The sequence below is a fragment of the Daktulosphaira vitifoliae genome, unplaced genomic scaffold (genome assembly GCF_025091365.1).
Source record: "Daktulosphaira vitifoliae isolate Bord-2020 unplaced genomic scaffold, ASM2509136v1 Scaffold_3, whole genome shotgun sequence".
In the NCBI taxonomy this organism is placed as follows: Eukaryota; Metazoa; Arthropoda; class Insecta; order Hemiptera; family Phylloxeridae; genus Daktulosphaira; species Daktulosphaira vitifoliae.
Window position 1 is genome coordinate 43055168 of NW_026099574.1, and position 64420 is coordinate 43119587.

At 25.8% G+C, this 64420-nt stretch overlaps 7 protein-coding genes across 15 annotated transcripts in view; 3 read left to right on the forward strand and 4 right to left on the reverse strand.

The window, feature by feature from the left end:
• Positions 1–1907: 1907 nt before the first annotated feature.
• On the reverse strand, positions 1908–7396 carry LOC126900495 (fidgetin-like protein 1). Of its 2 annotated transcripts, XM_050676248.1 has the most exons (14): positions 7261–7396; positions 6934–7195; positions 6343–6470; positions 5265–5471; positions 5068–5191; positions 4262–4385; positions 4046–4179; positions 3783–3966; positions 3611–3719; positions 3254–3371; positions 2910–3024; positions 2714–2842; positions 2466–2657; positions 1908–2393 (listed from the first exon to the last, which is right to left on the reverse strand). In XM_050676248.1, the coding sequence occupies exons 2-14, from the start codon at positions 7074–7076 to the stop codon at positions 2265–2267; spliced, it is 1836 nt and encodes a 611-aa protein (XP_050532205.1). In that variant the 5' UTR covers positions 7077–7195; positions 7261–7396; the 3' UTR covers positions 1908–2264. The 2 variants fall into 2 exon arrangements, with proteins under 2 accessions (XP_050532205.1, XP_050532206.1); XM_050676249.1 differs by lacking the exon at positions 6934–7195 and having other exon boundaries at positions 7196–7373.
• Positions 7397–7422: 26 nt separating this feature from the next.
• LOC126900493 (protein O-GlcNAcase) lies at positions 7423–25928 on the forward strand. 4 transcript variants are annotated; one of them, XR_007702866.1, is made up of 16 exons: positions 7425–7811; positions 8209–8260; positions 14648–14981; positions 16445–16607; positions 16689–16970; positions 17454–17947; positions 18014–18099; positions 18175–18355; positions 18813–18987; positions 19060–19113; positions 19569–19654; positions 20456–20655; positions 20725–20926; positions 22365–22533; positions 24843–24900; positions 25524–25630. XR_007702866.1 is itself a non-coding variant. In XM_050676238.1 (15 exons), the coding sequence occupies exons 1-15, from the start codon at positions 7754–7756 to the stop codon at positions 25658–25660; spliced, it is 2673 nt and encodes an 890-aa protein (XP_050532195.1). In that variant the 5' UTR covers positions 7426–7753; the 3' UTR covers positions 25661–25928. The 4 variants fall into 4 exon arrangements, 3 of the variants coding, with proteins under 3 accessions (XP_050532197.1, XP_050532196.1, XP_050532195.1); XM_050676238.1 differs by lacking the exon at positions 24843–24900 and having other exon boundaries at positions 7426–7811; positions 25524–25928; XM_050676239.1 differs by lacking the exons at positions 24843–24900; positions 25524–25630 and having other exon boundaries at positions 20725–20946; positions 22365–22473.
• Positions 25929–27298: 1370 nt separating this feature from the next.
• On the reverse strand, positions 27299–30060 carry LOC126900503 (uncharacterized). Its single transcript, XM_050676267.1, has 8 exons — positions 29937–30060; positions 29440–29823; positions 29311–29376; positions 28757–28858; positions 28489–28544; positions 28008–28278; positions 27617–27799; positions 27299–27560 (listed from the first exon to the last, which is right to left on the reverse strand). The coding sequence occupies exons 1-8, from the start codon at positions 30004–30006 to the stop codon at positions 27418–27420; spliced, it is 1275 nt and encodes a 424-aa protein (XP_050532224.1). The 5' UTR covers positions 30007–30060; the 3' UTR covers positions 27299–27417.
• Positions 30061–32930: 2870 nt separating this feature from the next.
• LOC126900510 (uncharacterized) lies at positions 32931–33565 on the forward strand. The gene is made up of 2 exons (XM_050676277.1): positions 32931–33159; positions 33240–33565. Exons 1-2 carry the CDS (start codon positions 32931–32933, stop codon positions 33563–33565), a joined length of 555 nt encoding a protein of 184 aa, XP_050532234.1.
• Positions 33566–34678: 1113 nt separating this feature from the next.
• LOC126900506 (uncharacterized) lies at positions 34679–37788 on the reverse strand. Of its 2 annotated transcripts, none has more exons than XM_050676272.1 (8): positions 37440–37788; positions 37276–37350; positions 36718–37209; positions 35485–36635; positions 35296–35428; positions 34948–35229; positions 34804–34883; positions 34679–34768 (listed from the first exon to the last, which is right to left on the reverse strand). In XM_050676272.1, the coding sequence occupies exons 4-6, from the start codon at positions 35989–35991 to the stop codon at positions 34967–34969; spliced, it is 903 nt and encodes a 300-aa protein (XP_050532229.1). In that variant the 5' UTR covers positions 35992–36635; positions 36718–37209; positions 37276–37350; positions 37440–37788; the 3' UTR covers positions 34679–34768; positions 34804–34883; positions 34948–34966. The 2 variants fall into 2 exon arrangements, with proteins under 2 accessions (XP_050532229.1, XP_050532228.1); XM_050676271.1 differs by having other exon boundaries at positions 35485–36639.
• An 8561-nt stretch (positions 37789–46349) lies between these two features.
• LOC126900513 (uncharacterized) lies at positions 46350–50190 on the forward strand. Of its 2 annotated transcripts, none has more exons than XM_050676284.1 (3): positions 46350–46582; positions 49112–49261; positions 49602–49935. In XM_050676284.1, exons 1-3 carry the CDS (start codon positions 46463–46465, stop codon positions 49662–49664), a joined length of 333 nt encoding a protein of 110 aa, XP_050532241.1. In that variant the 5' UTR covers positions 46350–46462; the 3' UTR covers positions 49665–49935. The 2 variants fall into 2 exon arrangements, with proteins under 2 accessions (XP_050532241.1, XP_050532240.1); XM_050676283.1 differs by lacking the exon at positions 49602–49935 and adding an exon at positions 49962–50190 and having other exon boundaries at positions 46363–46582.
• An 813-nt stretch (positions 50191–51003) lies between these two features.
• Positions 51004–64420, reverse strand: part of LOC126900502 (rab11 family-interacting protein 4) — a 16530-nt gene continuing 3113 nt past the window's right edge. Inside the window, exons 1-13 of one of the 3 annotated variants that reach the window (XM_050676264.1) lie at positions 62519–62648; positions 61924–62072; positions 61761–61853; positions 61603–61689; positions 61382–61426; positions 56389–56424; positions 56089–56206; positions 54030–54274; positions 53764–53971; positions 53534–53669; positions 53338–53462; positions 53060–53089; positions 51004–51639 (exon numbers count right to left, since the gene is read on the reverse strand). In XM_050676264.1, coding sequence (XP_050532221.1) covers positions 51517–51639; positions 53060–53089; positions 53338–53462; positions 53534–53669; positions 53764–53971; positions 54030–54274; positions 56089–56206; positions 56389–56424; positions 61382–61426; positions 61603–61689; positions 61761–61853; positions 61924–62072; positions 62519–62527 — 1404 coding nt within the window. In that variant the 5' untranslated portion in view covers positions 62528–62648 and the 3' untranslated portion in view covers positions 51004–51516. Of the gene's footprint in view, positions 51640–53059; positions 53090–53337; positions 53463–53533; positions 53670–53763; positions 53972–54029; positions 54275–56088; positions 56207–56388; positions 56425–61381; positions 61427–61602; positions 61690–61760; positions 61854–61923; positions 62073–62518; positions 62649–64420 lie in introns of those variants that run through there. The other 2 variants (XM_050676265.1, XM_050676266.1) reach the window with 2 other exon arrangements.

The following is a 64420-nucleotide window of genomic DNA, read 5'->3' on the forward strand; positions in this document are numbered from 1 at the left end:
AAAAAAAAAAAAAAAAAAAAAAAAAAAAAAAAAACACATCTTAGTAAAACCAATACCTTCTCAGCTTCGCATCGAAGCTAACATTAGTTTCGATGCATAATCGAACTATTAAACTATCGACAATGTCGGAGTTTTTACAGTCTTATTTTTTTTATTTAAATGTCTGAGTAAAATCTGTCGTGGTTATGGTAGCCTATGGTATGAGATGGTTGGAGTACCAGATGTTCGGAACAATTACTACTTTGTCAAATGTCGAAGTATGTAAATGTCAGAGAATTATCAATTCGTGGCAATGATGTTTGCCCAATAAATTATATATTGAAAATAATCAATCAAAATTACTAATTAGAAGAGGTCATTAATTTAAAAAAAATTATAGTTAATCTGTATTTTCTGAACATATTAGGGTTTAATAATCAGTTATTTTCTCAAAATAAGGCTCGAGTTAATAATAAAATTGACACGGTTAAGAAATGTCTAATAAGAAACCTAGATCGTAACTCACCCATAGGAGAATTTATGCCTCTTAAGCCAACTGGTGCATGTTATAATTTAAAACACTTAAATTGATGTAACTTTAAGATCCAAGAAAAGGGGAAACAATAGAATAATTTTTTTTTGAAATTTATAGTCGGGAAATTTTTCATAAAAAATATTTTTTGTATAAAACTATTTTATTCTATTTCTAACTTTTGATAATATTTTAGGAGACTATGTTAAGTAATTACTTGTCAAATATGTATGTAATTTTTTAAAGCTTTATTAATCTATTAAAACTCATTACTGTATACTCCAAGATTCTTCACCATCAACATATAATTTTATAATTTATAACAAGAGATAAAAGTATGCCAATAAAACATACCATAATAATTGCTTACCTTACAAATTGAGTTTCAAGCCCAGTGCAATATTTACTGAACTGGAAACTTAAATGCTGATAGAACCACACCATACTTTTAGAAACAGTGTGCTTTGCACAACTTTTATCTTCGATGCGAAGCTGAGAAGGTATTGGTTTTACTATGATTTGTTTTTATATTTTTTTTTTACTTTTTGTGTCTATTACCACTTTTTCTCAACTCTCACTGGACCGATTTCTTTCAACTTTACGTCAAAAGATCATAAATTGTATTTAGTCGAAGACATAACCCTCAAAAATTTTCCTCGATCCCCGTAAATGGAGAATACCTCCAAAAAAATTACAAATTTAAAAATCGACATTTTTTTACTTAAAACTACCATAACTTTTTCAAAAATGAACTAATCAGTATAATTTTTTTTTATAGATGTTTGATGTTTTCACCTATCATTTGGTATATTTTTTTTTTATAAATCTGACCCTTTACCTGCCTACAGAGGGCGATTTAAAACGATAACTTTTTCACAAAAAATCAACATTTTCAAGTTAACTTTTGAAAGTGTTCCGGAAATACTGACACTTTTATGTATATCTAAAATTAAAGCTTATGTAATATACTTTATTATGGAAAAAAAAAATTTTGGACTTCATTTGTCTTCACTGTAAAAATGGCTACAAAATGCTATTTTTGTATGAAAATTCTCGATTTTATATTTCTAACTTTATAATGCTGTAATTTATTGAAAAGTGTATGGATCAACACAATTTTTTTATGAGCAATAATATTTATATCCCTTTTTCATTCGACATACTTTATCTTAATCAGGATATAAATAAGGAAATAGCAGATCATGTAGCTTTTGGAATAATACACCAATTTTTTAAAATTAAACACTATCTAAAGATTTGCATCGAAGCGTTTTTTTTTTATAGTGATTTTAATCACTGTTAAATATCACTATACTTGATTCAACTATGCCACGTCACCACTGTGCCGCAACCCCCCTGTGCTGGTTATTTTTTTGTGACAATAAATGAAAGCTCATTTCGAGTATTGATTTTTTATTTACTTAACCAAACATCCCTATACAGTACTAATATTTATCCATAGAATAAATACAAATTAAACTGGTATACAAAATTCAGGCTAAATAATTTTTTTTTAACCTTTATAACATATTTTAACAAAAAATATGTAAAAATACTGTATTACTAGAATTCTTTACTTCACCCTACTATTGATACAGTATCAAAGTAAAAATTATTATTTTGGATTATTTATTTATAAAATAGGTTACAAAAATATATAATAAAAACTTTCAACTATGAATATATAAAATAGATAAATAAAATAAAATATAAACATTAAATTATGAATTTTCAAGAAATTTAAGTATATGTATTAACATCCTTTATCACTGCACCCAAACTTTTCATTCCAAGAAACATAATGGTTTAAATCTTCTGAAGATACACTAGGAAGCACAGATTTCAATGCAGACAAAAAATCACTTAGATTAATTGGGCGAACCTAATATATAAATACACTTATATAATAATTATAATATACAACTCATAATATTTAATAATAATAGCAGCATACTTGATCCGCTTGAATATTACTAATCATTTCAAAACTTATAGATCGAATAGGTCCCAAAGATGCCTCTTGACATAAACTTTTCATATCAGCACCTGAATAACCATCACTCATAGAAGCTATTTTATCTAAATCTTCTTCAGTTAAAACATGATTTTCTGAACTAACCAGCTTTTTAATCATTTCTTTTCTGGCCTATTGGCAATAATAATATTATAATAGTAATTCAAATGAATAATTTCAGTTATTACTTGAAGATCTGGTAATCTAATATATAGTCTTTTCACTAATCGTCTTCTAGCTGCTTCATCAAGTTCCTGAGGTCTGTTAGTAGCACCTATAATTAATATTCTATCATCATCACTTGTACCTGCTCCATCCTTTAAAACAACAACAAATTACAAGTTAAAAGGTTCCGTTTGTTTTTTTAATAAACATGTTACAAACCAATTGAACAAGAAACTCAGTTTTTATTTTCCTAGAACTTTCATGTTCTTGTTCACTTCTTTGACATAATAAAGAATCAATTTCATCAATAAAAATTACAGCTGGTTGATGACATCTATAATACATAAAAATGTTATTAAATATTAGTTTAATATTAAAATGGGTTAAATAAATATATAAAAAAACAATCATTTAATTTAACAAATAATTTTAACAATGAAATATTTTATCAAGATATTAATAATATTGTTTTATATTTAAAAAACTTTAAAATTCATAAAAATAGAAAATAAATTCATAAATTACAATGAATATTTTCACATAATTTATTTAATATTAATTACCTAGCAACGGCAAACAAAGCCCTTACAGATTTTTCACCTTCTCCAATCCACTTAGAAGTTATAGTTGAGGCACTTATACTAAAAAATGTTGAATTAGATTGTGATGCAATACATTTACCTGTAATTATTAAAATAAATAGACAAGTGAATAGTTCATATAGCTGAAATATACAAATTTTCTTATCCATACAAAAGAATGTCTTTGAAAAAATTCTAGTTCTACATTCATAATTATATTAATAAGCTAGACGAGCAATTTAACTTAAATAATTTTCAACTAAATCCAACTAAAAGACATATCCATGTTAAAATAGTTAAAACATATAAAATATATTATAAAAAGTTTATAATTAATACCAATTAATGTTTTTCCAGTTCCAGGAGGACCAAATAACAAAATACCTTTAGGGGGTCTTCGAATACCTTTAAAAATATCTGGTCTTAACAATGGCCAAATAACAGACTCCTAATATATAAATAAATAAATTAAAAATATATAAAAGTGTTTAATCATTAATTTTATTTATACTTGAATGGTACTTTTAGCAAACTGTAAACCAGATATATCATTCCAAGTAATTGGATTTTTACATTCAATTATTTCGTTTCTAATCATTTCAACCATTTTAGGATCAATATTTTTTAAATAAGGATTATCTTCAACATTATCATTAGACAATGATTCATTAAATTTTTCTTCTTTGGCTTGATTACTATATATATATTTCATAATTAAATAGTAATAATTAAAGATAACACATAATTTTTAAAAGATAATATGTATATAATTACTTTTGTTGGTTGTCAGCCAGTGGATTAACAAATTTGCTAACAACACTGCGAGATTTATTGACACCAAGCGATTTTTTTATTAATGTATCTGATGAACTAGATATGTGATTATTTTGTTTTTTAACTTGTATATGCTACAAAATTATATTACAAAACATCATTAGATACATTTATAAAATTAGTAAAAATAATTGTCTATATACATATATTATTTACTAATTCAGTTTTTGCAGTGTGAAAGCCAAATTGCGATTGATTGTTATTAACTGCTGGAGATTCTTTTTCCCTTTTAGTTTTATGATCAGGTGGTGAATTTAAAGGAGAGTTATCATCATATTTACTGTAAAAATAATAAATTTCTAACTCTAATATTTACACGTATGTAGAAGGCTAAGGTGAATAATTTTCCCTAAGAGTAATTTTAGGAATGGGATGAAGAATAACATATCAAAGCATAGGTCCTATTAATAGCTTGTATAAAAAATATTGAAAGTGTATTTTTATTTTTTTTTAAGACATTTAAAAATTGTATAATTTATTATTTATTAAGAATTTTACTTTTTAATGTAAAATGATTGAATTGCTAATTTTAAAAAAGGGATAAATTATTATTACATCATTCCATAATTTATTACAAAAATAAGTCAAATCTGACTACCAGAAATTTTATATATTGTTTGAAGATTATAATTTACTATTGAAGTATATATATTAAAGACAGTTTTTAATCAATCATGAAAAATTAGCAAGATCTCTATTAGAGTTAACAATTTCATTTCTCACTATATACAACATATTATTTAGGTGCAATACAAATTAAAATTATTTTTATACAAAATTTATTGACCAATTTTTTTAAGTAAGACATTATAATGATAATTATGATTATACAGCATGTTCAAAAAATAAAGAAACAGGTTAATTATTACAAACAATGAGAACAATGGAAACCTGTTCCTTACTTACTGAACACTCAGTATAATTATAGCATAACATATAATTACATAAAAACTGTAATTTACCTTCTTTTTCTACTATTTAAATGTTGTGTTGTAAAATGAGACATTTTTACTGATTTATCATTAGTTTTCTCATTTAGCGAGTTACTTTGAGGATAATTATTGACTTTTTGGTTACTTGAAATTACTATGAAAATATATCACAATAAAGAACAAGTAAAGTTTAATTTTAACTTTTTAATTTTTAACTAAATGAGTACCTGGTTTTTGCACTTCTTTAAAATTATTTTGAAGATCATTTTTATTTAAATATTGTGAAATTTCACAAGTTCTAGTACAATCAATAACAAAATCTGTATTATCCTCAGTTTTACATGTTTTTGGGTTTGGGCATCCAATTGACTTTTTAAATATATTAACTGCATTATTTACATCAAAGTTACTGCTCAATTTCCACAATTTTGCTTCTAAATGAAAATTAAAAAAATACAAATTAGAAGCATAATAACTATTATATCATTTTCTGTTGTTATTCTTTAAAGCTATTATTTCAACTTCATAGAAGGAATTGATTTGTCTTTAAAAAAATTATCTATCTATTTATTTATTATATAATTTTATACAACCATAAAAAAATTGCATTAAAAAAAAATATATTTATTTTAAAACTGGTGTCACTTTTTTTTTTAATTCTAATACAAATGAAGTTTTAATAAAGTATACTAGAGATGATAAGCTTTATTTTAGTATGCTTTTTCTGAAAATCCTAGGTACAGTAATGGTTTGAAAAAGCATGTCACACATGTCATTTTTTTTTTTTAATTCAATTTTTGAAAATGTTTAACAATATTGGAGAACTTCTAAGCCATATCCAATTAAAGCTTTTGTATTGTAATATACTAAAAAAAAATTCTTTCTCAATAAATCTTTTATTATGTTAAATTGGTCATCAAAACAAAAAATATATAACATTTTCAATTTTGCAAATAATTTAACAAGCATTATAGAAAATTTTTAAATCATAGAAATTGTAAAATTAAATTAACATTAAAATAATATACAATTTATGAAATTTATCAGGTTTCATTCAAAGAGTTTTTTTATAACAGTGATTTTAATAATTGTCAGATATTAATCAATAATAATCTAAAAAAATGCCTTAACTAAAATTATCTTTATATAATTTAAATTTTAAGTAAAATTATTTGATTGTCATCATTTTCATCACAATCAAAATCTGATTTGCAAGATTACAGAAAAAAATATATTTCAAATTTATATATATACGTAAGAAATTTAAAAATAGTTTATAAATTTCAAGTAAAATTATAAACTCACTGTTAGATCCAAATGTTAATTCCTCTACAGCATTCATAAAATTATTAATACCTTTATTATGATCAACTAAATTAGAATATGATTTTAATTCACATTTCATATGACTCCATAGCCAGCTTGATTCTTCCCTAATTAATTAAAAAAAGATTTGAAAAATCATTTATATATAGCTATGCACAATGAATAAGGCAGTAACTCGACAAATTTAACTATGAAATTATGAGGTATTTGGATTTAGGTTTCACTCTTTATATAATATCATTTATCAAAATATGGAAAATTTGGTTTAAATCTGGATTAAACTATTTACAAAATTAATAAATATATAGGGCATAATCAGAGTAAATTTTATTTTAGATCTAAAAAGTAAGAAAAAGTGACTGACTTATTTGTTGTACGTAGTTATAATATATTTATACAATTATAATTAAGGCATTTAATTTAAAAATTGTTTACTGTAATATCTTTCATAATAGTCTAACGCATTTTATAATGCGCGAAGATTAAAAATATTATAATTTACACATATTTTACTTGCGCCTGTTATTAAGAATAAAATTATATAAAAAAATAAATAATAAATTTTATTACAAGCAATTTGCAAGCATAAATGATTGGTATAAGCATTTTCTTTTGGAACTCGCAGTTTTCAAATCATCATTTAAATCTTCTTCAAATTTATTGTATAAATAAAAGTTTTTAAAATTTTTAGTTATTTCTTCTACATTTTCCATGTTACTAATTAATATTCAAAACTTATGTGTTTTCATGTAACTTCAAGTATATAATTAAGAAACAATGTATGCTACTCTTATAATACAAATTATGTAAAAATCGTGTTATCTACTTATACCTGCAATGAAATTTGAATTTTCCAGTTATTACTTATATCACAATACTTTACTATTTTTATACTACCAATTTAAACCATTTAGTTGAAAAATGAATATAAGCAACACTGAAATTTAAAATAGTTGGCAGCTCCAGATACCTAATCAGTGTAGCCAATCGACCGGTAAAATACGTGGGTTTATTGTATTACCATCCATTGTTCTCAACTGATTGTTCTTCTCTAATATGCGCACGATGTTCTGTAATGCGTGTTTTTAGCTATTAGATTGTTTCATTGTGATTTTTACTGTGAAAGAATTTCTCTTGATATTGTTGGATTACAAAATCATCCTCGTAGGATTGTTTGAAACTTTAATAACAAACAATATTTGAAAAGTTTATACATTTTTTAATAATATATTACTCTTCTGGAATAGATCGTCTAAGATCGCCAAAGTTACAATCGAGGATTGTTAAGCTACTACTGCCAAGTGTACGACGCCCATCAAACTGACACACTGAAACAAGAAGAATCCGAGTATCATCAATTGTGTCTCGTATCATCGTCACCACTTCTAAAATGGTCGACAGTTGTTACGTTTCGCCGAATGACAACTTTATTTGTGGTGTTGTTGAAGGTATGATAAAATGTTTTGCACTAACTTAAGCTTTTTGCTTGATGCAAGTAATTTGTTCGTCCATAATTATTCATAGGTTTCGGAGGTCTACACCAAACGGATTTAATAAATATATCAGCTATCGTATTATAATTTTATAAAAATAAAATTATTCAAATAATTTTTTTTATTATCCTCAATTATTATCGATAAATTCATGCTTTAATTAACAACAATATAAATTTATTATTCTTTAAATTGTATTTCTTATTGTAGATATAAAAATGTATTTTATTTATTTAAACTTGACTATTCCCAAAAAAATAATACTAAAATTTAAACAGATTTACGTTTTCTAGTTATTTTTATTATTATTGTTTTTTTTTTAGTATATTTTTGTTTTTACTTTGATATTTAGGATTTTATGGAAGACCATGGACTACTGAACAACGAAAAGATTTATTTCAAAAGTGAGTAGTTTTCCAAGCTGTTTTGTTATAATTTGCTTTGCAAGCTAATTGTGTTTACCTTTATCTTATCTAGTATAAGTAGGTCTATCATAATTCCTTTTTTAGAATTATTTTTTATTAAGAAATACGTATTAAGATCATTTCTTATAAATAACATATTCCTCTTGGACAAAAAAATCACTAAACTAAAGTCTGTTCAATTATTAATTATATAATAATTTTTTATTGTATTAATTACACTTTATTATAATATAAACTATTAAAGAAGATTCTTGAACATTTTTAATTTGAAGTAATTAAATAATCTATTTTTTCACCATAATGGCTGTAGTTAATATGAATAGTTTAATGAATGGAAAAGATTCTAGATGGCTACAACTTGAAGTATGCCGTGAATTTCAACGTAACAAGTGTTCTCGTAGTGATACTGAATGTAAATTTGCACATCCAGCAGCTAATGTAGATGTGCAGAATGGAAAAGTTACAGCCTGCTATGATAGTATCAAAGGAAGATGTAACCGAACCAAACCTCCTTGTAAATACTTCCATCCTCCTCAACATTTAAAAGATCAACTTTTAATAAATGGTCGAAATCACCTTGCTCTTAAAAATGCTTTGGTACAACAAATGGGACTAGTAGCCAACCAACCAATAGTTCCTGGACAAGTTACTACTCCTTTACCAAATCCAGCTTATTTAGCTCAGTTACCTAGTGCTCAACTTGGTAGTACTTTCAATCCTTATTTTAACCATTCTAACCCTCTGGTTAATCCATTGACTCAATTTTTTGCTCCCAATCCAAATAATTTAACGATGGCTGCAGCTATGCAACAGACTGTTTTACCTCAAAATTTACAAGCCCCTGAACGTTTAGACATGGATTTTAGTAAATTATCACCCTTTTACTTTGAAAATTTAACTCTGCCTGGATTAATGTCATTCAAAAGACCATCTGTTGATAAAGCAGGATTACCAATGTTTCAACCCAGTGCAGCTGCTGCATATCAGCAATTATTCCAATTTGTTCCGCCTCAAACTGAGTATCCACCTACTTCAACAGCTACTACATTATCAGCTCTACCTAAAACACAACCTCAAACTGTAGCTCAACCACAACCTCAACAGCAAACTCAACCATCTATTGCTCCTCAAAAATCACAAACTCCTGAACTTCCAACGACTACCCAAGCTCAATTGCAATCACAACAATTGGCTGCTTTTCATCAGTTATTAGCCATGTCCCCTCAGCAGCAGCAACAACTTCAACAACAGCAATCTCTACAGCAACAGCAACAAGTTCAGTTGGCTCAAGCCCAAAGTCAGGCTCAAGCTCATTTAGCTCAATCCCAGGCTCAAGTGCAAAGTCAAATGCAAGATCCTGCTCAGCAAGCACATATGCAACAACAAGCATTCGCAGCAGTTTTTAATCAGTTAATAGCTATGCGTCCTCCTCCTCCTCCATTGGCAACATTTCAAGCTCCACAATTAGCACCAAACCCAAATTTGATGACATCACCATCTATGAAACAATTTATAGCTGCACAAATACAACATCACATACATAATAGCAATATTAATGGAAATATAAATGCTGCTGCTTTAAATGGAAATATTAACAGTAAAAATGATGATGAAGTACAACAACCTTTTAAAAAAATGAAAACTGCTTGACAGTTTTGGGTTTATAGTTTCTCTAGAGATGGTGTACATTATCAATTTTTGCTTTTTATTTGTTTAATATCCATTAATTTTTAACTATTGTTCCAGATCATAATAATCACTTTATTTTTGTGTAGTAGTTTTTATGAAACTAATTTTTAATTTATTTTTAACGACAGTCTTCACAATTTTGAATTATTTATAATAATCTTCTTTGAGCCATTTTATAGACTATGTGTTTTTAACAATTATTTTTGCATTATATAATAACATTTAAGTTGTATTGCATATAAAATTATTAATCAAGCTTTAGTCAGTTATTATTATTTTATATCATCAATATTATTGTTTATCAGTTTGATATATTATTGTAATTCATTATTATTTATCTATTGTATCATATAGTTCCTTCGCAAGTGCTTATTAGTCTTTGTAATTATTACTTATGACTACTATTTCTGCATCGACATAGTTTAGTGATTTGAGTCCATTATTATTTTTCTCGCATTTGCTATCAAGGCAAATTTAATTTTATATAATTAAATGGTTTTATGAAAAGCTTATTATGTAAACTTAAAAAATACTATTTTTGAAGATTTGTAGAACATTGATGTTCTAGTTATTTTTTTACCAATGTTTTAAAAATATATTTGTTAACAGTCTATTTTTAAAATTAAAGTAACTTTAAGAATGTTTTAATGTCTTACAAGCTGTTATATAGAATTTATAAATTTGTAATTTAAGATCATTTTTTAATTGTGATAACAGGTATTGCCTACATCAATGTAATTTATATTTAAACTCAACTACCTCTTTTTTATAATTTAAATGATTGTCATTCCAAAATTTAATCCTTAATGTAATCTATAGCAATTACAATGTTTCTAATATTTTTCATACTTATTGTGCATGTGCAATAAAAAAAAACACTGCTCAGCCAATATAATGCCCACCAAGCTTCCTTTTTTCATGAAAACCTTGTGTTTTTTTTTATTATTATTTAAACATACTAACTATACTGTAATATGAACACTGAAAATTTGTGGGATTGGAGTTCAGCTTGTGTGGAAATACTTTAGTTAAAATAGAACTTACTGTTAAATAATAAGACTACAAAGCTTACACTAGCCATTATTCATCTTGGTTATTGGCAATTTACAAAGATATAAATAATTTTATCTAGGCCTATATGTATGTTGCAATTACTTATGGTAGATTTAAGGCTATTTTTCTATAGTTAAATGCTTTAAAAACATATTGTGAATAAAGTAGCTTGTACTTAATAAAGGTGGCATACCTAAGCTAGACTTATTTTTTATTTATTTTTATCATCGTGTGTACCTACCCTTGCACTGGCTTCAACTATCTGTTTTTAGCAAAACTCATACATGAACAACATATTATAGCTTATTTTAATGGTTGTCTACATAACAAGGGTTGAAGTGTCAATGTTTTGCTACGAGCAGCCTACAACTACCATTATCATTTGTAATGCCTGTCATCAACGTTTGTTTTAAGCAGACAACCTCTTATTAAATATACAAGGTTTATGTAAATTAAACGGTTTCATAGTTTGCTCACTTATACAGCACTTGAGCCACATTTTGCAGCGTATTTTAAAAAAATACTACTAAACATAGTCTTGCTATTTAGTGGTAAGTTAATTTAGTTATATTTCTTTGATTTTGTCAAAATTCAATTATTAATAAGGTTCGATAACAAAGTTTATAGTTATGGTATAGTATGAATACTAATACTTCAATTTTTTATGTGATCGTTATGCCTCATTTTTCTCAAACTTCTCATAACTTATATTTCAGTTTTGCTTTTATTTTAGATATAATAGTTTTGATCATATAATTAAATTAAAAATGAATAAAAGTATTTAATGCAAATATTTTGTATCCTGTAACATATGTATTAACAAGTCAATACTTGTATTATAATTATCTCCTTTTTAATGAATTAATTTAAAAATTAAATTAATGTATTCATTTATTTAAAATATTTTACATTAATTGAAGATAAAGATTATTTGAAATATGACTGAAACAAATTAATAATTTTTTCCATTTCTGCTGTTATACAGTATTCTGATAGAACATGTATTTATTTCATATTTTTTACCACTGCTTTATATAATAATAAAGAGCAGTATATTAATGTGTTATCTATTAGAAAGTTTATATTTTCTTAAATTATTTAATAGAAACTTTTACATGTAACAATCAATATTTTCCCTTCTAAAATAAAATGAAATTTCAATTTTGAATGTATGAAATATTTTTATTTATTTTCTTAATTTAATATATTATATATAATGCTTTTATGTTAGGGCTCTTTAGGCATGGCTATTATTGAACACTATTACTGATTATGGTTATTGAAGTTAAATTGAATTGAATTTTTGCATAAACTATAAAACGCCAAAATTAGTTTATATAAACATGGTAGTTGTATTTAATATTAGCAAGATATTTTTTAAAAATTATTTGTCCTATGACCTGAGTTTTTATATCAAACTTGCTAGTGTTATCATTTCTACTAAAATATTAATGTAGGAATAAAAATCTTCAGTAGCATGTAAAATAAAATTATTTTAGTAAAATTAATACACATAATTTACCCTTAAACTTAAACAGTTTTGCACATATCTAACAGCTATTTAAAAAAAATTAATTTAATTAAACTGCATGGTAAATTAATTTATGTAAAATTATAGCAATTATTTCTTTATTAATTAATATGCCGAAATATTTAGTAAATTGTGTTACATAATATACAACAATCAATATAATTTTAAATTTCTACTTTACAATGAAGATAATTCATTTTTTTACAAATGTCATTTTTTAGTAAAAAAACGGTTTTTTTTTATCAAGAATTTGCCTAACATATTCAATTTAAAATTATGACTAGATATAATCAGATGATAAAATTATTTAAAAGTTAAATTTGCTATAAAATTTATTAACTTCAATTAAATATACAGTCAGTTTGGATCTTGAAAGTAATTTAAGAAAAATCTGACTACCAACTATTGAATCTTCCAATAGGTTATTATTTGAATAAAATGTCATGGAATATTCATATAGAAACATTCCTATAAATAAATGAATAGCTTAATGAATTAATACTTCATCAAAATTAATTAACATTGCCAATTTATAATTACTATTTTTTCAAATAACGTGCACCTGATATTTAAAGATGAACACAAGAGTGAATTAATCTATAGAAAAAAATTAAATGATTGCATTGATAATATTAGTATATTCAACACATTGATTTAATATTATAATATTTTCTTTTGGGTACTTACCGTGTATAATTTTTGTTTCTTACACATTCTGTAGGAAATTAAATATTTATATTTCGTGTTAAGAAACAATATTTGTTAGAACCACAAAATACAAACTTGTACAGTAAGCAAATTCTAGGATTCAACGCATGGTAAATCTAGAAAACGTTTTTGTGTTGTTTTACTCTTTATTTTGAGTTTACATATATTCTTTTATTGAATTGTTATAAAATAGTAATAAAAAAGTTTAAGTGAACCTTAAACTTACTCAATATTTTTATTGAAGACTAAGAAGACTATAATTAATATTCGGATAATTGTATAAAACCTCAAATGAAGTTCAATACCGCAATTAATTTTGGAAAGGTACATGGTTAATTAAATTGATACAGTTTCATGTGTATATTTATATATATATATATATATACATGTAGAGTATACTAAAATAAATATTTCCGAGGGACTCGTGTCCCTAATATAACCATCCATAAGCTACGCCAATGATCATTTAACGATTAATTTACTTATATTTTTCCATATTGAAATTTTACAAATAAAAATATGCTGGCATGTGATAATGCAAAGAACTGTCTTGAAGTTTATATTATCGTATGTAATAAACAAATGATTCAATTTTTTCTTTTATAAGATAATAAGCATGTCTCAAAATAAACGTAAACACTATTAATAATTGAACTAAGTATTATTAAAATTATTATACTTCCTATATAATTTTTTTTTACTAAAAACATAAGTATGTATTATATAGAAACCTATGCTATTTTGAAATGTGAATGGAATCAATTATTCTAACCTATCACGTCACTCGCATTTGCCTTTATTTTACCTCAAACGAATCCTGTGCACCAACTTCAGCCTGAACCCCTGTGATGTTATGTCATTACTTAATAGTTATTAATATATTGTACGCTATGGTGATTGTCATTTACCGGTTACTATGCTGTTTTTGGTCGCTAACGGTGGATTAAATATATTTACGATACGTTTGTAAATAATGCCTCGCATTTACGAACGCTAATTCTGTGCATTTTTTTACGTAATTTTGTGAAAATTGCAATAAAAGTGTTTTTATAGTGAAAATAAGTTGTAAAAGAGTGTTGCAAACAGTCAGCTATTTTATAATTTTCACATCATTTTTAATAGTAGATTTATGCTGTGCTTAGTTTATAATTTTAGTTTTTCTACTATTATATCATTTCTTTTTCATCACCTAAAATAACAGTAGCAGAAAAATAACTGGTGCAGATACAAAATAAACAAATTTCGGTTGTATTCATTTTATTAATTATGCTTAAATATTATGCTGTGTTCAAAAGCTTATTATTTAAATTTCAAAAAGTTTCAAGCTTATTTATTAGAAAAATATATTCAAATTTTAAGAGAGAATTTTACAATTGAATTTTTAGGTTAAAAAAATGGGGAGTTAGTTGTTATGTTTATGCACCCAAAGATGATTATAAACACAGAGCATACTGGCGAGATTTATATACCGTTGAAGAAGCAGAACAACTTGGTGGTTTAATAACTGCTGCTAGAGACTGTGGGGTAACACTTTATTATGCACTGTCTCCTGGTCTTGATATGACTTATAGTAATCAAAAAGAAGTTTCTATTCTCAAAAGAAAGCTAGATCAAGTAGCACAATGTGGCTGCAAAGCTTTTGCTTTATTATTTGATGATATTGAACCAGATATGTCACCAGCAGACAAAGAAGTATTCCAATCATTTGCTCATGCTCAGGTAATTTGGTATTCATATTGTAAATTGTCAAAATTACTCACTTGCAATGGTGTATTCTAAGAAAGCTAAAATAATTAAGGCTCCCATTGAAAATCTGGGATACCCCACTGCTTATTTTGGTAGAAGCTCAATTGTCTTCTATTTAACATTTAATTTAAAAATAAATTAATGTATAAGTATTTATTAGCGTTTTTAAAATAAAATATTAGTATAACTAATTATTTCTACTTTTTTAAGCTAATTAAAATAAGCATCTTAGAATTTCTGAGATCCACAAATAATTAGGTCTTGATTGGTTCTAAAATCTAAATCAAATCAATTATAAGTATATTGTTTTAAGCTTATGTGACCCGAGTGGGATGACTTCAGTATATAATAAATATGAAAAATAACTTTCATAAACCTAAAAACTGGTTGCAAGACCAGTATAATTATTAAGATAACAATACATCCAATTATGAACGTCTAAAAGTTTGGAAAATTATTAATTTATATTTATTTTGAATAAAAAATAAACTCAAAGATTTTTCTTTAGTGTGCACGTGTTAAAGTTCAATATTTTTATGCCAAGTTGTATAGATTTTCCCAATAACTTAAATATTAATTATGATAATACTAATTATAACAACAATGTAACTCTGATGTTTAGAAAGACGCTACACCTGAAATTGTGACCTTCTATTTTATAAACAAATTAGTATTTTCAAATTTGATTATTCTTAACTGTGATAGCTTATAAATTATTATTTGTATTAATTGTTATTGGTTGTATATGATTACAAGTGATTATAAGTCTTATTAATAACTATAAAAGTATTTATTGTACAAAATATAGGGAAAATGAAATTTAATTACTTTGAAACTACCAGGGACAATACCAAATAATTTAGATAATATACAGAGTGAGTCACAAAGATATATCAAACGCTAATTTTGTTTCAAACATTTTTTGCATTAATAGTCTAAGTTTAAAGCATATCTTTTATTATTTGTCTAATAAGAACAAGAATATAAATGTTTAACTTTTTTTCGAAATTTCAAATTAAAAATGTGTTATCATTATGACTCACCTTGTATAGCTCAACCAAAAATGTTAGTAGTTAAGATGGATTGTGTCTAAAATTACATTTGGCAACATTCTCAAACTTCTAAATTTAAAGGAGTGACTAAAATATCCAATAATTTGATTATTCAAACCAATATTATTGAGATAACTAATTTCATATATTTTCCAATTATAAACCATATTTATATTTTAAATTTTACTAATAATAGATAAATATAATTTATTTACATTTAAACAAAATTATATTTTATTTTATGTAGGTTAACTCATTAAAACCAGAGTTAATATTAAAAATTCAATAAAAGAACTTATAAATAATTAAATAATACCTTTAGATATTAATAAACATTATGTTAATATGACTTACCTTAAATCATGATTTTATTTTGTGTTGTAGGTATCTATTACAAATGAAATATTTCAACATCTTGGTCAACCTAAATTTTTGGTATGTCCAACTCAGTATTGTTCTGCTCGAGCCATACCTAATGTTCAAAACTCAGATTATTTGAATACTTTGGGATCAAAATTGGCTCCTCAGATAGATATTATGTGGACCGGTTAGCTGCTGTAAATTGAATTATAAATTGACTATAAAATATATGTAAACATAATAAGCAAGTTTATGATATACTTTTTAGGACATAAAGTAATATCACGACAACTAACTACTGAATCAATTAGAGAAATTACTGAAGTTTTACGACGACCTCCAGTTATATGGGACAATTTACATGCAAATGATTATGATCAAAAAAGAGTTTTTTTGGGACCTTACCAGGGCCGTTCACCTGATCTTATTTCAAAACTTCGAGGTGTGTTGACCAATCCTAATTGTGAATATGGTGCTAATTTTATAGCTATTCATACCTTAGCTCAATGGAGTAAATGCAATTCAGATCCATCATCTAACACTCAAGACAGTAAGTTTTTTAACTTTAAAATTCTGCCATAATATTAAAAAAAAAAATGGTTTATTTTAAATATTCCTAAATATTTTTTTGACAAAAACTTATGAACATGTTGATCACCACTAACAGACCTTAAGAGGTAAAAGTTTTATAATAAGGTTACAAGATTAAAATGATGTATCAACCGATCATTTATTCTGCATATAAGTCAAAGAATATATCATATTTAAGCTAGAGAAAAAATATATTTATTGGAAAATATGCATCTTGGCATCATAAAAATCATAATTTTTTCACACAAAATATTTTAAATATTGTTAAAATGTGTTTTTGAATTTATCTGATTTTAAATCTTTGTTATTCTATAATACTTACATATAAAGCAATATTAATCACTAAATGTACATTAAGAATAATTCAGTTATCTAAACAATTTCTCTCTTTTTCCTTATTTCGTAAAATAATTTTAAATAATAATTAGTATTTAATTTGTAGATGAGAGTATGAAATTAGAAACAGAAAGTGATGAAGAAGGCATTGTTGATCTTCCAGACAATATTTATCACTCAAGAAGAGCTTTAAGATTAGCAATTAAAGAGTGGAAAGAAGAATTTCGAAAACAGAAACAAGCTCATGGACCAATTATAAAACCACAACCTACATTATCCATTATAGCTCCAATTCCTATTCCGTTAGCATCATTTAATACTTGTATGGCAACTTCTACTACTACTATTACAACTTCTACTACTACTACCCCTTTACCACTATGTACAACTAACAATATTGAATCAATTACAACATCTTCTGTGAATGGGAGTTCTACCATATTACAACCTGCAGTTGCTGTATCAATCAATCCACATACAGTTATAATGAACTCATTAGTTTCTGAAAACAAAGTTATCAGTGAACCAATGGATTGCAATATATCTCCAGCCCCATCTCCTCAAAGTTCAGATACAGCAATGAACACTGATAATGGCTCTGTAAGTTAGCTGATTTTTTAAATTATGTATTAGAATATTATTTTAACTTTTTGGAAAACATTACAGAGTGTCTCTATGCAAGTTGAAACTCCCAGTCCTAGTGTTGATATGATTGTTGATATAGTTCAAGATCAGAAAAATTCTTATGAAAAGTAAACTTTACTTTTTATATGATTATTCATTACTCTTAATATATATATATATATATTGTTTTACTTATTGTATAGAGATTTGACTGAAGAAGATTTATTACTCTTATGTGACTTATTTTATTTACCATTTGAACATGGTCCTCAAAGTGTTCAGTATCTGCAAGAATTTAATTGGTTAAAAAGTAATGCTTACTTAGTTTCTAATGAAAATTTGCGAAAATCAAAAAACAGTGATTCGCCTGAATCTAAACCAGAGGTGCTTATAATTATTAATAAAACAAACTATGTATATTTCAAGGTTTGGAGTTCAAAAAATTGATTTTTTAATATTTAATAAAAAAATTATTTATTGTAAATATTGTGTGAGATTATTTGTTAAAATGAAATTTAATTTAAAAAAATCATTTATCAAAATCATTTAAAATGATTAAATTTTATGATTTATAATTTTAGTAGTATATTATTTTTATATGTACTAGGGAACATCATTACTTATTATTTACATATATCTTTTTAAGCCATCAATATTTTAGTTTGTTACATGAGATAATTATAATAAAGAATATAGTAGATTAAATACTGAAGTGGTCTCTGATGTTGAGAGTGGGTGAAGCTTTTATAAATAAAAAACAATTGTTTGCCCCTAGTATCTTAGTACATAGATTTAAATGATTAAAAATTAATTCTTTTTTTTTTATATATATATATATTAGATAGATGAATGGTTTGATAGAGCAAAAAAAATGGATGAAATGTCTGAACATGTGAATGCTTTGTTTCAAAGACTTGCATTTAGTGCTAATAGAGAACTAGTTCATGATTTATACCCTTACGTTTGGGATATACGTTGTGTTGTGTCATTATTAAATTCATTTGTTAAGTGGCTTTGTTAGTATATATTTTTTTCATTATAGCAAAGAAAATATTTTCAAATGATCTTAATTATCTTTTTTAATTTAGCACTAGGTAATTTTCCTCATTCAATTTCAAATTATACACTTGGATCTTATACATGTAAGTTAGTATAACTTAAAAACTCTTAAGCAAGTTACATAAAGAATAAAAGAAAATTGTCCTTATTCAAAATAAAATATATTTAATCTTGATCAAATTAACCAACTTCTATGTTTTTACCAGAAGTTATAAATAACTTTTTTTTATATTTAATAAATATTATATTTTAGATTTCATAAAGAGCTTAAATTCTTATATAATCAACAGAATTTTTACCTAATTTTTTTTTTTTTTTTCTTATAAATCTTGATATGCTTTAATCTTGTTTGAGCTTAAATAATAAATATAATCGATCTTAAATTTCATATTGTAATAGAATGCACTATAATTATGTTTTTGAGAAACTCGACTTTCTTAATAATTAATAGTAAAAATATATAGTATCAATTATTTATGTTATTTTTTATATTATTATGTACATTGTATACTTTTACAAATCAAATATTTCTTATTAGGGTTTTCCAAAGGTTGGAGAGAAAGTTTTATGAGTGGTGATCAAGAGCCATGGGTATTCAGAGGTGGTTTAGTTGCTGATTTGCAAGTGAGTTCTAATGAAATAAGATAAATCGTAATTTTATATGATTTTACTATAATAGAGTAATATAATAATAACAGTTTTTATCATTTAAAGAGTTATTAAACATATTTGAAATATATGTGATGTTTAATTTTAAATAATAAATTGTATAAAGACACTTTTTCAAAGCCAAAGTGAATTTTGAATTTTTTAAAGAGAAAAATTATTTAGTTTAAAATAATAAATTTGCGTTTAATTTAGATTAATAATTTATAATATAGCTTAACATAGTCACTTCTTCTTATACTCAAGAAATATTAGAAATAAAATACTTGATATTACAATATTAAATAATATACTACAGTTTTTTTTTAAACAGTGCAAAATTGATTTAAAATTACTTAATTTAGTATTGCTGAAGTAGACAAACAATTATGGGTAAAAATAAATTAGATGAACAAATTAATTAATATATAGTGTTCAGTAAGTAAGAAAATGGGTTTCTATTGTTTTCATAGTTTTGTAACAACTAACCTGTTTCCTCACTTACTGAACTTTATATATATTTCTAATTAAATTAAATTAAAAATGAAAATTAGTTTTTTCACTTGAAAGAATGGAAAAAATTATTGAATTACATCTTATGGCTTTTTTGAACTAAATATTTTTTCTCTTTAAGTACTAAAATTTATTCATAGCTACTAAGAAAATATTTTAATTACCAAAAATCAATAGATTACAAAAGTAGAATAAATTATATTAAATCCATCATCATAACATTTTAAATATTTCTTATAGAACAAAATTATATAATTTCATTTTCAGCGATTAATGCCTGTAGATGCTGGATCTGATTTATTTATATATAAACCGCCTGATATTCCAACTAATAAAATGTATAATGTACGCCCTTATACATTTGAAGATGAATCTGCTGTTTACAATATTTGTCGATGTACTTGTTATGTTGGCTCTGAGGATAGTAGTATAAAAAAATCTGATCACCCTGATTTAATCCCAGATAGGTAAATTTAGTATTCTTCTTTACATTTTAAATACTATTTTTTTAAATTTTAATCATTATCTTATTTTAGAATTGTTGGAGCATTTTTAACATTTTGTCCTGAGCTTTGCTTTGTAATAGAAGATAATGGGACTGTAATTGGTTATGCCTTAGCCGCATTAGACGCAAAAGAATTTTATCGAAAACTACAAATTTCATGGCTACCAGAAATGTGTACTAAATATCCATTGCCAATAAATAGTTCTAATGAAGAAATAGTTTCGGATTTTAATGTAATCATTACAAGTATTAAGTACATATTAATTTTTGATAAGATCTGTAATTAATAATTTTTGAACTACTAAATTCTGTAAAGTATCTTAAGTCACATTTTTTCAAAAATTAGTGAAAAACAATTTTTTTAATGCTTATTTATTATTTCAAAAATTGTATCACCTCTTTTTAAAAAAAAAATATGTAACTAAGTATACTTTACCTCTAGTGTACAGAATTTTTTATTAATTATTTATTTTTTGATGTGTAAACNTAAATAGTTCTAATGAAGAAATAGTTTCGGATTTTAATGTAATCATTACAAGTATTAAGTACATATTAATTTTTGATAAGATCAAGATTTTCTGGTGTCTAATATTTCAACATGGGAAATGAAAATTTTGAATGTTACCTTTTTTGCATAACCTTCCAACCCAACTAGTGGCATTATTATATAGAGATTTGCCTAGACACAGAGAAGGGCACCTCTAAGACATGGGGGTGTTATAACCAATTAACCTGATAAAACTCAAGTAAAAATGTATGTTATATGCATGTATGTAATATGCGCCTATGCATATTTTAAGTTTTTTATAAGTGAGGTATCTAAGAGTTATAATAGTGAAATAACTAGAAATTTTTTTGGAGGTAAGCTAAAAAATACATTTTTTTGACTTGCTTAAAATATTTTAAGGGTGCATCAAATATACATGCCTTGGGCTACTAAACTCTAACAAGTGTTCATTGCAACACTTACACCAATTGAGCCTAATATAATTGACACATTCAAACATAACCTGTACGTTTTTGGTAAAACGTATAGTATTTATGTTGATTAAAAATGTTCAAATTATGGTACCGTTATGAAAATTATATTTACTGAGTGATATAAATAAAGAATTAAGAAAGCCTGAGATATTGCGCATAATGGACCAACAGTTCTGAGTGCATGATCATTATGTCCACCTCGATAATAACTAAGCCCGGGATATTCCATTAAGGTCTTAGTAACAATGTATGGTATGTTTCATGTCCCATTAATGTTTAAGAATATCAATGATATATAACGTTGCACAGTGGATAAACCCTCTTTCTACACCAATAATTCTATTATTTTAATTTAAACTTATTCTATATCTATATTAATTAACTAAAAATATTTGTTTCTGGACTCATATACATGTGTATATCTTTTCACATCTTTTGAGCTGCCTATGACATTACCAGTGTTTTTTTATAGTTTTAAACACTTGGTATTATTAAAACTTGAAAATTATCTTTTATTTATTATTATTTCTAAGAAAACTTTGTAGAAATTGTGCAACAAGTTTTGCAGGTACACTAAAATAAATCTTGAGACGGTGGAATACTAAAATTAATGCCATCACAACGTCTTCAATTTTTTCCCCTAATTTTTAATTTTCTACAACATTTTTTATCTTTTAAATTTTATTACAGGAAATTATAAATTGGTTCCATACATTTGATGTTGATAATGAATTACCAGATACATCTGCTTTATCTCAACATAAATCAGTTATGTCATATTCTATATTACCTGTAAACAATGATTCGTCAGTTTCAAAAAGACTAATTATTTGTCTTTTGGCAGCATTAAGAGCTAATGGTATGTATACAAATATCAAATAAAAAAAAAAAATATTGTGTTCAAATGTTTTATTGTATGTAATATATATTTATACCAGAATCCCAAACACATGTAAAATCAAATAACTTTTGTATATTTTAATTTTATTTATTTATTGATTTATTATTTATAAAAAAAAAACCCAGTACAAGGGGGTCGTGGCACAGTGGTAATGTGGCATAGTTGGATCAAGTATAATGATATCTGACAGTGATTAAAATCACTATAAAAAAAACGCTTTAATGCAAATCTATAGATAGTGTTTAAATTTAAAAAATTGGTGGATTATTCCAAAATCTACATGATCTGCTAGTTCATTATTAATATCCTAATTAAGATAAAGTATGTCGAATGAAAAAGGGATTATTAAAAAATATTATTTCTCATAAAAAAATAATGTTGATCCATACACTTTTCCATATGTCATAGCATTATAAAGTTAAAAACCCAACACAGCACAGAGGAGTCGCGGCACAGTGGTGACGTGGTATAGATGGATCAATTATAATGATATCTGACAGTGATTAAAATCACTATCAAAAAAAAACGCTTTGATGCAAATCTTTAGATAGTGTTTAATTTTAAAAAATTGGTGGATTATTCCAAAAGCTACATGATCTGCTAGTTCCTTATTAATATCTTGATTAAGATATAGTATGTCGAATGAAAAAGGGATTATTAAAAAATATTATTTCTCGTATAAAAATTGTGTTGATTCATACACTTTTCAATAAGTTATAGCATTATTAAGTTAAAAATGTAAAAAATAAAATCGAGAATTTTCACAAAAAAGCTTTCAAAAATGAAGTGTAAAAGTTCTACTTTCTATATGCATTTTTATGTTTTGAACCTCTCCTGTATTAAGAGAAATGGTCCGATTTAAAAAAAAAGTATGTCGAATGAAAGATGTATATAAATACTATTTCTCATAAAATAATTGTATTCATCCATACATTTTTTAAAAAGTTATAGCATTTTAAAGTAAAAAATGTAAAATATAAAATCCAGAATTTTAACACAAAAATAGCATATGGTAGCCATTTTCACCGTGAAGACAAAATAAAGTCCGACATTTTTTTTTCCATAATAAAGTACATTACATTAGCTTTAATTTGAGATATATATAAAAGTGTTAGTATTTCTGGAACACTTTCAAAATTTAAGTCGAAAAAGTTAATTTTTTGTGAAAAAGTTGTCATTTTGAATCTCCCCTGTGAGCTGATAAAGGGTTAAATTTATAAAAATATATACCAAATGATAGGTAAAAACATCAAGCGTCTAAAAAAAAAAAAATTATATTGATTTGTTCATTTTTGAAAAAGTTGTGGCAGTTTTAAGTAAAATAAATTGAAAAAATTTCGAAAATTAGCGATTTTTAAATTTATAATTTTTTTGAAGGTTTCCCCCATTTACAGGGAACGAGGGAAATTTTTTCAATTTTTAGGGTAATGTCTTCGACTAGATAAGATTTTTTATCTTTTGACGTATCATTAAAACAAATCGGTTTGGTGAGAGCTGAGAAAAAGTGGTAACAGACACAAAAAAAAAAAAAAACACATCATAGTAAAATTAATACCTTCGCATCGAAGCTAAAAATTAAGACCTATCCCTACTCTTACAAAGGTACTAACTATTTTTCTCATATGGTAATATAAATATTTTAATTGATTAAATTTTAGAAAATGATCAAACAAGGAAAATAATTACTTCTTAACCAATATTTTTTGAAAATTATAACCATTTTCAAATGTTGACTGAAGGTGAGGTGGGGTTATGTTATTCCCATCATTATATATCAAAATGTTTACTTCCTCCTCCCACCCACATATAAAAATGTTCAAAACTCCCAAAAGTTTATTATAGAACAATTATTTTCTAATATATAAACTAGTAAAATATGTATGTTGCCATTTAAAAAAATAATGTTTTTACCCTTATAGAGATGAGCCTAAAAATATTTAACAACTTATAAATTAGAAAATACATAGTAATATATACTATGCAAAAAAATTTGTCAAAATGTTTATTATTTTAGAAGAAAACTAGTGACCAACAATAAATCAATCACTCTATATATGTTTTTTTTTTTTTAGTGGTTCTTAAATAGGAAAATTAATGACTGTCTAATACAGTTATTACATTAGCTTTAAATTTTAGATCCAATTTAATATATATTAACAAAATGTTTTCAGATTTATATTTCACCCTCATAGTCTCTATGTTCACACATTAAATTTTTACCTAATTACAATATTTTTTCTTATTAATCGTACTTTACTTATTTATAGAGTAAAAACCAGTGATTTTTAAAATACAAATTAGAGTGATTTCATCAGTGAATAACCAGTTAAGAATTTTTCATCTTTTAAAATTATTTATTAATTTATATTTTGGTGTCACACTCATTAAGCTAATATTTGTTCTATGGAAAATTCTCTATAATAATGTAAATCTATAATTAACTAACAACAATATATAATTTTATATTGAAAATTGGAATGATATTCTATCAAAAATTGTGATATTGATGTAGGACTAAATTTAGATATTTTCTTTATTAAAAAAATACTAACATGAACTTAATATAATCAAATAAGTTTATCTCTTAGTTAAAAATTTAGTGATATGATATAATGATTTTCTTGCTAACATTACTTAATAAAAGCCTTGAGTGATATACATATATTAACATACATAGAAAAATTTATATAAAAGAAAAATTTAACTTAAAAAAAGTAAGTGCTCCAAAAATGTATTTGATTTTAATGTGTCAATTTTTTTCTTAAAATTTGAAAAAAAAACTTTAGTTTCACCAATCAAATTTGTTTGACCTTTTTTATTTTTTGAAATGGATTTTTTGCCTTTTGATAACACTTACCATTTTTTCAATTATTGCCAATTTAAAACATGAATTTAAATTACTTATGATATATAACTTGAAATATTCATAAAATATTTTTTTTAAATAGGATCATTTGGTGTACATCTTCCACTAAGGTCAAAGGATTGTCAAACTATAGAAATTTACACAAAAATGGGATTTATGGAACTTAATCAAGAACCCAATAGAAGTAATAATATTACTTACTTGGGTCGTATTTATTGAATTATAATACATGCCTTCACTGAAATTGGAAGGTCATTATGTTACAATCAATTGATATTTTATGGATTGATATATAACATCAAAATAAAAAATCTAAGTCCAAAATATTAATTTATTAAATGAAATGGAGAGTTTCATGACTTAATCTAAATTAATTTTTTATAAGTTTTTAATAATAAAAACAAAAATTGATTAAAAAAAACAATTACTTTATTTAGTTGGTTATTTTTAAGGTTTTATCTCATCAATTCTTTTTTATGTTGTTAAAATAAATGAGTTTATGAAAATAATTCAGACTTTTTAGATTATTCTTGTCATATATTATAAAGTATTTATATTATTTGAATTTTTTTATAATGAAAGGTTGTTCTAATTTTGACCAAAAATACTTAAAAAACAAAAAAATCCCTTTGTTATACAATTTTTGGTCAAATATTTTTGGGTCAAATATATCACAATAGTTTTATTTATGCAGAAATGATAAAAGAGTGCTTTTTAAAGGTGTCCAGTGCAACTTTTTCAAATTAACTCCAAAATGCTATGCATAAATAACTATGCTATGAAGAATTTCAGTGTCAATACATGATTATCTGAATATTATATTTAAAATAAGTCTGTGTTATTATGTGGAAATTATGGGCGAACATTGGCCATAGTGGTGTTAGATTAATTTAATAAGTTAATAAATCATGTGTGTATATATATACATTATATATCTTATATGAAATAATTTAGTTTTTGTGGTATTCTTTTATTATATATCATGTTACCATGGTGGAGAATAATTAAATGCAACAATACTCTTAAAAAAACTAAAAGCCCAATAGTATTTTTTTTTTAGTTCAATAGGTCTCACCGTTTGTATATAAATGAATGACCGCAAACACATTGGAAGAAATATAAATATAAATGAAAAATGTTGTCTAAACCACATATTGCTTTTGTATAATGTTGATGATATATCATAAAAATTTTGTAACTAAGCGCAAAAGAATGTTGTGAAATAAACCTCAATAGTTGTAATACTACAGTAAAAATTCGAATTAAAATGAGTATGACTGTTATGATTTTAACAGTACAAAATATTTTAACGTAATTCCAGAAATCAATTTTAATACATTGAAATTATAGCTATACGTATAAGCTAAGCCGGGTTAAAAAAAATAAAAAACTATTTTAACTACATCTTGAGAAAATTATAGGTTTAAAGTCAACAACATGTAACATTTCATATATTGACCAATATTTTATAATATCAATAACTATATAATTATACTTTAAAGCTCTACTTTGTTTTTATACTTTTATAGTGATATCAATACTGCATTAATTTTTATTTAAAGTAATAACAATTTATATAGTTTTAATATATGTAAACGTTTCATTAAATTTGTAATTTGTTATCATTGAAAATATTCATTTTCAAAATTTTATCAAATAAATTAACTAACATTTTTATTTTACGTTTTTTATTATAATACTTGTAGCCCTAGTAAACTCTAAATACAAAGTTTTGTCATTAATCTATAGTATCTGTTAATTTGTAATTTTCAAGATCTCAAACTAATTATTTAAAGGAAACGGATTTGGTAAATAGAAAATTATTTTAATTATACAAATTTATCTCGAACAAACTAAGTAAATATTATTTTTTAATTATATAATGAAAACAGTAAACAATTTATTTAAACACAAGTTAAGTAAATTAATTGACTACTGAACAAAAAAATATAATGTATAAGAAAATAACAATTATCTTATCGATTACGTAATATGTCCAGAATTGTTTTTGAAGATATTAAAAAGTTTCGGGGGCTAAGTCTTAAATTAATTTTGCATTTATATTCATTATTCTCCAGTTTACGCAGATTTTTTTGATGTGCGTTGGATAATTTGAAATCTAAATTAAAAAAATTGTTAAGTTTTCAACAAATAAACTAATAATTTCGTAGGTACCCAATATGATGCATTTGACTGCCAAAGGCGCGTGTTTCATATAAAACATTTCCAATCTACGCAGTTCAGAAGATGGTACAGAAACCGATTCTCCCCAATCAATTAAATTAATAATGTAAAATTGACTTCTATCCACACTATTTTCAATATCAATACAAACTCCTCTATACCAACTACCATCACCTAAATTAAAGTAATAGAGATATTAACAAGAAAATAATGGACATTTTTCTATTAAAGACAATGTTTGAATGTTATGAGTTATGATGCTCTCATATGAAAGAAAAAATATACTATTAAATTCATAAAGTTGATTAATTAAATATCTATTATACATCGTATAAATTTTACTTGTCTTCATATTATTTTAATAATTATAATTGTTGATTACTATATTTAACGGCACAAAGCTCATCATGTCGTGGTTTAAAATTACAATCTTGTGTCTGCTTATAATGTGCATTCATATTGTTTTCTATAAATCGTATTTTTTGTTCATTTTTTGCTTTTGTCATGCAAATATAATCTGTTTGACAATACAGCACTCTCATACTATATACATAATTATTTCTTAATTGAAGCTTAGGAACATTATCAAGAGTATAGAATTGTAGACGATTTTCGACCTGATGTACGTTTTGTTTGTTGACTAAAACTTCATTCTATTAAATAGTATTATTAATATTATTTATTTATTATTATGACTTCATTTATTNAATAGTATTATTAATATTATTTATTTATTATTATGACTTCATTTATTTAAGTTCTCTCTGAAAAACTATGCTTGATAATAAGAGTCTAACATAAAGAACTAAAGTGTTCAGTATTAGTTAACCAGAAAAAAAATTGAATATATGATTTCTAATTACCGAGTTTTTTTTATTAAATTCCACTTCAGCAATTGACAAATCATATGTCGCATCAACTAAAATGTAGATAAAAATATTTGTTTTACCTATTAATTAATTTAAAATAATTTAAATTATTTTTATCTTTTACATACAACAATTTTTAATATCATTAAATATAACAATAAGAATATTTAAAAATAATAAATGCCTAGATATTTAGCGTCTCTATTTAAATTTATTCTTTATTTTTAATTACTAAAAATTACAAATTATTGTTCAAATTTACCTTCAGCTGTTATTTGACTTTTTGTAACACACCGTTCAATTTTTTCTTGAGTGTCATTGAGTGTTGTTGAAGGATTAATTCCATCCTCAACGCAATTATTAACTAAATAAAATAACTAAAAATAATAATTTGTCCTCTTACTTATAAATTGAACATTGTCATTTTTTAATACATTTTAACTAATTCTTTTAACCTATTTAAATAATGTATATTTATAAAGAACAAACTCCCAGAAATTTAGAACGTCTAGTTATATTGATTCATGACAAAACATTTAATGGCTTTAAATTAATCAAAATTAAAGTAAAGTTAAAGGTTCTTTTTTAAAACTAATATTTCACGAATTAAGAACAACAAAAATTTTTTTTTTAATTTTTATATAAAACTAAACTAGTAATTCCTATTTTAAAAATGATGATTTATAACAAGCTATATAATTTATGACGAAATAAATAATTATTGTCACAACTTCAAAGAAAAAAAAATTGTTTCCTGTATATCAATTTTTAAATTACTAATTAAAAAATGTTCATTCAATTGTAAAGTAATCATACCTTTAATAGGTGCTTCTAAAGGCGACAAAGTACATGACTGCAAATCATGCTCTCTAAATTCATTAACTAATGTGATATTTTTTTTAGAATCTTGTTCAAATTTACCTTCAGTGGTTAAATTAAACATACCTTTTAAAAGAGGCTCATTTTTAGTAGATAAGAGGGAACACTGAGAACCAGTGTGCATATAATTTATTAATTTTGAATTTGAATTATGAGGCTCGTCCAAAGATTTTGTATTTAAAATAAGATTTTCTATCGAGACGTCAGTTTGTGTTTCACAACTTAACGAATTAAACAACGACATTTCTGTTTGTGTCTCAGACAAATTATACATAAGTTTATTATTTGTCTGAGTAAGTTTGTCAGAGGTAAATAAAGACGTCTGAACTGCTATGTCTGCTACTTCCTTAATCTGAGACTCTAAAATATTTATTTCTGTAACGGATTTTATTGGAGCGACAATTTCTTCTGCCATTGTATTAGTTTGTGATCCACAATCTACTGAGATGACTAAATAAAATAAAAATCAATGATAACTTAAATCAAAATTAGAATAACACGTAAGAATTAATCATAAATAGAGGAAATAAATTTAGCAAACATTCAAATGTGCATAGAATTACCTTTGGATTTTTTTCTTAAGCCAAATTTCTTCTTGGCAATTCTCATTATTCGTCCAAAAATTTTAGCCATTTTGTACTAAAAATTATTGATTATTATTTTACGTAATTTGTAACTGATTTTTGTGTGAAAATCTACATATTTATAAATATATACATAGTAGCTATGAAAAATATTTTTAAACCAGAAATACTAGTACAATTTTTATATGATAAACTTTTTAGGATTTAAAAAATATTCCGAAAATTCTCAAAAATTAATATCAGAATTTTTTTTATTATATGCGTAGGTTTGCAATAAAAGTAATTACTACATTAAAATTTCTTATAATTTTTTTGTTAACATTACAATACTAAATTATTTAATATCAATTTCATACTATATTTAATTGTTATAATAAATGTTTACGCTTTTAGAATAATCCATCAATTTTTAAAATTAAAATTATCTACAAATTTGTTGTTACCTTTTTTGGAATGGATATATACAATTTTTCTTCTCTTACTTTTTTTTTCATGTAACAAAATATGTTTTAAAATTATTTTAAAATTTGAGTGGATCAATAAATTGATCATTAAAATTTTAATGAGAATTATTTTAACCATATTATATTACATTAAAATAGGCATTTTGTGAAGATTTGATTTTTAAAAAAATGTTAACTGGTTGCCTAACGTGTTTTTAGTATTTTGACCAAAAATACTCCAAAAAACATTCAGTTTTTGTCTTAAAAATAATATTATTATTAAAATCGAGTAAACCTGTGACTTCACAGGTTTGCTGATTTTTCATAATTTTTAGTTAAATTGATACTGATGTGTAATTTTATTATAACATAAAATAGTATTTTTATTTTATTTATTATATTTAGTATTAATGAATTGTTTGATAAAAAAAAATAACTGAAAAGTATTTATTGATCATCAATCGTTAAAAATTTTCAAGAAAATCATATTTTAGCTTAAACTTTATTTTTAAAAAAAGGTGTTTAATTATTGAATAATTTTATTCTACTTATAATATACATAAATATCAGTCAAACTGAAAAAAAATTAAAAAATTTTAAGCTTACCTGAGATCTACTAGAAATATACCATATTATGACACTAATTATGATACCCACGCTTAAAATTTTTGACTTAAAATTTTAAAACTAAAATATTTGTATTCTACAGTAATAATTAAACTATTTAAACTTAACCCAATAGTAGTTGTATAAAGTATGAATAAGGACCCCCCAAAACGGGCCGGGGGATAAGGTGAAAGGCAATGGCCCCCTTTCCATAAAAGGTTAAGAGTATAATGGAGGGGACAGATGATATCACAAGTATGGGGGTTAATCTACATGTGGAGGTACATAAGAAGGGGGCTATAAAAAAATGAATACTTTTTAGAAATTACTTATTAAATTGTAAGTAATTATGAGTTAAAAATGTTAAGTGGTGAAGGAATGGGTTTGTTTACGGGTATATGTGATCTGTGATTTGCTGACCCCTATGAAAATATGTGATTTTTCCGCATAAATGATCGTGAAATCGTTGATAAAGTCACAGTGTCATCAAGAACCATCAGCTCTAAGAAGAAGACTCTACTCTATGAACAAAATGGCTGCCGAATATGTAAGAAAACAGCGCTACATTTATATCGCACCAACACCGCCAGCTGAGATGATTGACTCTAGCAGTTACACTATTGCGTTCAGCGACAGAAAATGTTTGCAAGTGGGTCTGAATCCAAAGGATGACTTCAATGTTACGGTATGCATTATTATTCCTTCACGATATATTAGTATATCAGCAGACTATTTAAATATTATTTACGTCATGATGGATGAAATAACATTATTTCTACAATCACCTCTGGTAAAAAGAGAGAACATTGTGTTATACTAAAATGTCGATTTTAATATAACCAAAGTATTGTACCGTGATACCATGCACTATGGTATTCTAATACTAAATGTATTAGAATCCAGGATGGTGGATGGGTGTCGAGTGTTATTGAATAACGAAAACATTAATAGACTTATGGACTTACAGTGTACTATTAACAGTACAATATCAAGAAAAATAAAAACACGTTTATTATTATGCCATCATATAGACCGCATCATACAATACTCCGACGGTAAATGGTTGAGCCCTAAAATTTAACAATCAAACAACGATGAAATGGTTAATTTTATAAGAAGTTTGAACGACAAAGAAATATGCGATACTATTCCTAAAGGTGACAGTAATTACATAAGCGAGTTGAAGAATTTAGCATACAATGTAATAGTTGATCGTTGGGTCAAGTCATGGTCCGAAGGTACGCTTCAAATTAATGTGAGTTTAATAAACATAGATTGTCATTAAATTTATAATTTGTTTTAGGAAAAAGAAGAAATGTATGACAAAAACGACGGACCATCATTTGTCAATACAACAGTGTTTACCCGAGAAAATAGTTATAGTCCATGGGCTTCACAATGGCCGAAACCCAATCATGTCAGAAAATTAACCTACATTAATAATTTATGAACAATAACTTTATATATTGTACTAGTTTCTTATAATAAACTTATAATCTAAAATAAAAAAAAAAGTGTTGTTATTTGTATATAATATGTTTATTTCATAATAATAATAATAATTACAAGGTTAATAATAAATGTTTACATAAACGTTCAAATTACACTATAATTAAATAACATAATCAAATTGTATGATATTTTTAAAATAAAACTTATAAGTAACATATAACATGTTTGTTGTTTATTTACCTAAAAATTGATACATAATTAATTTGAGTATTATTATTGTGCTGAAAAAAAAAAGGATAGAGTAAAAACTATTAGTACCACTATGCGTATAGAGGTATAGGACTATACACAGGTATAGTAATGACAAGCCATCAACGCTTGTATTTCGTACAAATACCCTATACTCTGCTCTAAAAATTTAATATTTTCAATAGTATTAATCGTGCCTATACGTTGAAACATTTCAATCATCATGCAAATCAAGTCGATTTTTGTTTGTAAATGTGTTGTCGCTGAAGCAGAAAATTTTGCTGAAGCAGACGAACGGGAGTTGTTTATCGAACAATTCGGACAGATACAACCACGAGTCCATGATGACGGATATTACTATGATCCATTGGAAGAAGACTATTTGGAGGCAGAAGATGATGAATATAAGGAAGAAGAAGAAGAAATTGAAGACAGTAGTGAGAATTCTGATGGTATGTATGTTAGCATTTAACTTTGTAAACAAACTTCTTAACAATGCTGTTTTTATTTTTACATGATGATTTATCACCAGAACCTGAACAAACCTATTCTGATCATGATCTAGAACTCTTACCATGCAGTTGGTCAACGATGATTCCATTTAGAGATGCATTTTCGCTACAACCATGGGAGTTGGAATTAACAGAATTGCTTCAGAACGATTCTGACAGATTTGTTAGACGACTGTACAATGACGTCTATAATATAACGTTGAATTGTGAACTAGCGAGTAAAGTACCCGCGTTGTATTATAGACGACATTTGTTTAGGCCAATATCAAATTTGTTGGGTCGGCTTGAAGAACCCAACCGTCTGGGAGATTTGGTCCGTGCAAATTTTTTTTTGCTACACCTATGAGGAGGTTAAACTCTCAATGAATAGGTGGAGTAGAAATTTTGTATGGGCCAACTATAAAAAGGTCAACATCCGAATGGTAATGGACGGAAGAGCGGTGTCAACTCACATTTTTGTTTACAACACAACTAATAGTCAATGTGCGGAAATGATAGAGGTAATGGACCGTCCTATTGAAATCGTCACATCGCATAAAGAAATATTCAGACATGAAACCACTTTGCTTGAAATATTTAACTTTAAAAGATGTGCACACTGCCTTAAACGATTAAATATTTGGTTAAATTTTAATGGCGTGCAAAATATCATACGACGTTTTGTCAGACCTATCGACAATAACGACGATAATTACTATGTAATAATGTTGTTTGATTATTTATTTTCGTTTAATGAATAATATAAATATATTTATAGATCATTTTTTTTTTTTTAATTAATATAATTTCAACATTAAATTTTTTATAATCATTATACCAATACATTACTTTTTTGTAATCTGTTTATTATTTTTACATTAGTTTATAAGTTGCAACTACAAATCTTGAGTTTCAATTTTGTCTTTATTCCTAAAAAATAATACTATTTAATATATATTTAATAATTATTAGCTTAATTATGGTACACGTACTCTGNTAATAATTATTAGCTTAATTATGGTATACGTACTCTAGTTTATAATGACCGTAAGCGTAGGTAGTAATACGGTCTTCTGATATAAACCGCTTATCATCTAAACGGTTTAATGTCATTTTCATAGTCTTAATGGTGTATATTTGGTGTTGAAATGATCTGATTGACACATTTTCACTGTACGGTGTATAAGTCGGGTACTTTACAACAGGACAACATGGGTCCACGGCTCTATCACGAATGTTGTTTACAACCATCGTGCCATATGTAGTCGCTGTTGCATGAGCTTCACTTACTGCAGACTCCTCTTGAGCATACAAACACCGTTTCAGGTCCTCGACTGTAAGATGATTTTTCACAACGTGACTACGTATCCCTTTCGCCTTAATTTTTTCTTTACTTTCCAAATCAAAACCATAACATTTCGGTCTGAGACTAATAAACTCCAATATATATTTCCCCGGTGCTTGNTAATAAACTCCAATATAGATTTCCCCGGCGCTTCGTCACTCCACAAACCAGGCACCTTCTTGTTAGCGTTTGAATAACACGGGTGACTGCTCGGCAAACCTGAAGNCGGAGAGGGCCTAGAACTCTCTATTTCACCCTACTGTCAAGTCTAGCCATTAGATCAGAATTTTTCTTTGCCACCGCGTAAAAGTCATCATCCACAATAAGTACACTAATGAATCTAAACAATAAAATCATAAAATAAAATAATAAAATTTTTTCAATAAAAATATTAATTAATCTACCTGTGTCACCGTATAATAGTCAAGCACGGTCTTTGAAATATTTCTTCATTACGTTATAATGGAAATCGTATACCAGAGTTTTACTAATTTCTAAAATTGCGAAACCTACGTATACTGGTTTACAAAAATCGATAATTTTCTTTTCCAATACAAACGCTGATAAATTTTCACTGTACGTTGTACAATGTTTGAAATTATGCTTTCTAATTAATTTAGCCGCTCGTTTAGGATTATTGACCAATTCCATTTGCGTTCTAAATTGTACACGTTCCATCATTTTACCTGTTAACAAACGAAATCGCATTAAAATTATGTTTATATATATTTTTATTTAATTTTAAAACTTACCAAAAACAGCGTTGTTCATTAATTTAAAAAAGTCTTTTTCAAAATCATTTTTGGCTTTCTGTCTCATCTCCGTGTTGAGTTGTATATATTTTGATAGCCAGGCCGACTGCTTAAATTGTAACACCTTATGCACCTGTAATTTAATGACATGTTATTATTATATTTTTAAAATATAATTTTATGAATTACCTTTTCTACTTTTAATCCGTTTGCCATAGCCTGTTTTAAATTTAAATAGTGTATAACGTAGTTTTCTTTCCGATCGAAAGTAGACAACAGTTTTTTGACCCGTGAATTAGGCGGACATTTTCGTTCAGGTAGAAACGGCATTTCGTTGTGGGCATCATGTAACTCTTTCGGGTACGACACCGTCACTTCAAGGGCCATTCCTATAGGAGAATCCGCAGGTAACTCTTCCACAGTCTTTAAAATTTTTGTTTCGTCGTCCACGTCTAACCACTTAAAGTCACCACATGGCATATGTTGAGACATACTCCAACCATACAAATTATTGACATCCAAATATATAATTTCAGATTTTTGTTGTTTGATATCATAATGAGGCGTCTTTTCATTGTTGGCTATGGCATGTTTCAACACCGAAGTTGTCGTTCCTCCCCGTATTCCTCTCTCAATAAAAAGTTGCTGTTCATAATCGCTCATGAGATCTAGTGAAACGACCGTATGCAGCAACATAGCGTCAAAAGACAGACCGGGACTCGTAAAATAAAACCAGCCGGTTCCAATTTATATTTTAGTAGACATAACTTGCGAAAATTCGTAAAAACGTCCGAAAGTATTGTTACGTCAGTTTTCAGGTACAGATCAGAGTACTCACCGAGCGTTTTACAATTGAAATGTTGCCAAACGTTTTGTGCGTGTTTGTATTCGGCATCGTCAATATGTGTTTCTGACAGTTTATTATAAAATTCGGCTTTTGACGGCAATTTGTTTTTTTTCGAGTACATTCCAGCTGGAGGTGTATGAACACGCCTTTATGGGTCACCAAATCAATGTCGCCGTCCGATGAAAACGCTTTTGCGGTTTCTTCGAATAATTTTATGTCGGCGGCGCGCAAATTTTCAGCGAGAGCCGCTAAACTAGTACCCATAAAACGAAATGTATCAATGAACCTTAGCGAAAAATTGTTTGAAACAAACTTTGAAAAAGAAATATATTTTTCTTCTGTAGCGGGTATTACATTGATTCTACTAGTGTCTCTTCCAAGGGCTTTAACTAAAAGGTGTCCGTCGTACGAGCTGAGATTATGAAAATATACGTTAACAAACTTGGGCGTTGTTAATTTTAAATTGTAATTGTTACATAGCGTTTTTCTAAAACTACCTGAAACAAATATAAATATATATATATATGTTTAATATTAATTACAATATATTTAACACAGTTATGTGTATGATTTACCTGTCAAATGATCATGGTCTGCTACTTAATGATTTTTCTCTGTAAAAGTACCTTTACACAAGTCACAGCAGGTTTTCATTATATGTTCTTCAGTTTCTTCATGTGTCATACAAATATCAATGTTCGTCCTGAGCTACTCTTCAATTTTTAACGCCATTTCAGTAACGTAATACATGACACGATTGAGTACTTCCCCAGGCCTACTGCTTTTATTACCTTTATATATTTTAGGCGTCGTTTGAATATTAAACTGTTTCAATAATTTTATGGGTTTCTATTGATACTCGGCTACATTTTCAATATTCTTTTTGTAAAACCATAAAATTTGACTATTTAATGATTCACTCATTTTATGAAAACCGCTCGTCATAATTTCTTGTAATCGTTTCACCTTTACCCATTTAATCGTATTGTCAGTGTTGCATTGTTTGCGACGTTTAGGACTAATTACACTGGGGCCCGCCTGCATTCTCTCCGTATCATTTACATTTTCTAAAACAAATATTCATGCATTTAATTTAGCATATAAATTTTTAATAATATATTTTCTTTACTTACCACTCGTTGACATAGCCCTCGAATCAGCATGATTTCCTATAGCAATATTATAGTCCACACCATACTTTACGAGGTCTAAAATAATACACTTCTATTAACACTATAATAATATATATTTTCTCTTTTAATATTACTATTTATTGAATAATAATTGTAATACTTACGATGTATCTTTTGAACATGGCGTACAAGTCCGCATTTGTCCGAAAAAGTAGATGGGCATAAATAACACTTAAATCGTATACCATCATGGATTTTCCTATGCCTCATCAAACAGTTTTTGGCAACGTACACTTTTTCACACTTGTCACAAGAAAACATTTTTAAGACGTTTAACTGACACAACACTATTAATTTTACTCGAGTAATAATCCGTCTTTTATGCGAAAATACTCATTAAATGTAATAAAATCAATTATAATTTCGGCGAATCGCAAAACATATATCCCCGTATACTAACCCTCATTCTTTCAGCACTTAAACATTTTTAACTCATAATTAATTACAATTTAATAAGTAATTTCTAAAAAGTATTCATTTTTCCATAGTCCCTCTTCTTATGTACGCCCATATGTAGATTAACCCCCCATACTTGTGATACTTACTGCCCCCTCCATTATGCTCTTAACCTTTCATGGGAAGGGGACCATATGCCTTTCACCATATCCTCCCGGCCATCTACACCGCCCATCTACCTAGGAAGAGGAAACGGCCGAGGCCGTTTTGGTGGGGTCCTTATTCATACTTTATACAACTACTCCCAATGTTGACAATATAAAAAATAAAACTCAACCTACAAATTTTGTAAGTTTTGCTCTTTACTATTAAAATTTGTCTCTATAAATTTATAGCCCCTTCTAACAAACCCTTAAAATGTCCCTGTATACAGAATGGATTTGACGGAGGGTTTTAAGGAAACTTAAAAAAATATATAAAACAGTTGATTAAAAAATTGCTTGAAATATTATTAAAAAAAATTTGAACATATTATTCAATAAGATTTACAGTGATTGACCACTAAATTTCACCTAAAATGATAATAATCTTGACAATATTTTGACTTTTTATAATTTATATAATAATAATTTCTAAGTGGTTAAATGTGTTTTAGATTTGCCCCCTACCCATTTATTATCACTAATGTAAATTTTTTAAATACCTTATAAGAGATTACAACTATTTAATTAATTAAATGGCTGATCAATATCATTTTTTGAACCAGTTCTTAGGAACTTATTAAAATATTTATACTCAGGTGAGTAAAAGTTTGCGACCGCATATGTGTAACGATAAAATCCAATTACTATAAGAGAACAATTATAGAGTACTAAATTGATAATTAAATTTTTGATTATTTTGAATTCGACTTAAAGCTATTTGAAAAAATTAATACTGAAGTCAAACAAACTAAGTAGTAAGAACGACAAATTCAAAATATTGGAAAAACAAAATAAATGAGTCATAAATATGTATTTCAGTTATTACACTGCATGAGAGAACGTGACTTGGCTCCCAAATGGTCAGATAGAAGGAATCCTATTATAACCCAAAGTTACTCAGTTGCATTCTTTCATTTTCCATAAGTTTATTATTAAAAGGGATAGAGCATTGAAATCATTCTTAGCATTTATGAATATCACATGTTGCCAGTTTGCTTATTAACTTACATTTTATTTGAATTTGTTACCGTTATAAAAATATTTGTTCCGTCTGCTGAAAACAATTTTTTGAATTTGTCTTTCAAATATACTAAAATTATTGCTATTAATAGACCGTCCGGTTGAGTTATTTTTATATTTGTTATTTATCGCCAATAGTATTGAAAACAAATTACATATATAAAATGTATGCTATTTATTATGTCGTCGTAGTCAATTTTTGGTACAAATTATAATAAGCACCACTTTTACTACATAATAACTATTCATTTTTATTCTATTTTCAGCAGTCATAATTGTTATATTAGACAGAAGTTTTTATGTTCATCCCTTATGCCTTGTAAGGGTGTCAACTTTGTTTTTTTAAACGGGAACACATATTTCTAATTTAATAAAATGTTTGGATTTTTAATTCAATAGTAAATGGCATTTGAATTTTTAGTATAACTTTATTAGTTTATTAAATATAAACATTTAAAGTTTCAAATTTTTGAGTTAATATACATGTATAATACACAAGGGTTTACAAATACAGGTAGCTAATTGATTTTTTATGACTTCAATATTAGCAGGTATACAGCATTGTTATTATCAATGGTAGTAAGGCACATTATTGTGAGTTTATAAATACACTAACTGACAATAGAGAAAGTATATCTATTGATAGTCATAATTGATAATAAACAATTTGTGACTGTGACAGCAATGTCATAAAAATCCAATTAGCTATCTGTATTTATAATCCCTTGTGTATTATACATGTATATTAACTCAAAAATTTGAAATTTTAAATGTTAAAATGTTAATGTCTTGTTTAATTAGATTTAAAGAGTGATTGATTTATCATTGACTACTAAATTTTTCCTAAAGTTATAATAATTTTAGAAATATATTTTTGTTTTTGTTGAGTACTATTTATCTTTCAATTTTCAATATTTAAGTTAATATTTTTTAGGTTTGTCCTCTATCCCTTATAAGGCTACCAACTTAATTTTTTTAAATGGAAACATACATATTTAACTTATAAGATAAAAATAAAAAAAAAATAATTTTCGGAACAGTACTTCGGAAATTATTACTATTTTTATAATTAAATGGGTAAAAATAGGAGACCGAGAAACATAAAATTATAAAAATAGTCATATCCAAATAATAATTTTATTTTAGAGAGCAATTGTAGAATAATAAATTTAAACTAAACAACGAATTGGCGACAAATTTATTGATTATTTTTAACTCGATGGACAGTGTAATATAGGTATTATTTTGTAAAATTGAAAACAAAGCATTTTTGTAATGTTTGGTTTAACTATGAATTTCTTGATCTATTATTACAAAAATATAATATAGTCTATTATTTGTAAACCTAGATGTAAAACACTTTTGTAATGTTTAGATTAATTGTAATTTCCAAATTATTGTTACTATCAGGAAGTAAATATTTATAAACATTTTTGAAAATGATTACTATATGAATTTTATAAAAAGAAAAACAAAATATGTTAGTATATAAGATGAAATGGAATGAATTGAAGAGAGGTGAGAGAAAGAGAAGACCTCGGGAGACCGAAGGTAATCTCTTTCCGTGTGGTACGTTTGTGACATTAAGTTTTTATTTTGTGTATTATTTATTTATCCGTTTTTAAGTGTATCAATATTTTATATGTTTTATTTTGATTGATTATATCTTTATTAACTACATTTTGCGTTATTATTGAACTACTATAACTATAAGTTAGAACAAAAAGATTGTTCCATATATAAATACAACAACAGGTATTTAAGAAAATCAATACTGCAATCAAACGAGCTAAGTAGTAAGAGTGACAAATTAAAATATTCAGATGTACAAAATTAAAGTGTCTATAATGAACAATGAATATATTGATAAAAATAGTCATACCGGGCTTAAAAATATTATAGCAATAAATTAAAATACACACCCAAAGAAAAACCTCAATCAAAATTGAAAGAGAAATTTTATCAAGGGTTTATGATAATGTTTTATTAATACGAACAAAATAACTATTCTTATAAATAATTATTGTTCAAGACAAGAAAAAAAAATATCATATTGATAAATATATCATTCATTCAATAGTAATGATATATTTATCAAATTGAACAATGAATTTATTATATAGATCGAGGTTTTTCTCTGGGTGCACAACAAACTGGTGACAAATTCAATAATTATTTTTAATTCAATGGATAGCAATTTGAGAAAATTAATACTGAAGTCAATCGACACGAGAAGTAAAAACGACAAATTCAAATATTCCGATTAACAAAATTAAATCGTCATAAATGTATAGTACAGTGAATATTATACTACACAATATATACGAGACAGTATTTGGATGCACGAGACAACGTAACTCGGCGGCGGTCAAATGGTAAGATATTAGGCTCTTATTTTATTCAACAAACTGGCAACATTGCTTCATAAATCTGTATAATTGCAAGAGACAGCATTAAAATCGTTCTTAACGCTTACCTATATCATGTTGCCAGTTTGCTTATTAACTTACATTTTATTTGAATTTGTTGCTCTAATTGGTGTTTATATTAAATTTTTCAAATATCTGTTCCATCTGCTGAAAACATTTGTTTGAATTTGTCGCTCAAATATACTAAAATTATTGCTATTAATAGACCGTTTGGTTGAGTAATTTTTCTATTTGTTATTTATCGGCCATTAGTAATTATGAAAATAAATTACATTTATAAAATGTATGCTGTTTATTATGTCGCCTTATTCAATCTTTGGTACAAGTTATTCAAGTACCTCTTTTATTATAATGTTGTAGTCTTTTTGTTTGGTTCTTTTTTAGCAGAAATTGTTGTTGTGTTTGTTGGAAGTTTTAAATTTTCTTTTATATTTTATTTGAAACTAAATATATATAGGCCAGTCAACGAAGAAAAAATGGCGGAAAAAATTCCCAACCAATTTTTTTTTTTTTTAAAGTTGAATTAAGATATGTATAATGACATACTAAAAGTCCTCATCGATTGGACTTGAGCTTTTTTTTTTACAGCCTCGCAAAAGTTCAAAAATATGAGCTTTTTTAATTTTCTCAAAAAATATTTAACTTACAAAAAAAAGTTTCGTACAAAAGTTATTTAAAAAACAATTTTAAACAAAAAAGGTATCTTATATTTTTTCATTTAAACAAATATTTTTCGAGTTACATTACATTTAATATGAGTACTAAAATTTATTTTCCAATTTTTTTCATTTTACGGTTACTTTTTATCATGTTATACTTCCATTCACACTCTCGCTTATTGTCACTGATCTCCTCATTTCACCTACCTCATGTTCTCTTTTGTCAACCCAGCCAGAATTTCTGGTAATGATAAAATTAATTGTCATAAAGTGTCTAAAATTGGTCTTGTTCTAGTAAACTCAATGGTAGATAATAACTTTCATGATATAGATCTTAAAAGATCAAATAAAGTTATAACTGTATCTTCAATAACTTCTATTGTTAAAATTAATAATAAAATAATTAAAGTAAATCCACTGCTACTATTTCAACTAATCGCTATTTAAAAAAAAACCAGCAGTGTCCCGGCACAGTGTGTATAATTGGGTGCAGTATAGATGATATGTGACAATGATTAAAATCATTATCAAAAAACAACGCCTTGATGCAAATCTGTAGATAGTGTTTAATTTTTAAATTTTAATGGATTATTACAAAAACTACATGGTCTCCTATTTCCTTATTTATATCCTAAATTCAAGTTATATGCATTACTAGTGCAAAGTATGTAATCGATGGAGGATTTCTCCACTATAAACTTATTTGACAAATGTATCAAACAAAATTTTTTTCCATTTTCTTATTCATTTTCCCATTCTAAATTTTGATAGAATATATCTTCAACAAAAGTACAATTTTCTTAATCTTCAATCTTTATTTCTATTGAATTTGTACACCAATGACCTTTGCAATGTTCACATATAATAGAACATTGAAGCCCTGTTTTTTGGCAGCCACAACTTTTACCACCTCCAGCACCAGACTAAAGGCCGTTTTATGACAATTATCTTTATTATTAGCAGAAATTCCGGTGGCAATTGACATAATATAAATGTTGTTTAGGAATGTACAATTTAGCGTTTAGTTGGGTTTAAACAATATAGCGTCAAATCAATTACTTACTCTATCGGTTGTATCTTATTATACACTACACTTTAATGATACTATAAATAAATAAACTTACACATACACACATATGCATTTATAACATTTTGTCTAATGTAAGTATAACATGATAAAAAGTAACCGTAAAATGAAAAAAATTGGAAAATAAATTTTAGTACTCATATTAAATGTAATGTAACTCGAAAAATATTTGTTTAAATGAAAAAATATAAGATACCTTTTTTGTTTAAAATTGTTTTTTTAAATAACTTTTGTACGAAATTTTTTTTTGTAAGTTAAATATTTTTTGAGAAAATTAAAAAAGCTCATATTTTTGAACTTTTGCGAGGCTGTAAAAAAAAAAGCTCAAGTCCAATCGATGAGGACTTTTAGTATGTCATTATACATATCTTAATTCAACTTTAAAAAAAAAAAAAATTTGGTTGGGAATTTTTTCCGCCATTCGCCAAAATTACTCCTTCGTTGACTGGCCTAATATTGTAATTTACATTAATGAATTTATAGTTGAAAAGCAATCTACATAAGATAACCAATCCTGATAAAAAAAAATCAACATATCTGATATTTCATGGTAGACAATTTTACTATTATTATTATTATTATCTTTTAATTTCAATTCTAAATTATAATATAAATAAAATTTTGGTATGCTGTAATATATTGATTTAAATTTTTGCTATAAGTAATTGTTTATCATTAAACAAATTAGTTAATTTTTTATTATCTTATTAACTTTTTTCTTAGCTCTGTTTATAAATAAAGGATGAAAATTTCATTTTGTTTTATAATATTTATTTTACTTTTTATGTTTTAAAGCTTGTCCAAGATAATTTTTTTTTACATTTTATAAGCAATTACAATATTTAACGAATAATTTTATTAAATAAAATCATCAAAATTTTTATTATCATTTTTTATTGCATTAAAAAAAATTTTATATTATATACACTGAAAGTTTTAATTTCTAACTATTGTGTTGTAATTAGTATACTTTAATATTACAACTTTAACACGTTTTGTGTATTTTGTGAAACGCACGTTACAAGTAAATATTTTTGTAGGTTTAAAATCTAACTAATAATATCTAGTAATATGTATGTAGTTGGTACTTAGTTAAGTTTAAACATTAGATATAATTAAAATTGTTGGGGAATTAATTATTTAAATTGCCAAAAAAATGCTACGACATAACATTTATCCAAACTTATTAAAGATCACGCCATACAGAAAATAGAATGATTTTAAACATGTTTAGGAAGGAACAACTCTATTTGATCTGTATTGATGTTAGTGTTCCTAAATCTTTACCAAATAATAAAGAAGAAAATAACTGTGGTAAATCGAAGATTTTGGTGTTCAATCAACTTGATAAAAGTTGTCCAGTACGAAACAAGCAAAAAAATTAATTTTTGTCTACCACCATGTGTCGATCTGTAGTGACATTTTTAACGTGACGAATTTCCTATTGGGCGGCGGTAACCGATTACCCTCACCCTTCAGCTGCTCCCTCGTTACCGATCAAAACCAGTTATTTTATACTTTGTTATCGACGCACCAGTGTCCATTTAGCAGTCGCTTATCTGAATTTATAAAAACATTGTTATTATTGGTGGATGATGGGACTTAAATTTTAATTTTACTGTGTTTTACTAAAGAGTTACTCTATGATTTTTACAATTAAATAATAATGCTTATATACAGAGAAAATTTATTGATCGGAAATCTGTCAGAAATTTGCATGAAGTTTTATCTTTGTAACATTAGAAAACATACTTGTCACAAATATGAGTATACAGCATACATTGTATTCGTGAGCATGCAGAACGAATTAACCGTCTTTTAGTAGCTGATTTTTTAATAGTCGATAAAAATCAGATATTCTTTCTCTGAAAAATTAATTATTAGTCAAAAAAATGAAGGTCATCATGAATAATTTAAGTATGAATTTAAAGTTTATCAGTCCTAAATTTATTTTTACGAAGTATAGGGTATTACTCAAGACCATTTTTTGATTTTCAAGACTCATAATGTGTGATAAGAAATTCTAAATTGTGTAAACGCATAATTAATAAACTCTATATACTTTTTAATTTATTAATCTAAAATAAAATCTGCTATATATTCTTAGAAACAAAATGAATTTACAATTACCCCATTTGACCCTATCGCTTAGTAGCGTATTTTTTTAATTTAGAGATAAACAGTTTTAATTTCCATTTTTTGCATATACGAGGTTTTTCATGCCTAGTTTAATTTAAGGTTTGCAATAAATAATGATTCTTTGGAAATTGAATTTTAACGAAATGGTAGAAAAATGATATATGATAGATAAAGCGATTTTTGATAAATGTGAAATGGCGTTTTTTTTCGATTCCTATATCCGTTTGTGTTTGATAATCGGTATAAATAATGTGTGTATGAAGAATGATCGGCTAACTATGTCTCACATATTATCTTTAATAATACAATTGTTATAAACAATTTTTTTTTTCTTATCATTATGAATCTTTGATGAGGTGTTTCACAAGATATTTTAAATTTCTACCACCATCCCTTATACTTAAAACTCGCATCAACTTCATATTATCAAATGGCAACCCTATTTTTTTTTACACTAATAGATTTAGTTTAGTAAAAAAAATATATTTTATTCGATATTAAGCGCTCTACGACTCTCTAAAGTTTAGGGTTTATTAAGAAAAAATCATAACAGATTCAAATTTAATAGGTCGTTAATCTATAAGCGCTCTCAGTTTTAAGTAATAAGTAACAAAAATATATCAATAAATATGGGGTTGCCATTTGAATATATGAAGTTGATACAAGTTCTAAGTATAAGGGTTGGTGGTAGAAAACAGCTAATCAAAGATCCATAATGATTAATAAAATAATTGTTTATAACACTTGCATTTTTTAGATATTACGCGAGACGTTAGCCGATCACTCAGTATATATTTTATGAGTAATTTTAAGTAATTACATTTAAATTGTTTATAAATATTTAATATTAGTCATTTATAGACTAAATATTTATTTTATTTTATTAACAGTATTTTAACATATTAAACAGTTATATCACTGTTATTAAGTGTTTTATCCGAAGATAACATTTTGTTGGGAAAATAAAAGAAACAGTTATTTCGAAAGTAACAATAACAGTTTGTAACAGTTATCAAGATTGATAACAAGTTGGCATCCCTATTATTATTATTCAAAAAGGGCTGCGTGTATTGCTATTCCGCTTAGTCTTGTCACACTGGTATTACATAACTATTATCATATTTTCTGTTATCATATTTTAATTTTATAATATTATGTTTGTTAATATCTTTTTATTACTACCTAAAAAAAAAAATGAACCATAACCAATTACAGCATTTGTTGTACGCTGCTATTGCCGGTATTTGCGGATCTTCAGCCGGATTATTCGGCAAAATTGGAATGGTAGTGGATAAAATTTTTAACAAAAACCAAGTACGTTAGTAAAAATCTTTAAAATTTGGTAATTTTCGTTACTGAACTGTTTCCCAATATTGAGCCAAGTTCTTATAGTGTGAAAATACTACATAACTATACTTTGAAACACAATGCCTATTAGATAATAAAGTTATGCTTGTAATCAGCACCAACTTGGAACCAAAACGAACACTACAATTTTTAACTCGAAAGCCTTTTTGCATCTTTTTTTCTTCATATATTGCATCAAGGTTTAAATAAACGTTAGGTCACAAACGGAAAAAATTAATGTAAAATACTGTTAATCATATAATAATATATTCTATTTAATATAAAAAATGATAGAAACATTGTCATTAGATTAGGTGAAATGTATTTTCCTTTGAATAGAGGTTTCACTGTACTATAAAATTATTTTAAGAAGTTTGTAATACTAAAACAAAATAACTTTATGTTGCTAAACGAGATTTCATTCTATATGAATTACTTATTAATGAAGTATTATTAATATATGTGAATATCTTATTGTTGTCAATTATATATTTTGTTTAAATCAAAGCAATGTTTAAAAAAGAATGGTTATGCTTAAATTTAATTTACGTAAAGAAATTAGTATTATAACATTACAAAACTTAAAAATTATATAACAATAAACACTTTTTCAAATTTAAGCCCTGTATTCCACTTTTAAATTTAATAATGTTCCCCTAAAAAATATTTAATATTAACATTAGCTTATGGAAAATCACATTTTTTTTTATAATTTATTTATATGCTTCAAATTCTAGCTCTCTAGTCTGCTAATGTTTACATTGTGTTAGATTAATAAAAAATAGAAAATAAATAGGATACAAGTGTTAAGTGAGTACATAATTTATTTCATAGAATTTATATTACATAGATTTAATTGTTTTGTGTATTTGGAATAGTTAATTTGATTTAAATTAATGACTCAAATTCAGTGGTCTTGAGGAAAATAATGATTTGTATTTTTTGTTTGGTTACTAGGGTGTCTTTAAATGAACATGTTCAGATGTTTGAAGTATATCTGGCTTGTTTGTAAGTAGGGCATTCAAGAAAAATATGGGTAATTGAGAGTTTGCATTAACATGTATCTCAAGTAGTTTCGGGTTCATCAAACATAAAATAAGAATGTGTCAGTCTAGTGTAGCTGATGCGTATTCTATAAAAAAATTTTGTTACTAGTTACTATAGTCTACTGGTATCTGCTTATGATGGTTTGAGATTCAGGTCAATTAGCTGTAGATGGTTTGAGTTTCCATAATTTGTTGGTTGCTTATCTTTTTTAGAGAGATTCACATTTTGCTTTGAGAGTATGAGTTACATCTTCATATGTTATATGCTGGTATATTACTATCTCGACAGATTCTGCTGCTGATGATGCTAGTTTGTCAGCAAGTTCATTACTAAAAAACCTATGTGGGATGGGATCCACAGAAGACTGATGGTTTTATTGCTTGTGAGTATTGTATTTATAAAGGTCTGGGCAAGATTATTTTTGGTGTGAATATTTGGGATTGATTTAACTACACTCATAGAAACTAAGAATGAGAATTTTGTTTTGGTTGATTGATAATTGATTGAATGATTGAATGGAGATTCATGGTTTCAACTGAGAAAAGAGAAAGTTTATAGAGGGTATCCTTTAAGGGATGTGTGATGGCAAAAGCAATTTTTTCATTAGATTAGAGGTATCTGTATATATGAAAATAATTGTGATATTTGTTGTTCATTATTTCATGAAAATTGTTAAGAATTGAATTATGAGAGGTTATTTTCTTGTTAAAGCTGACAAAGTTTGTGTTAGTTTTTATGTGGTGAAAACCTCAAGGAGGAATTGCTGACATATGATTAATGGGTTAAATGCTGTTGATTTTTATCAATATTTCTTTGAGGATATTATGTATTTTTAGCTACATTCTTATATAGTATGATACTATATGAATTTTATTGTGATAATAGTCATAATATGGAAGACATTAAAATTATATAACATTGCACTTAAAATCCACAATAGACATTAATAATAATAATTGTAGTGAGCATATAAAGAAATTATTTTTTTAGATATACATACCTCATTAAGTTAATCCAGGTAGTAGACTCCTTTCAAAGTAGATTAATGAATTTTAATTATCAGTTCTTTTAGGTGATATAATTTTATAATACTTATAGGATTATTTATTCTACTAGTTTTATTGCAGTGTTTTTCTTTTAATTTTCAATTAAGTTTAAAAAAACAATCTATTATTCATACCCAAATGGGATATAATTTAGTTAGAACTTATTGCCATTTTTCCTCAGAATAAATTAAAATAATTAAAATTAAATAAAAAAAGTTTAAATTTAATTCTGTGAAAAAATATAAAAATTAATTTGTAGTTTTCTAGTTCTAGTTGTAATTTTAATTTTTCCATTTTCATAATATTATATTTTCTCAATATTATTGACAAAATATGTCATTGATATATTTTGATGTAGTTATTATTTTATAGTTGTATATTTTATTATTTTGTAATATTATAGGTTATAATTGTCAATATAGTGAGATTCTTAATGATTGTTTTGGTTATTTTGTCTAATGTTGGTGTTTGGTTGATGTACACTAGATCATTACAGTTTGGTTCTACTCTTATTTCAACTGGCATAAGTATTGCATCAAATTATATTTTTACTGTACGTACTTATTAAAATTGTATTAAGTACCTTAAATAAATTTTTTGTATATTCTAAAAATATATTGAGTTTCATCATTAATTAATATTTTCAAATTCTTATATAAAGAAAACTGGGTGTTATTTATGATGGTAATAACAACCCCCAAAAATTCTTAAGGATGAATCTCAATATTAAATAGCAAAACTTTCATAAATATTGTCAACACAAAGTTGAACAATAAATATTTTTTATTCTAATATTGATCGTTATGATTTATAGATATTTTACTTTAAGATTATTATCATTAGTTAGATAGAAGCTTATGATGATAGAAAATAAAATATTGAGTTTTTTTTAGTTTGTCAATAGTTCATCAAAAAGGCGATTTAAACAAAAATTGGAGGCTCTAAAATTCATGTAGCCACTCTATACCAAATATTAAATACAGCTTTGAGCAAGCTTCAAAATAAAAATTGTAGATTTAATTAGTTTTTTATTAGATATAAGTAAAATTGTAGCACAAACTAATAAAATTCAATATCAATTCAAAAAGGTTGATAAATTTTAAGTTATAAAATTATTTGTTATTAGGGATAAAAAAAAAAATTAATTTAAATTAATTAATGAAATTTCCATTTTTTATATTAAAAATTTTTAATTATTATTATCTTGTATTAAATCAGGCGTTATGTTTTAATGTAATTGTCATACATTTTAGGCTTTAGCTGGAATATTACTGTTTGAAGAGAGTTTTTCAATCATGTGGGCTTGTGGTATTTTATCTATTATGTCAGGTGTTGTACTTATGTCAGTTTAAAATTTGTTTTGATTTGTGTATTTCATAAGTTAATTTTTTTGGATTTTAGTGTGCTAGTTGTATACTTTTATATTTTATTAAACTTAAAGAATTGTAATTATTTTGTATAAATAAATCTAAAATTATTTTATATATATATATATTTTAGCTCTTGAAGCTTAGAAGAATTCATTTTATATTTTTTGTTTAATCCTTTAAAAGTCTCACACTATTCTGAACTGTTTTTTCTTAATATTTCATTAAGAAAAAACAGTTTCTTAATGAAATGACACATAATACTTATAATTTTTTAATTATAATCGAACTAAAAATTCAAGGTCATTTTAATTTAGTTTTGGAAAACTGTGAACAGTTTATACAGTTTTATTTTCATTAAAATAATCTAATCCTTATTGTATAATAAGGTTTATAATTGTTAATAAATATACAATGTATATTTATTAACAATTATAAACCTCTGGATTCTTCAGCTAATTAGAAGTTAATTAGATATACAGTAGACTATTGTTATCACAGAAATGATATTTAGAGTAATTATAGACAAAAATGAATACAATATATTTGAATTGACAGATATTAAATAATTATTGACTACTACTCAGTCTTACGAATACTTAATATATGATTAGTCATATAGATAATCTTCATTAATCCATAATAATAATTAGTAAACAACTAGTTGAAATAAGCTATCTTAAACTTTTTAATTTAGATATTTTACAATCTAATGGGAGCTTTAATAAAAATGTTCAAGTGTACACTATTGAAATTATATAAAGATCAGATTAATTTATATTTATAACTATTCTTTATCATATTTTATAAAAAAGAAAATAAGAGATAGTAAGATACTTCTAGAAAATAATCTTAATTGAAATTTTAACTCACTTACAATATTTTTATGAAAGATATGGTTTTTGATTTTGTGAAAAACAAGTAGAACTATAAAAATACTGTTATATTTATTGTGAATCTGGCACTATACTCAATACAATAAAATCCACTTAATATATTACCACATCACAGTCTCTTTGTATAGATAACAGTATTATGATAAATAAGCACACATATATAAAATAACAATAACATGTAGGACTTTATGTAAATATTATGATATCTAAAAAGTTACATAAAATTAATTAACAATGTACAATTGGACGGAAAGATATTTTACTATTTACAAATTTTTACCAACTGTAATTAAATATTGAAAAAAATATTTACACTTGGTAAATCACTGCATTAATTTTAACAAATAATCAAGAAAATAAAATATTAATAATACACTTAAATGCAAATGTCTTTAAAACATAAAAGAAAAAAAGGTGGGTAGTAATATAAATAATAAATAGGTAAAGAATTCTCAAAACAATGGGAATATTAATATAATAATTAGAATAATGAAACTAATGGTTTTTAATAAAATGAACAAAATTTCCATACTTAGGAACATAACTTATAAATTTTGCTTTACTTCAAGTAATTCTGGATGATTTTCAACAATATTTAATAATATATTATCAATATAAGCACGAAGTTGGTCATTCACATCTTGTTGATCTTTTAAAGCAGTTTTCATCTAAAATTAAAAAAATATAAAATAAGCAGTTGATCATAATAGATATTGTAAATCTATTGCTTATAATATAAAAGTTTTAGTGTAAAAGCTTTAAGCATAAAATACAACACATGCACTAATATCTATGTAAGTCTTATACTGTAATAAAATTGTCTAAATAGAATATAAAATTCAGACTTAAATAAAACCACCAATGTAGTAGTTTTTATTGTAAAAAAAAGTTATTAGTATGCATGCAAAAAAAAAAAAAAATTATTTTAACTAATACTAACTAATGCTCAATACAAGTGGTGCTAATACTATTTAGAGTAAAATATATTTTTTTAATATAATTATTAATAATGACAATAAAAAGAGGATGAAGTTTTTTTCCATCAAATCTTCTAGTTTCTGAGAAAAAATTAATAAGTTACATCATTATAAAATATTGAAATAGTTTTTTTTTACCTTTTTAATATAATTTTTTGATGATTTAAAAAATGATTTATGCAAAATTTGAGGCTTATCTCTAAAGTTATTTTTAAACCTATTAATTTCTGCAATTAATAATGTATGACATTTTATAATTTTTTTTTTTAATTAGTTGAATAACTGAGTAACCAGATGTCATTAGCTAAATCAAATTTTTGTGCTTTATATGTCATGTAAAAAACATTAATTTTTTAATTCCTTGAAAAACTGTCTATTTATTGGTAGTAAATTAATAAATAAGAGATTAAACCAAAAATAGTTACAGTAAAAAGTTAATTTTATTTCTGAAATATGAACATCAAACTAAAATTTAATGATTTATTAAAACTGTTAAACTAAAGGGATAAGCCTTAAATTTTGCATAGCTATTTTATAAATAATCAAATTATAAAAGAAAAAATTGTTTTCAGTTTTTAATGATGATTTAATTGTTTAGTAAATACTTTACTATTAATCAGTAATTTTCTCAAGAACTAGATTTTTTTTGGAAAAATCTGAAGCCACATTCGTAATTAGTGTCAAAATTCCATATGGATTTCATCTAAATATTGTAGACGACAAAATGACAAAAAAAAAAAAATATATAGTTCTTGGTTTGGATAAGAAAATCATTTATATAAGTATTCAATATAAATCAGATTCTGTCCTATCACAATCAAATAAAGTTATAATTTATACATTTTTTAATAACGCAAACAAACAAAAAAGAAATATGTGATTATAAAATAAAATAAATTTACTTAAAAAAGATAAATACTTTTTTTTGAATGTCTTAATTAATAAAAAAAAGTATTGAATACTCCTTAGTTAATATTATGTGAGTATATGTTAACAAGAAAAATCATAAACATACATAGTAGTACTATCAGTACTTTGTTAGAATGAATAGCTTACAATAAAAATAAATTTGCTAACAAAAATTAACCCAAAGATATAACAATAAAATTACCTTTTTTAATTGTAAAGACGAGGGACTGTGCTGTGAAAACAAGCAAAAAAAAAAAAAAGTTAAAGTGTAAAATAACTACTATGCTAAGCAAATTTGCTTAAAGTTCTTCTCATTTTATAATTTAACTATCAATTTATCATACATAGCTGTTATACACACATTAAGAAATTATGCACACATTAAGATTTATAACTATTACATGAGACACAAATTAAGTTTATTATTTTTTGTTAAATTTGATTAAGACAAAATATAATATCAATATAATATATACTTACATCATCATGAGTTAATCCATCAAGCTCAGATGCTAGACTAGGAGATTCATTTAAAAGTATTCTTCCTTTTTCTATACTTTTGGCTATGGTAGATGATTGCAATTCATCATAAGAATCTTTTAGTGCTGCAATATAATTTATAAAATTACAAAATCCTACATACTTTATCAATAAAATATTTGAAAGAAAAAATTACATTGATTTTGATGTTTAAGAAATTCTAGTTGAGTAGTAAGTTCAGTTACATAAGGTGAAGGAGAATGAAGTTCAGTGACCATAGCTTCTTTTTCTATTCTAGATACTTCTATTTCTTTAGTTAAGCCTTCAATAATCTAAACAAAATAAATTAAAGCATTAAAAACTGTACAAATAAGATTTTTATGGATTAATGTATTATGTATAAAGTATTAATAATATAAAACATACTTCTTCATTTTCTTTAATTTGTTGTTTTTGTTTTCTTAATTCAGCTTCTAAAATATGTATTTCATCTTTGAAAGATTGTAAGCTAAGTTTAAGATCATCTACCCGGTTTTCAAGAACAATTTTTTCATTACGTATTGTTTCAAACATTGACTTATATTTTTCAGCCTCTAGCCGTACACTTTCTTTTGCCACTTTAAAATTTTGAAGTCTGTTAAAAGTTAAAATTTACTATCTCATATTTAAGAATTTATGGTAATCAGATTTACCTTATGGCACAATTATCAATATGCAATTGTTTTTCACGATCTACTCGAGTAACAAGCTCTCTATGTCTTCGTTCTTCAGATGCAAGTCTTTCTTCATAACGAAGCTCAGTATCTCGTAACTGCTCCTCAAGCATATGAACTCGGGCTTGTAAAGCAGCATTTTCTTCTTTGGTACGAGCATAACGTTCATCAGTTAATGTTTGGTTGTCAGCTAATACATTCATTTGTTTTTGTAGTACTTGAACCTAAAAAAAAAAAATTACTCATATGTATAAAAAATATATATAATTTTAAATGCAAAATTAGTTTTACTTTCTGTTTATTGATTACATGGCCATGAGAATTACGACATGCTTTTGGCAAGTCTAAATCATTAGGATCAACTAGAGGCATAAAAGAGTTACCAACAAATTCAAACTGTCCATCCCACATATCAAATTCCAGCTCAGGGCTGGTATCTAGATTATCCGCCTTTTTCGTGGACATTGTTAACAACAACACTATAACTATTAAACACAAACTACCAGGATATGAGTACGTGGACCCATAGCTTATCTGAACTGATTGCCACAGTAGTAACAATTAAATTAAATGGACTTTCTTCTCTCTCGTTTTTTTCTTTTTCATCATTATTTAACGCGTATTATTTAATAACATATACGATATTAAATATTTATCTTCAATTTTAGTAGAGAAATGAAAGCGTTACTAGCTTTCAATTGATGGCGGTGATTCAGAAAGTTTATAAATAATACTATACATCATATTGGACGAATGACAAAAAGTTATCATACAAGTTCATGTCATAGATCAAAGTCACCGTTTCGTTTTTCTACCCGTGCAACTATATTGTTCCCAACGTAATGTAATTTGTGTCACAAATACACGGCTATTATTAATTACGCAACTTATGAATAATATTACAATTGATTCAACGCGAATTGCAACAGAGGTACGGTTTCTGTTTAAAAATTATTCAAAATAATATTATATAGTTCAGTGAATAATTTGAATAGTATATCAGTTTTAAAGAGAAGCAACTATACGAATGTTAAGATAATTAAAACCGATTATATATAAGTCCCCTCTTTAAACGAGTGTTTATTACTGCACAATCATTTATCAGCAATTATTAAGTGACTGGATAGAGATGCCTATGTATCAACTAGAAGTACAATAGTTCATCGTGGATATACATAAATTTGGTAGACCAAAAACTTTAGAGTTTAAACACCTTAAGCATTCTAAGCATAGAGAAACTCCGCGACGCTATCGCTATTGAATAACGTATAAAATAAATCAGGTATATGATTGTATTTCATTAAAAAACATTTTCCCATTCATTAGAAAAATAAACCAGCAAATAAAACATAATTACATACTGTGAGTATGCAAAAAAATTTATTACTTGTTTGTTATGAGAATGACTGATTAGTCGAACATTGTACTAGTATTCTAAATGATTGAATAAAATTGTTTCAATTTGTTTTTCTTAAAAAATGTTTTTATAATAGTACCAAATAAACAATAAGGTTTTATTATTTCGTAAATGTTTAGTGACAGATGCTAGTACATAAAATAATTACAACAGAAAGATCCCGCTGTGCTAAGTTAAAATACATGTAAATATCTGTAAGGTCAATTGATAGATTTTTTCCATATTTTAATTTAATAACTAACAAAAAATCTTCTCTATAAAATTTTAAGAATATTTTTAACTATCTTAATCTTCAATCAAAAACATAGTTATATAAGAGAGACCTATATTTTAGTTATCATAATAGCTATTGGTCCATATAATGCTATTACTACCTATTATAATAGCTACAGTGAAACCGTAATATTAGGTACAAGGTTTGAATCACAAAGAATATAATATGTGCAATCTATATACCTAAAACGCGTATTAGAAAGGCGATAAGGTTATTGACATGAACCACAGCTCTCTTACCCTTAAAATAGGTAGATTTTTTTTTCGTATTAAGACAAAATTTCACAATTTTTCATAAAAGATATACCGAGTATTCTTAGGAAAGGGGACGAAATAAAGAAATCTTACCTTATTGTTGAGGTCGTGAACATCCTCTTCAATAGAAGTGTCCGAGTAAACATCGTCCGGAGTATCACAAATAGAACTGCGACCGGATGAATTAAAACTAGAGCTTCGATACAATTCACTGGAAAATAAAACAAAATGTTAAAATATATAAAAAAAAAAAATCATATAAATTATGTTTGTACAGTAAATATCATTTAGTTATGTTTAAGTACGAAAATAGAAAAACAATTTTTTTTTTTAATAGAATAAAATATAAATATAAATACATAAAAAATATAAGCATTGTTTGTAATGCATTACCTAGCGAGAGCATTAGAGCTGATCCTTTTGCCCGATCTGTAACAAAATATAAAAAAAAATTATATATATATATATATATATATATATATATATATTTATACCTATTATCTAACAAATATACAATACAACAGTATCATGCGTCTTAAATCTGTAATTTTAAGTATTAAAAAATATCATAAACATGGTGGTTTTATAACGGAACAGAATCTATTCATTAACATAATAAAAGAAAAATAAGGAAAGTAGCTTTCTTGCATGTGTAAAATAGCTTCCAATAACCACTAAAAAAACATGTAGTACTATCATTCTTGTAATTGCTACACGCTACTGCGAATTATGTGCACTTGCTTGAACATTTGAGAGTACGCAAGCGAGTAAATTATTTAATGGTAGTTATTAAATTTAAAAAAATGTTATTACTTACAATAGATAGCAAGAAATAATTGTATTTATGCTCGTAATTAAAAATTTGATTGCAAACAACATTTAATTAACTAAGTATGCGTATGTAATTTATGATACAGATTGTTGTATGGGATACCATAATATAATAACTGTATTAATTAAAGAGAAATGTGTTTTTCATTAAATGATTATCAATACTTTCAGTGTTATTTGCTCAAATACGATTTAGCCTTCAGTATTCTAATGCAATAAAAAAATGAGTAGTATTGTAAATACTGGAAACATTATAATAAATATCTACTTTTCGTATGTCTAGACAGTCTAGGCAAAGAAACCAGGGTTGTTAAATTTACTATTTATGTTTTAAATGTTAAAAAAAACTATTTAAAACATAAATAGATAATTTAAAACGTTTAAAATGGCCCATAAGACTAATGTAAAATTGGACATTTTTGCTGTTTAAAATTCATTTAAAACATAACACCCAGCGAAGAACCAAGAATAAATTTTAACTAAAGTAAAATCAGATTGTATTAATTACTTTTTTATAATCGAGCTTTTTCAAAAACTATATTTAGAATTCAAACAATTTATAAAATTCTATCAAGTTACATTTGAACATTATTAAACACATAAATGTAATTTATGTATTTAAAACACGAATAGCATCTAATTTTAGAAAATTTCAAGTTCGAAAATTAGTTAGGATACGAACCTTATGTTAAATAGAATAAGTTATATTGATTATTAAAAAAACTAGCGCTTATGACAAGGAAAATATGAAATTAATTATTATACACTATGTTTCTAAAATAGCTGAAACTCAAAAATTACATTCAAACGAGATTATCAACATAATGAAAAAAAAAAAGATTCTCAACATTTTCATTCAATTTTAAAATTGGGTTTGTAGACTTTTAAACTCTAAAATTGTATTATTTATCAAGACTTGATATTTACTTAGTAAATATATACAACAAAATTTAATACTAATATTAATTAACGGTCAATTTAACTTTTGTCGAAGAAAACGCTCGGTAATTCCAAGTATTCAGTGATATGATCAGGATACATGTGAAAAAAACCATCATCAGTTTGACAAAGAGAAATACTATGCATATGGAACATGTGAAATGTTTAACGTTATAGTGACCGTTAAGGGAAATGGCTGTTAAACGAAATGTATAGTTTCCTGAACACATTAGTTTATTTAACAGTTTCCCACGTGGATTGAGTTATTATAAAACTAAACTGTCTGAAATTAAAGAAATGTTATACGTAAACTGTGGTATATTGGTATTTAAACACACCAATTTGTTTAATATAAAATGTTTAATAGCTCCCAATTTAAAATTTGCAAAATTATAATTGGTTTACATCAAATTTTTATCATTAACCGCTCATTATAATTAGTTATGATTAAAAAACAAACACTTTACTAGCAGTAATAAATTATTTAGACAACGTCTTAATTTATTTAAATTAACTGAATTGATTAAATAGTCAAAAATGAGACACATACCTCCTCCAGGAAGAGGATGAATATTCTTGTTTCATTTCTTCGACTAGAAACACTAAGTTATATATAAAAAGAAATAATAAAATACAAATAACTTTATCCCTTTTATTATTTGAATTAAAGTATCTCTTTACAAAAATAATAAATGAATAAGTAATAATCGAAATAGCACTAGACCCCACAATGAATAGCAACAACACCGCCGGGGTGTCATTGTGAGACTACTATTCTTAGGGCCGACTTGAGTAGTACACATTCACTATTGACTATTATTCCAACAACGAACCGCCACCACTTCCACTCTATCACTATTGGTTGTTTCACCTTTCATTTTACATTATTTATAATTTGTTATTTTTTTACACTGGGTCACACACTCGTGTATTTTACACACGCTCTAGGTTACAATAAAAATCATATTTATCAGTAGTAAAGGCACGTGCCTGACATTACACAAGAAACCGCGAGAAGTTTATCGATACAGAATAAATCATAAATAAATATTTGTTCACGATTCAAAGAGACACAAGTGTATAAGCAAGAATACGTCATTGATACCTGTTAAAGTCAACTAATACAGCTGTTATTGTAAGTGCATAGGTAATTCCCGTCACGGTGAACTGAACGACCGGCAACGAACCCAAGGACGCTAAGGAATTTTTTTTAGTTTATTTCCATTATGTGTTGTGGTATTATGTCGGCGAAAATTCGTAGGAAATCTGTCTTGACCGAGGTTAACATTCAGAATTCACATAGATTTTTTTTTGTGCCCAAAAATGTTTGTAATAAAAATTAAAAGTATTAATATTTTACTTAAGAGTGACAGTGAACGAATTTATGGAACAAATTACGACTATTATTGCTAGATTTTTTAAACAAAAAGGTAAAAAATACAAAACATGGCATAATTAATTGAAGAATTAAGTTTTGTAATGATGTTTGAAACATGACGATTCGAATTTATTTTGTTTGTAATTTACTGAGTGATAAATAACGTTTAACTAAATTGTTACATAATAAATTACCTATGTTCGATTTCATTAACTAGTGCAATCTGTTTTATTTTTGTTTAAAATAAAAGTTGTCTCTCTCATTATTATTTATAAATATAAGTTAATGATGATCATATAAAAAGCAATCGTGATAATAGTTAAAATAAAAAAAAAAAATCAAATAGATTATGAATTTTAACTGTAGAATAACTTCAATGATGTTCGTGGTGTAATAAATTATACTATATTTTAAAACAAAAGTTATTATCATTGATAATAAAACACCAGTAGCAATGGCAAATGAATATTTGTACAAATCAAAATTGTAAACATTTGTTATATTCACTAGTTAGAGCATTACTTAATAGAATGTTTTATGATACTAAAATATTTCCATCTAACATGTTACCACAACTTCGTGCAACAGAGCTATAATGAAAAGTCACCGAAAATAAACGGAGACCCAATAAGAGTATAAAAATACTCTGTATTAAATCAAAGAGAATTATATTCTAAGTTATTGATATTGTATGTTATTTCTGACTTCCTGTTTAGTTTTTCACACGATTAAATTACGTATAATCAATGCTTATTATATCAGCAAGAATGTAATAGACTTTTTTTCTAAAGTGAACTACTAGATGATTCGCAACGCATCACATATAGTCTAATTATACAGTAAAAACGTGACAAATTTTTAGTATTTAAGTTGGGTATGATTGTAACAATATTATCACAGACTTAACAGATCGTCGGAAATTGTATAATTTTACAACCTACGCTAATCGTATAAAATGATAACACATAATATTATCGTCACATTGTCTTTCTTTTAAACAACCGGCCTTCTATTGTTTAAACAGAATATCCGTTCAAACACAAAATCGAGATAAACATCTCATGTCGACAGGATTCTTTCAGATGGCCGGCGATAAAAAAAGCAGAGACGTTATGCTCATTAAATAACGTACAATAGTGAGAAGAATATTTTATTCGAACTGGTAAAGTAATTACTTAATCACAAAGTCAAAATCATATACCTATTCGGCATCAATATGTGTTTAAATACAAAATCTAAAGATCCTCTTACGAAAAAAATTTATTTAACGATTATATTTTTTCATCCTGAAATACTAATAAGATTTTTTTGCTATGATTTTTGGTGATACAATTTATATTTACATCCAATGATACAGATTTATCCTGAGCAGACGAGTTATATCCTGTATAATAGTTAGTATGCGTTTTCAATAGAAAAAGTGATTACAATTTTGTCTAAATTAAACATGTTTTTTATACACAGTAAAATTTCACAATAGGGTTGAAATTAATAACACATAATAACAAGCACAAGAAAAGTATAAAAAAACTAATAATAGACGACGGATTATATTTAATGTTTTGTAACTCAATAAATAACTAAAAAGGTTTATTATTGTTTTCAACTAAACGGTTAATAACAACTATTTTTTAATACTTTAATTTCAGTAAAGAACTCGTATGTGTAGGCGCCGCACACATTATCAGTAATTAGATGTAAAAAAATTACTGGCAAGTGTTCGTATCGAATTCAACGGAGGTAATTAAAATTGATATAATGATTTTACCTACCTACTTACTCATTTTGTAGAATTTTATATACTAATAATACACACTGTACAGGTAAAATAGTTCTATTAAACACAAATAAACGGCATTAAATGCAGCCGTATCATGCACAAATAAATTTCTGTAAAAAAAGCATAGCGAAAAAAACCCATAAAAGTAAAATATTTGGAGCTAATATGTGATTTTATTGAAATGCGTTTATAAGGATAACACGTTAAATCTCATTTGTCTCGTAAGTCAACCTCGAATAAGAATTTTTTTTTTAAGTAGGACGTAGTTAAAACCACGACCAAGAAAGTGTGTAAAATCATTGGCGTACGAATGCCAAGCACATTTGGAGTTCAATGCAAATATCGCGTCACAACGTAGTCACGAAAAATATAATGTTTCTCTATGCCGTCAATGATAACGGTATTTATCCCATGATAACTACTCTAAAAGATAATTTAGTATGGAAATTTATACTTACGAATGTCTCATAGAACCCCATTTTCTGTTAGGTAACACTTCAGTACTAGAAAAAATAAAATTAATAATTACAACAAATTCAAGGTAATTTGTCTGAAGTGCAACTACAATTGCATTATTTAAATGCAGTAATTATAAAATTAGCTTTTTTAAAATTCCAAATAGGAAATTTATTGTAATCAGTTAGTATAACCGACATAATTAATAATAACTGATTATTACTTGTTTCCGTTAGTTCTCCTCAAACTAGTTCTTAGCCACGTATTCCTTTTTAAACCCAGTTGGTTTGGATTATTATTTTCAATGCCGCTAAGGAAAATATTGAAAAAGTTAATTTAAAATTAAAAATTCTAAATTCCATTAGCCACATCACAGCTTACTTAACACTAATTATAGGTGATGACGTATCCATGACGTTGTCTCCTTCTCCGTAACACTCGTAGCTTTCCTCTTCGGACATACTCGAAAACTGACTATTAAAAGACATAACAATATAATCGTTAGGTACGTGATTTATCGCACAAGTATAACTAAACAAAATACCTGTTATTTGTCGAGTTGGAATCCGTATTGCCGCCGTTCACAGCAGTGGAATCTTCTATGTTAAGTTTGAATTTAGGATTATCACCTTTGTTGTTGTTGTTGATAATATTTTCCTCTTGCAATTTGGGCGCCATCATCCTAGCCAAAACCTAAACAGAAATAATAATTTCATACATAATTCCAATAATAGTCATTGCGTTAATAATTATTTTCATATTAACTAATGATACCTCAACACTAATACGTGAAACAAATAAAAGGCAAAAACAGCATTTGGATGTTCAATACCTATGCGATCATCGTCTAGTCGCATTTGTTAATAGTTCTTATTATTGGAATAAAATGTATGTGTATACATGTATATCTGATAATAAACACTACCCAAATACAAACTATTATAAAGCAACACGAATAAATAAATGCTTATTATGTTAAAATAAATTCAAATACATATTTCTATTCAATTGTGATGGTATATTCATGAAGCTTCAATAAAGATAGAAAGAGTTATAAGACAGGTTCCAACGTGAGGATGATTCGCCAGTTAATTTGCAAATAGTATTATTGAAAAAAAATGTTGCTCGATAGTACATACCATAGTCATAACTGCAACCTTCGCGATTCGCCTACAACAACCTGTAAGTCTTAAAAATAGTTGATGTTTAAAATAATAGTCACTAGAAAACTTCTCAACGCCGACCGAACTAATACTGAGTAACAATAATAAGGCCTCCTACGCTTTTATACATCATATGGTTACCTACGCTCGTGTTTGCATTCTATATGGGTACTAAGGGGTTGTTTGTTGTAGGGGTAGTTGTAATTTTTGAAAGGTGACGGGCACGTGTTTTGAAATCACCAAGCGGCAGGGCAGATGCACGACGTTGTTAATAACGGAACAAGCATACACATAGCACAGCGTGTCGATGGTAGCGAAAAGAGGCATACTGCATATAGTATATCACATTTTGGGTTTTTTGTTTTGCAGGGGAAGTTTAAGAAAAAAAGTAAAAGGAAGTGTCTCGAGTATACCGCAGTCAATGCAGCTGTGTTCAAAACGCGTGTGCTTAGAGATATGGCACGTTCCACAACACTTCCGATCAGGATGTGGGAGTGAGTGATTTCCTCCCTTTTGAACAGTCCTCGGTTTTCTACAGTATGCACATCAAGCAGTTTTCGTCATTCAGGAAATGACAGCAGTCTGCAATTAAACTTAACCCAGGTGTTTCATAATAATAAATCAGACCATTAGTTTTAAAAGAACTCGATACTTTTACTTTATCAATTCTAATTCACTTGGGGCTTTTTAAAAATATGATTAACTTCAAACTGCACTGATGAGTAATAGGACTACATCTAATAAAACTAGATTCATGTAGTTGAAATGATTTGATCTTGTAAAAGCCTTATTAGTTTGAAGTTAAAAAATTGAATTTTTTAAAACTAAAATAAGTTGAAATCAAAAATATTACTCTTTTATTTTTACATAATATAATTTTAAAAAGTTGTGAATATCAATTGAAAAAAAAAATTCTAATAAGAATAAACGAAAACTATGAAAATATTGTCATTTAAAATTAGTAAATAGACATCAGTATTTATTGTCTTAAACTCAAAAAAAAAACTATAAGGCCTAGAGAGACAATATAATATTACAATAATAATGAGCGATATGAAATAAACAGTAAATAAACTTGATATGAGAAAAATAAATATCATTTAATTTTAGTCAAAAGTGTCATAATATTTCAATTTTTGATAAATATATAATAGTTGGGATATTTTTGATAATCCTATCAATAGCACAATCTAATAATGGAAGAATTGCCAGCAATTACTCTAAAATTATTAATACCGCCATGTAACTGATTGATCTACTATTCGTTTATTGAATTAGCGTTTACACTTATAAATACGTAATATCTGAAAAAGTAAATTCAAAAATAAATTGATGAATAATAGTGTTCTGTAACATATATAAATGATATATATTCTTTCTTTTTGTATTAAATCTTATTTTATTTTATCTGTTTTTATCAGTTGAATTTCAATGACCACATATTATATCAGTAATTCATATATATAAATAGAGATATATATTTTATGTTGAACAAGGTCAATGCTTTATTATTGTTATTGTTTATTACATAGCATGTTTTTACATCAATTATTTAGTGGTTTTTGTTTGTTGCAATACATTATGTTCAAATTAACTGATCCGCGTTTTAACGTTCATATTTTCTGAATACAAAAAAAGGACCAAGTGTTTGGAGCATCTGTTTTATGTACAAAAAACAAGTCTGTTATAATGTATGTTATTAATGGCTCTTTAGAAGATTTTAAAATCGTTATATTATATATTTCATTAGGTATTGACTCAATGCATTCAACACTAATATTATAATAAACGCATGATCTATAAGAAAAAATCAAAATAAATACAGAAAACAAACAATTTTGGTTTACAATACTGCCCAACAAAAAAAAAAAAAAAAAA

Coding starts and splice junctions, on each gene's coding strand:
- LOC126900495 (XM_050676248.1), bottom strand. CDS start 7,076: ATGGAAAATGTAGAAGAAATAACTAAAAATTTTAAAAACTTTTATTTA. Junction 5,472..6,342: donor ATTAACATTTGGATCTAACA/GTGAGTTTATAA, acceptor ATTTTCATTTAG/AAGCAAAATTGTGGAAATTG. Junction 3,025..3,253: donor GCTTTGTTTGCCGTTGCTAG/GTAATTAATATT, acceptor TATGTATTATAG/ATGTCATCAACCAGCTGTAA.
- LOC126900493 (XM_050676238.1), top strand. CDS start 7,754: ATGGTCGACAGTTGTTACGTTTCGCCGAATGACAACTTTATTTGTGGT. Junction 7,812..8,208: donor TATTTGTGGTGTTGTTGAAG/GTATGATAAAAT, acceptor TTTGATATTTAG/GATTTTATGGAAGACCATGG. Junction 19,655..20,455: donor GTTTAGTTGCTGATTTGCAA/GTGAGTTCTAAT, acceptor TTTCATTTTCAG/CGATTAATGCCTGTAGATGC.
- LOC126900503 (XM_050676267.1), bottom strand. CDS start 30,006: ATGGCTAAAATTTTTGGACGAATAATGAGAATTGCCAAGAAGAAATTT. Junction 28,279..28,488: donor AATTTAATAAAAAAAACTCG/GTAATTAGAAAT, acceptor ACTATTTAATAG/AATGAAGTTTTAGTCAACAA. Junction 27,800..28,007: donor GCTTTGTGCCGTTAAATATA/GTAATCAACAAT, acceptor ACTTTAATTTAG/GTGATGGTAGTTGGTATAGA.
- LOC126900510 (XM_050676277.1), top strand. CDS start 32,931: ATGCAAATCAAGTCGATTTTTGTTTGTAAATGTGTTGTCGCTGAAGCA. Junction 33,160..33,239: donor CAGTAGTGAGAATTCTGATG/GTATGTATGTTA, acceptor ATTTATCACCAG/AACCTGAACAAACCTATTCT.
- LOC126900506 (XM_050676272.1), bottom strand. CDS start 35,991: ATGTTGCTGCATACGGTCGTTTCACTAGATCTCATGAGCGATTATGAA. Junction 35,429..35,484: donor ACGGATTAAAAGTAGAAAAG/GTAATTCATAAA, acceptor ATTAAATTACAG/GTGCATAAGGTGTTACAATT. Junction 35,230..35,295: donor AATGAACAACGCTGTTTTTG/GTAAGTTTTAAA, acceptor GTTTGTTAACAG/GTAAAATGATGGAACGTGTA.
- LOC126900513 (XM_050676283.1), top strand. CDS start 46,463: ATGAACCATAACCAATTACAGCATTTGTTGTACGCTGCTATTGCCGGT. Junction 46,583..49,111: donor AAATTTTTAACAAAAACCAA/GTACGTTAGTAA, acceptor GTAATATTATAG/GTTATAATTGTCAATATAGT. Junction 49,262..49,961: donor CATCAAATTATATTTTTACT/GTACGTACTTAT, acceptor CATACATTTTAG/GCTTTAGCTGGAATATTACT.